Source organism: Lissotriton helveticus, chromosome 7, assembly GCF_964261635.1.
Source record: "Lissotriton helveticus chromosome 7, aLisHel1.1, whole genome shotgun sequence".
In the NCBI taxonomy this organism is placed as follows: domain Eukaryota; kingdom Metazoa; phylum Chordata; class Amphibia; order Caudata; family Salamandridae; genus Lissotriton; species Lissotriton helveticus.
Window position 1 is genome coordinate 1,064,587,102 of NC_136068.1, and position 72,089 is coordinate 1,064,659,190.

At 44.2% G+C, this 72,089-nt stretch overlaps 1 long non-coding RNA gene across 1 annotated transcript; it reads right to left on the minus strand.

Annotated features, from left to right (window-relative positions):
• Positions 1-3,974: 3,974 nt before the first annotated feature.
• Positions 3,975-43,577, minus strand: LOC144767224 (uncharacterized). The gene is made up of 2 exons (XR_013598104.1): positions 43,440-43,577; positions 3,975-4,496 (listed from the first exon to the last, which is right to left on the minus strand). It is a non-coding gene; the product is annotated as an uncharacterized LOC144767224 (long non-coding RNA).
• Between the last annotated feature and the right edge of the window lie 28,512 nt (positions 43,578-72,089).

The window sequence follows — 72,089 nt, forward strand, 5'->3', positions numbered from 1 at the left end:
ATACACCAGATTTTGCCCCTGTAGAAACGCCACACACAGAGAGTTTTCAGTCCATATTTATTGCAGGTTTCCAAACAGAAAAGGCTCCTACTGCCAATGCTAGTCTCATGCCATACGCGTTTCGGGCAGCACGTCTGCCCTTGATCACTGGCTTGTAACAATCACAGCATTTATGAGGATCTGCCTTGATAAGTATAACAAGTCCCACCTCAGTGGGCGTTGACACACTGGCCTTCTGGATCTTGTAGTTCCTCGATTATAAACCCCAGTGGGTGCCGTTGACGGTTACAAAATTATTATTCATTGTTACCCATGTGGGTTGCTCGGTCGTTGGAGACCTCATTCCTGCTGGCAATGAACCCTACAATTCAGGACTCCCTGTCCACTTCATCGTCGGAAAATCCGGCGTTGGAGGTCCGCTCTTCGAGCGGCGGGGCGTTTCCACGCCTGGGCCAGCCGCAATAAATCAATACACCAGAGTTTGCCCCTGTAGAAACGCCACACACAGAGGAGTTTTCAGTCCATATTTATTGCAGGTTTCCAAACAGAAAAGGCTCCTAATGCCAATGCTAGTCACATGCCATACGCGTTTCGGGCAGCACGTCTGCCCTTGATCACTGGCTTGTAACAATCACAGCATTTATGAGGATCTGCCTTGATAAGTATAACAAGTCCCGCCTCAGTGGGCGTTGACACACTGGCCTTCTGGATCTTGTAGTTCCTCGATTATAAACCCCAGTGGGTGCCGTTGACGGTTACAAAATTATTATTCATTGTTACCCATGTGGGTTGCTCGGTCGTTGGAGACCTCATTCCTGCTGGCAATGAACCCTACAATTCAGGACTCCCTGTCCACTTCATCGTCGGGAAATCCGGCGTTGGAGGTCCGCTCTTCGAGCGGTGGGCCGTTTCCGCAGCTGGGCCAGCCGCAATAAGTCAATACACCAGAGTTTGCCCCTGTAGAAACGCCACACACAGAGGAGTTTTCAGTCCATATTTATTGCAGGTTTCCAAACAGAAAAGGCTCCTACTGCCAATGCTAGTCTGATGCCATACGCGTTTCGGGCAGCACGTCTGCCCTTGATCACTGGCTTGTAACAATCACAGCATTTATGAGGATCTGCCTTGATAAGTATAACAAGTCCCGCCTCAGTGGGCGTTGGCACACTGGCCTTCTGGATCTTGTAATTCCTCGATTATAAACCCCAGTGGGTGCCGTTGACGGTTATAAAATTATTATTCATTGTTACCCATGTGGGTTGCTCGGTCGTTGGAGGCCTCATTCCTGCTGGCAATGAACCCTACAATTCAGGACTCCCTGTCCACTTCATCGTCGGGAAATCCGGCGTTGGAGGTCCTCTCTTCGAGCGGCGGGGCGTTTCCGTGGCTGGGCCAGCCGCAATAAATCAATACACCAGAGTTTGCCCCTGTAGAAACGCCACACACAGAGGAGTTTTCAGTCCATATTTATTGCAGGTTTCCAAACAGAAAAGGCTCCTACTGCCAATGCTAGTCTCATGCCATACGCGTTTCGGGCAGCACGTCTGCCCTTGATCACTGGCTTGTAACAATCACTGCATTTATGAGGATCTGCCTTGATAAGTATAACAAGTCCCGCCTCAGTGGGCGTTGACACACTGGCCTTCTGGATCTTGTAGTTCCTCGATTATAAACCCCAGTGGGTGCCGTTGACGGTTACAAAATTATTATTCATTGTTACCCATGTGGGTTGCTCGGTCGTTGGAGACCTCATTCCTGCTGGCAATAAACCCTACAATTCAGGACTCCCTGTCCACTTCATCGTCGGGAAATCCGGCGTTGGAGGTCCGCTCTTCGAGCGGCGGGGCGTTTCCGCGGCTGGGCCAGCCACAATAAATCAATACACCAGAGTTTGCCCCTGTAGAAACGCCACACACAGAGGAGTTTTCAGTCCATATTTATTGCAGGTTTCCAAACAGAAAAGGCTCCTACTGCCAATGCTAGTCTCATGCCATACACGTTTCGGGCAGCACGTCTGCCCTTGATCACTGGCTTGTAACAATCACAGCATTTATGAGGATCTGCCTTGATAAGTATAACAAGTCCCGCCTCAGTGGGCGTTGACACACTGGCCTTCTGGATCTTGTAGTTCCTCGATTATAAACCCCAGTGGGTGCCGTTGATGGTTACAAAATTATTATTCATTGTTACCCATGTGGGTTGCTCGGTCGTTGGAGACCTCATTCCTGCTGGCAATGAACCCTACAATTCAGGACTCCCTGTCCACTTCATCGTCGGGAAATCCGGCATTGGAGGTGCGCTCTTCGAGCGGAGGGGCATTTCCGCGGCTGGGCCAGCCGCAATAAATCAATACACCAGAGTTTGCCCCTGTAGAAACGCCACACACAGAGGAGTTTTCAGTCCATATTTATTGCAGGTTTCCAAACAGAAAAGGCTCCTACTGCCAATGCTAGTCTCATGCCATACGCGTTTCGGGCAGCACGTCTGCCCTTGATCACTGGCTTGTAACAATCACAGCATTTATGAGGATCTGCCTTGATAAGTATAACAAGTCCTTGGTCACGGGTGTTTTCTACAAAAGTGCTCAAACATTAAATAAAGTTGCACGTGAAAAAAATAATAAAAATCAACAAAGGACTCACGCCCTCACTAATTCGGCCATCTTGAAGTGGTGAATCTGTAACCACCCTAGTAGCAAATCGGCTCTCCTGATATTACAGATGTATAGACAAATTGATATATCCATCATACATTGATAAATGCAATTCATTTAAACCGTACACATGACTCTAATGTAATATACATTAGAAAACAAGGGTCCCAAAACGCAAACACGCTATATAACGAATGGACATGCCGTATTATAATCATATAATCATGACGCCATGACTCGCGAAATTTACCCAAGTCATTACCTAAAATCCATGTCTGAAACAATCAAACCTTAATCTTATATACGATATTAAGCCCCAGTGAGCAGCGTTCATTTGGATAACATTACAGCTTGTCTTTTGATCAAATCATAAGCAAATAAATGGGACACAAAGTAATCTCCCAAGTGGGGTTTCCATCATAGAGTCCATATAAAATTAACACATTCACTGTCACAGCCCAAGTGGGATCATTTATCCAGTATGCAGCTACTCTCCTGATTCCTAAACATAAGAAGAAAAGGGAGCCGATCAGATATGTAAATCACAATATCCTAGTATATACACCATATGGCCCAATTGGGTCATGAGTTCTAAATAAACCAAAATTATTAAAAATTCATAAGTGTTTGAGTATGTGATAAACAATGTTTACATTTTTTTTTAAATAATCATGAGAAGCACGAAGTTAACATCAAGCAGGACAATTAATCATGTATATGGCAATGTGCACTGTTGACATTAGACAAGATGTATAAAGTAAACAGTTACCTAGACAGATCAACATTTTGTAGCACATGTTAGGACTTCAGATATACAAGGATGAATCACCCCTGAACCCAAATTATTCCCCCAAATGCCATTTCATTTCTTCTTCAGAATTAAGGCCTCTAGGTATCAGGGTATCCAACTCAAGAATGTATCGATTTTCCAGCTGTCTCAACTTTCGAATCTTTCACCCCCTCTGTTCATAACTGGGAGTTTGTCAATTACGAAGAACTTGAGCAAATTGCGATTGCTCCTGTGAAGTTCCTCGAAATGACGAGCAACCGGTGATGTTTGATCTTTGTTATCAATTGCTCTCATGTGCTCCAAAACACGTTTTTTAGCAGGGAACATTGTGCTCCCTATGTATTTCTTAGAGCACGGGCACACCAAAACGTAGATACAATATTCAGATAAACAGGTCAAATGTTTACCTAAAGTTCTTTCTACCGCCTCTACAGGAAAAAAGACCTTTTTAACATTGCTGCTATATTTGCACGCTTTGCACTTCATGAAAATCCAGTCACACCGAGCAATGAAACTCACTGGAGCCGTGGGCACTATGCAAATGACAATCTTTAATGCAACGGGTGCCCAACGCGTTTCGCAGTTACCTCACGGCTTGTTCACGGGTAAGTAACACAAGTGCAATCAGTACATTTAAAGATACAGGCTTCTTTTTGGTTTGGGAATAGTAAACATACTTTGTACAAATGGTTTTGACAGCCTGTATGAATTCGCGTGGTAGTTTTACATTCAAAATACACCTAAAGGTTTACAATGCCTAAATGAAATGTTAAGGTAAAAGTGCTTCACTTTTTAACTCAGTGGTTAAATAAATGAAAAAGGCGAATTGACAACATAAACACAGAAGAGTTACTAGCCCACCATTGTAGGCATTTGTAGTATTTTACATCTCCTTTCTTAATTATAGAAAACATCCTACTTCAACCCCAGTGGGTAATTTTTTCATAATTCACCAAACACCTTAGTAACAAAAAGTTCACAATCACGCTCCAGTGAGATAAATTTCATTGTCCTTCTTATGGAATCTGCCACCACTTCACATTATCTTCATTTCTGTAACAAAACCAAATATAACTCATGTTACCAAACATAAGAACTCCTTAATTTTAAAAACATGACAAAAACTTGTTAAAAACGTAATAAAAGAAAGGCAGTAACGAACGGGCGTGACTCAGGACAATTCAAATTATCTCTAATGTATCGACATTTCTTCATCCTGATTCAGACCCCCGGGACTCCTTGTGTTATATTTTATAATTAATCTAGATTCCAGCTTTCTAAGTTCGAGCGTGTGGTTCCCTCCCCTTTCTCTTACTGGGATCGCGTCCAGGACGCAGAACTTCAGAAGATTTTGATTCTGAATATGCTTAACACTGAAATGGCGGGCGACCGGATATTGCTTGTCATTGCGCAGTTTGACCCTGTTAATGGTGCTTCCGATATAATACAGGTTGCAGGGGCATTTTAATGCATACACTGCAAAATCTGTATCACAAGAAAAGTGTCTCATAATCTTAAAAGCTGCTTTCTCTCTACACAGTTTTACTGTTTTGTAATTTTGGCTGTATTTACATGCTTTGCACTTAGTGCAAGTGAAGAATCCTTCTATAGGATTCAGTTTCTTTGGTTCTTTAATACTGCTGGTCATCAGAGTGTCCTTCAATGATCTATTTTTTCTAAAGGTCAATGAAGGATATGGACCAATGTCATCATTTAGATCCTCATCAGTTCTCAGAACCTCCCAAAATTTAGTCAGACTTTTCCGTACCTCCCAAGCCTGGTTATGGTACGTGGTAATGAACCTAAGCGGATTATTCTTTAATTCAGGTTCTTTCTCCATAAAAAGGTTTTCTCTCTTTGTAGTTTAGCCACCTTATCAACAGCTGACCTAATAGTCGTCAAACTACAGCCTTGATCCCTGAATCTTTGTATCATGATTAATTCTTCTCTCCTGTAGTCATCCTCGGTGCTACAGTTGTGTTTTGCACGTAATAGTTCCCCAAAGGGGATGCTGTTAATGAGATTCTTAGGGTGACAACTTTCTGCTTGTACTAAACTGTTACCAGCTGTTTTCTTTCTGTGTAACTTACTACAGATTTTGTTATTTGCAATTTTTAGTTCCAAATCTAAAAACTCAATCCTGTCTTCACTTGTCTCACTAGTAAATTGTAGATTACAGCAGTTCTGGTTTAATGTTGACACAAATTCATCTGCCTGCATTTGGTTTCCATCCCAAACGCAGAAAATGTCATCAATGTATCGAGCCCAGAGGACGACATGGTCATGATACTGAGTGATGTTCCGGACAACCTGCTCCTCCCACCAGCCGAGGTATAGACCTGCAAAGCTGGGGGCGAAGCAGGTTCCCATTGCTGTCCCCTGGGTCTGTTTGTATAAAACTTTATTGAAAAGGAAAAAATTGTTCTTTAGACAAATCAATATCATTTCCAAAATCATTTCTGTTTGCAACAGAAATGATAATGACCTTCCTTTAAGGAAATGTCTACAAGCATCTACTCCATCATTTTGCGGAATGCTGGTATAGAGGCTACAGACATCCATACTCATTAGCAAATAACCTTGTTTCCACTCAATATTCTTAATTTTCTTCAAAAAATCACTTGTATCTCTAACGTATGCAGGTAGTTCTTGCACAAAGGGCTGGAGAAAGTGGTCAACATATTTGGACATATTTTCTAGGTAGCTACCTCGAGATGACACTATCGGTCTCCCTGGTGGTACAGTGGCATTTTTATGTATTTTGGGCAAAAGATATAGGATAGGGATTTTGGGATCTTTACAGTTCAAAAACAAAAATTCATTTTGTTCAAGTATTCCCTGATCCCGCCACCCAGTCAACTTATACTTCACTTCCTTGTTTGCTGCCTCATAATCATTCTTTGTTACCACATTGTATTTAGTACCATCAGATAATTGTTTCTGATCTTCAGCCAGATACATTGCAAGTGGCCAAATCACCACATTTCCCCCTTTGTCCGCCTTTTTAATCACAATGTCTCTTCGTTCCTCCAGGTTCTTAATTGCGTCTCTTTGACTTTTTGATGAATTCTGTTTGCCTTTAAAACCTCTCTTTTCATCCCTCTTTCAAAGCAATTTATTGCGTCATTATTGATCTGGGGGATAAAAGTGGATTTTGGTTTAAATTTACTTCCACTGCTCATTTCGAAATCAATTTCTGTATTTATAAGGTTCAATAAGGGATCATCAATAAATCCACCCAGATCTCCCAGTTCTTGAACCAAATGTAATGTATCAATGTCATGAACGTTCAGACCTGTCGGAACTTCAGAGACATTCTGTATCCTTCTATTTTTGTTGAGTGCAAACCATTTTTTCAATTTGAGTTTTCTAGTGAAATTAAAAAGGTCAATTCGTGTCTCAGTATAATTAAAACCTGTGGATGGACAAAACGATAATCCCTTGGACAAAACATTCATTTCAATTTCAGAGAACAAATAATTAGAAAGGTTTACCACAGTCACCCGGTTCTTCATTTTTTCGCTTGTCTTCCCCTTGTTAGCATTCCCACTGGGGTGTTTTCCATACTGTTGGTGGCAAAGTTTTTCCCTTTTCATCCTCTGCCTCCTCGTCCATGACCTCTTCCCGGGCTGTCGCTGCTGGCCTGTATATTTTGTGCTCTTCCTTTGGTCATCAGTGTAATTTCTTTTAAAAATCGTTCTTTTACTGCATCTACATCCGGTGGGTTATGGGTCTCCTGCACAGTTTCGGCTAGGTCATTTGCCTCAATTTGCCTTTCAACTGTCGCAGAATTGGGGGTAGTTGTTTTGTCCTGATTGCTTTTGTCAGCCGTATCTTTTCTTAGGTGGTCAATTTTTTTGCTAAATGTAAGGATTTGTCCATTTCTTAGTCGGCCTCATCTCTTTCAAACTTTGTTCATTTCTTATTTTTAATTTCCTCTTCAATTTTTTCCAATTTCTTACTCATTTTGTTCATTTCTTGTTCAAACTCCTCTGTGTTATAAAGTTCTTTCAATTTCATAGTGATTCCCTCTATTTCTTCATTTAATCGACTGCATTCTTTCTCTGCAAACTTGATTAAGATTCTTAACATGTTCATAGAGCATGCTTCATTATTGCTCATCCATTCATTTATCATGTCAGGATCTGGGTAGGCATAATATAATACGAATGCCTCGTGGTATTCTTGAAACATCCACGTATTTTTGTAAAGTATTGCCTCCCAGCCCTTAGATTGTTCCTTTTTCAATGCCTTCCATAGGGCGTCCCACAGCTTCCGCTTTTCATCGGGTGCTGCACTCTTGGTCTGTGCCATTGATGGATTAGTTCCTGTAACTGTTGTTTTGTTAAACAGTTTGTCAGCTGCCTCCCTTCGTTTACTGCTCCTCTCCGTTGCCATTGTTGATAATACGCTGTAATTAACACAGCGTCTCCTGATTTCTCGTCTTTTGTTCCGCGATTGTGAATGTCTTTACCTCCGCAGACATCCGTAATACCCTTAGCAATCTGCGGTGTTTGTTTAAGAAGATCCCGGGATTCACCATTAGCTGTGTTAGCCGCTCTCGTGACGGAGAAAGTCCTCCGACTCTTCGTACACTTGTGCGACGTTTCAGCGTCCACAATGTTGCCCGTTCCCGATCTTCATTTGATCAAACACTTGCGAAGGGTGGGCTTGGCTCACTCTTTCACTCCAACGTAACTTTGTAGCAAGAACCAAAGCCGCTTTCAACGGCGGGCAGCACGGCCGGGACACCACTCCCCGATATCCAAACGAAAATCCAGTCACACCGAGCATGTATATATATATATATATATATATATATATATATATATATATATATTCAACCCAAAAATGCCCATGCATTCAAGACGCACTCCTCCAGATGGAAGGTTACAACCTTTATTTCTCCAAGGAACAGGGTTACAGCTCCGCTTTATCTGTCCTTTCAGCCTTACCCGTTTCAGTGCATACGTGCACTTTCGTCAGAGGCAAAATTCGCAAAACACCAGTTCCGGGCTTCTAACGTTTCCCATTGCATGCTTGTTACATTTTAAAGGCTTCAGGTGTGCCAATTTTTCCCCACTTTCAAAGCACGCTGGGAAATGTAGTCCATTTACGCCCAATTGAGACCTCCAGTGGTCGTGTTATGCAAACCAATATTTAAGACCATTTACAGCCCTCCAGTGGGCTCCAGGGCTGCAAACCTGCTCCTGCGTTCCATGGAAACACCTGCGCCGTTCTTCAAATCCTGAATGTTCAGGTATGACGGACCCTTTTGTTGTTCTGAGGGCGGTGCGATCTTATGCGGCTGGACCGCCGCATTGAAATATTCAACCCAAAAATGCCCATGCATTCAAGACGCACTCCTCCAGATGGAAGGTTACAACCTTTATTTCTCCAAGGAACAGGGTTACAGCTCCGCTTTATCTGTCCTTTCAGCCTTACGCGTTTCAGTGCATACGTGCACTTTCGTCAGAGGCAAAGTTCGCAAAACACCAGTTCCGGGCTTCTAACGTTTCCCATTGCATGCTTGTTACATTTTAAAGGCTTCAGGTGTGCCAATTTTTCCCCACTTTCAAAGCACGCTGGGAAATGTAGTCCATTTACGCCCAATTGAGACCTCCAGTGGTCGTGTTATGCAAACTAATATTTAAGACCATTTACAGCCCTCCAGTGGGCTCCAGGGCTGCAAACCTGCTCCTGCGTTCCATGGAAACACCTGCGCCGTTCTTCAAATCCTGAATGTTCAGGTATGACGGACCCTTTTGTTGTTCTGAGGGCGGTGCGATCTTATGCGGCTGGACCGCCGCATTGAAATATTCAACCCAAAAATGCCCATGCATTCAAGACGCACTCCTCCAGATGGAAGGTTACAACCTTTATTTCTCCAAGGAACAGGGTTACAGCTCCGCTTTATCTGTCCTTTCAGCCTTACGCGTTTCAGTGCATACGTGCACTTTCGTCAGAGGCAAAGTTCGCAAAACACCAGTTCCGGGCTTCTAACGTTTCCCATTGCATGCTTGTTACATTTTAAAGGCTTCAGGTGTGCCAATTTTTCCCCACTTTCAAAGCACGCTGGGAAATGTAGTCCATTTACGCCCAATTGAGACCTCCAGTGGTCGTGTTATGCAAACCAATATTTAAGACCATTTACAGCCCTCCAGTGGGCTCCAGGGCTGCAAACCTGCTCCTGCGTTCCATGGAGAAATAAAGGTTGTAACCTTCCATCTGGAGGAGTGCGTCTTGAATGCATGGGCATTTTTGGGTTGAATATTTCAATGCGGCGGTCCAGCCGCATAAGATCGCACCGCCCTCAGAACAACAAAAGGGTCCGTCATACCTGAACATTCAGGATTTGAAGAACGGCGCAGGTGTTTTTATGGAACGCAGGAGCAGGTTTGCAGCCCTGGAGCCCACTGGAGGGCTGTAAATGGTCTTAAATATTGGTTTGCATAACACGACCACTGGAGGTCTCAATTGGGCGTAAATGGACTACATTTCCCAGCGTGCTTTGAAAGTGGGGAAAAATTGGCACACCTGAAGCCTTTAAAATGTAACAAGCATGCAATGGGAAACGTTAGAAGCCCGGAACTGGTGTTTTGCGAACTTTGCCTCTGACGAAAGTGCACGTATGCACTGAAACGCGTAAGGCTGAAAGGACAGATAAAGCGGAGCTGTAACCCTGTTCCTTGGAGAAATAAAGGTTGTAACTTTCCATCTGGAGGAGTGCGTCTTGAATGCATGGGCATTTTTGGGTTGAATATTTCAATGCGGCGGTCCAGCCGCATAAGATCGCACCGCCCTCAGAACAACAAAAGGGTCCGTCATACCTGAACATTCAGGATTTGAAGAACGGCGCAGGTGTTTCCATGGAACGCAGGAGCAGGTTTGCAGCCCTGGAGCCCACTGGAGGGCTGTAAATGGTCTTAAATATTGGTTTGCATAACACGACCACTGGAGGTCTCAATTGGGCGTAAATGGACTACATTTCCCAGCGTGCTTTGAAAGTGGGGAAAAATTGGCACACCTGAAGCCTTTAAAATGTAACAAGCATGCAATGGGAAACGTTAGAAGCCCGGAACTGGTGTTTTGCGAACTTTGCCTCTGACGAAAGTGCACGTATGCACTGAAACGCGTAAGGCTGAAAGGACAGATAAAGCGGAGATGTAACCCTGTTCCTTGGAGAAATAAAGGTTGTAACCTTCCATCTGGAGGAGTGCGTCTTGAATGCATGGGCATTTTTGGGTTGAATATTTCAATGCGGCGGTCCAGCTGCATAAGATCGCACCGCCCTCAGAACAACAAAAGGGTCCGTCATACCTGAACATTCAGGATTTGAAGAACGGCGCAGGTGTTTCCATGGAACGCAGGAGCAGGTTTGCAGCCCTGGAGCCCACTGGAGGGCTGTAAATGGTCTTAAATATTGGTTTGCATAACACGACCACTGGAGGTCTCAATTGGGCGTAAATGGACTACATTTCCCAGCGTGCTTTGAAAGTGGGGAAAAATTGGCACACCTGAAGCCTTTAAAATGTAACAAGCATGCAATGGGAAACGTTAGAAGCCCGGAACTGGTATTTTGCGAACTTTGCCTCTGACGAAAGTGCACGTATGCACTGAAACGCGTAAGGCTGAAAGGACAGATAAAGCGGAGCTGTAACCCTGTTCCTTGGAGAAATAAAGGTTGTAACCTTCCATCTGGAGGAGTGCGTCTTGAATGCATGGGCATTTTTGGGTTGAATATTTCAATGCGGCGGTCCAGCCGCATAAGATCGCACCGCCCTCAGAACAACAAAAGGGTCCGTCATACCTGAACATTCAGGATTTGAAGAACGGCGCAGGTGTTTCCATGGAACGCAGGAGCAGGTTTGCAGCCCTGGAGCCCACTGGAGGGCTGTAAATGGTCTTAAATATTGGTTTGCATAACACGACCACTGGAGGTCTCAATTGGGCGTAAATGGACTACATTTCCCAGCGTGCTTTGAAAGTGGGGAAAAATTGGCACACCTGAAGCCTTTAAAATGTAACAAGCATGCAATGGGAAACGTTAGAAGCCCGGAACTGGTGTTTTGCGAACTTTGCCTCTGACGAAAGTGCACGTATGCACTGAAACGCGTAAGGCTGAAAGGACAGATAAAGCGGAGCTGTAACCCTGTTCCTTGGAGAAATAAAGGTTGTAACCTTCCATCTGGAGGAGTGCGTCTTGAATGCATGGGCATTTTTGGGTTGAATATATATATATATATACATATATATATATATATATATATATATATATATATATATATATATATATATAGGGGTGAAATATATTTTATTGTGACACAGCAGTGTTCAGCTCACTGAAGCGAGAGTCAAGACTACGACATCCAGCAGGCCACGGGGTTGACCACGCCCACTGGGGCAGGACTGTGTTTTCCAACAAGTAGCGCGAAGAAATGCAACAGCTGTGTTTTAATTCCAGAGCCTTTGAAAAAGTGTGTTTACACGAAACGCGTCAGGCGCTGTATGAACATTGGAGTGCTGTGCGGTTTGTTATCCTCATGGACTTGCATTAAACAAAGCGTGGCAGACACCTACCTGTTTGGCGGCTTTCTACTTCTTTGCAGGCAACGTTTGTTGGATAGTTTGCGGCTTGCCTGAGACGCGTGGAAAGCCCCGGTGTTTTCAGTAACACTCTAGCAGCGACGTGAATCACCATCGCTGTGTATGGGACAGAGAGCTGGTTTATGCAGATACTACGTGCCAGAGATGATTCCTTCCACGCATCACCCAACCCACAGGGGTGAAATATCTTTTATTGTGACACAGCAGTGTTCAGCTCACTGAAGCGAGAGTCAAGACTACGACATCCAGCAGGCCACGGGGTTGGCCACGCCCACTGGGGCAGGACTGTGTTTTCCAACAAGTTGCGCGAAGAAATGCAACAGCTGTGTTTTAATTCCAGAGCCTTTGAAAAAGTGTGTTTACACGAAATGCGTCAGGCGCTGTATGAACATTGGAGTGCTGTGCGGTTTGTTATCCTCATGGACCTGCATTAAACAAAGCGTGGCAGACACCTACCTGTTTGGCGGCTTTCTACTTCTTTGCAGGCAACGTTTGTTGGATATATATATATATATATATAAATATATATATATATATATATATATATATATATCCAGCTCAAAACTCCACCTCCCAGAGGAAAATGAAGGGATCGCACTCCATCAAAGGTGAAACTCGGTTAGTTTATTTATCCGAGATAAAGCAAAGGACAAGTTTTCGCTTTGCGCCTTTTTCTATATATATAGATACATATATACATATATGTCCAACACCTTCTCCACACGAAAGAAGCGAGACCCACTTGAGGAATAAAAAGGGAGACTTTATTTAGCCGCTCTTGCAGAGGTGAACAGGCACAACGTTCTTGCGGCGTATGCATTTCGGCATCCCGCTTCGTCAGCGCCGCTTGCGTGTCTGTGTGAGAGCAGGGCGTCACAGCTCGATTTAAATATCCCGCCCTCTCTCTTAACTAATGAGCTGCTGCCCCCCAGGTGAGTATGTTCCAACACCTGACTTAGTTCTGGCGCGCCTTACACCAATGGCGCCTCCAAGTTCCAGAATGCACTGTTCTTGTCGTCATCCGGTAATGGGGTCAAAATTGCATGCTCCGAGTTCTTCCTCCAGCCAGCGGCCACGTCTCCCATATCCCCAATCACACCTCCTCCAACATTGCCAGGAGATATGTCCGCGGGGGCACCAGCAAGGGATTGCTTAACCCATCTAGCAGATAAATCCGCTGTATCGCCTCTGTCACTCCCGGCATTTGGAGGTGGACCACAGTAATCCCAGTAACCTGGAAAGCGAGAAATCCACTCAAGGCGGTGACCAATGTAAACCGGATCTGCATTGTGGTGTGGGGGTCTCCAGCGCGATACTGGCCACTCGCGCATTAACATGTCCAACACCTTCTCCACACGAAAGAAGCGAGACCCACTTGAGGATTAAAAAGGGAGACTTTGTTTAGCCGCTCTTGCAGAGGTGAACAGGCACAACGTTCTTGCGGCGTATGCATTTCGGCATCCCGCCTCGTCAGCGCCGCTTGCGTGTCTGTGTGAGAGCAGGGCGTCACAGCTCGATTTAAATATCCCGCCCTCTCTCTTAACTAATGAGCTGCTGCCCCCCAGGTGAGTATGTTCCAACACCTGACTTAGTTCTGGCGCGCCTTACACCAATGGCGCCTCCAAGTTCCAGAATGCACTGTTCTTGTCGTCATCCGGTAATGGGGTCAAAATTGCATGCTCCGAGTTCTTCCTCCAGCCAGCGGCCACGTCTCCCATATCCCCAATCACACCTCCTCCAACATTGCCAGGAGATATGTCCGCGGGGGCACCAGCAAGGGATTGCTTAACCCATCTAGCAGATAAATCCGCTGTATCGCCTCTGTCACTCCCGGCATTTGGAGGTGGACCACAGTAATCCCAGTAACCTGGAAAGCGAGATCCACTCAAGGCGGTGACCAATGTAAACCGGATCTGCATTGTGGTGTGGGGGTCTCCAGCGCGATACTGCCACTCGCGCATTAACATGTCCAACACCTTCTCCACACGAACGAAGCGAGACCCACTTGAGGATTAAAAAGGGAGACTTTATTTAGCCGCTCTTGCAGAGGTGAACAGGCACAACGTTCTTGCGGCGTATGCATTTCGGCATCCCGCCTCGTCAGCGCCGCTTGCGTGTCTGTGTGAGAGCAGGGCGTCACAGCTCGATTTAAATATCCCGCCCTCTCTCTTAACGAATGAGCTGCTGCCCCCCAGGTGAGTATGTTCCAACACCTGACTTAGTTCTGGCGCGCCTTACACCAATATATATATATATAAAACAGATAAACAATTAACATGATAAGTAAACAAGTTTATAGTTATCAACTTAACATGTTTTTCATTTATTTATTACTTAATTAAATTACCACACTTTAGCCCCACAAACCTACCAGCCCACATTTAAAATATAACTAAAACAAATGCATGTAACACAATTAACAATTAATTAAATATTAGTAATTTAATAATTAATTAGTTAATTAATAATTAACTTCCGGTCCTATACGCCCAACAAATCCAGCAGCCCACACCTAATATATAGCTTAAAAATACAATTATGGCACCATTTAGATATGTATTAATCAATAAAATAATTATTAATAAATTAATAATAATTAATCATGACTTACTCAACTTCCCATCCTATAACCCTACATAACCAACAGCCAACACCTTATATATAATTTAAAGAATATAATTATTACATAATTTGCATATTTATTCATTAATCCATAATAAATTAATTGTTAATTGTGAATTATTTCTTAATGAACTTTCTACCCTATACCCCCACAAACCCAGCAGCCCACATTTAGGGGTCGATTCGAATTCGGGAAACAAATCCGTACGACGATTCGGATTCGGAGCCGTTTCTGTACGAATCGTACAAATCCGTCCGAATTGCGTAGTATGATCCGTAGTAAAAAAATACGTCCGAATCGTTGCGAACCGTACGAAAAGCAAGTGAAAATCCGTACGATACGGACCCTGAAAGTGAACCGTACAAATCATAAACATGCCGTACGACCCGACAAGTACAATCCGGACAGGGGAATGAGTACGCGATTCGTATGGTAAACGTCGCGTATGAGCAATTTGTACGGAGAGCCACACAATCACATAGGGTACGGTTCGTACACCCCATGATCGTAGGGGTACGGTTCATACACCTACGATCATGGGGTACGGTTCATACACACCATAATCATAGGGGTACGGTTCGTACACCCTATGAGCGTAGGGGTACGGTTCGTACACCTACGATCATGGAGTACGGTTCGTACACCCCATGATCATAGGGGTATGGTTCGTATACCCCATGATCGTAGGGGTACGGTTCGTACACCTACGATCATGGGGTGTACGAACCGTACCGGGGGTCCGTTTTGCAGGCACTTTGAGTCGAATTCTGCTTTTCCGGACTTTTTGAGCTCTCGTAAAAAAAGAGTCATACGGAGTGTTGACTGGACGAATCGTACTTGCTGGTTCGGAAAATTATGCTTCGATCCGTACGGACATCGCGTACTGCGTGTTCCGAATGCAATTCGTACAGATTATTGAGTCGTATGGGCTTTGGTACGATTGGGACGGAAAACTGCTTTGGGTACACATCGTACTACATCGTATGTACGAGGACGTTCGAGGATACGATTTGTACGGGAAGAATGCTCGGTACTGCTATAATGGGATTTTACAGAATCTGAATCGGCCCCTTAATATTAAACTCAAAACATAGTTATTACACAATTTTCATAATTGATAATCGATGACAAAATTTATAACAGATTATTATTTCATTGTTTATGAATTATTGCTTCATTAACTTCCCACCAAATACTCCAACCACTCCAACAGCCCGCACCTAACATATAACTTAGAAACTAGAATTATCAGACAATTTATATAATTAATAATCAATTAAATAATTAATACATTAAAATGAATGATTAATTAATTAATTTTAATAAATCAATAATTAATTAATTATAATTATTTAACTGCCCACCCTGCACCCCTACAAACATAGCACCCCGTTAAGACTATATACATTTTTATTTGTAATTAAATTAAAACCTTATGAATCACTTACAATTGCAAACTATATTTAAAAATAGTGTTTACAACTTTACAAACAATAACACATAAAATTCATATACGAGCTAACACACATGAAGATGATTAAAAATATGTGTATATTTGTACAAATATATTATTAAACCTGATATTAACAACAATGCTATTAAAAACAATATTACTTATCTAAAATATTCTTAATAATTATGGGGCTGATTACGATGGCGGAAATTGGGACCACCCGACAGACTGTCTAGGGTCCTGACAGGCATTATGATGCAACCGCCACCACGACTATCGCAATGCCTATCTTTTGTATTGCAACGGGTTCTGCTGGCTGCAACACACACTCCAATACAAAAAAGGGCCACTTGACATATCCCTGCACTGCGTGGCAGGGACCATGCAGTGCCTGCAACGTGGTGCAGAGACATGTAGTGGGCACCATAGGTGCCCCCCAGTGCCTAAATCGGAGGGCCAGGGAGGAAGTGGGGCCAGCCACGGGTCCCCAATGTACCTTTCCGCCAGTCTTTCCATGGCGGGTAAACCGCAATGAAAAGGCTGGCAGGGAGGGACATCGTAATCCCAACTGAGGTATCTGGTAGGCACCGCCACCATTGCAGCAATTGCAAGGCCCTCCGCTGCACCGATGGCCTCAAGGAGCCCATCAGATGCATGGCGTCATTGTTTCTGACCTCCATCACACCACCCGCCATCCTAATGTGGCGGGCGGTGAAGGTGGTTCCGATGGCGGTGAGACTGCAAACCAACAGCCTGACAGTGGTGGTCTCGCCGCTATCGTAATAAGCCCTTAAATTTCTGCATCACGATAATCTTGTATCACAATATTTTGTCCCCGATATTTCTGTAACTTGATATTTCTAATCTGATATTTTGTCCAAACACCATACAAATGTTAGGTGAAACATGGAAATTATGACTCTACACCCTAAAACCAAGTCAACATGTTTCAGTCCTTACTGGTAAATGTTCCAAAGCGGTCCTTGGGCTTTTATCAGGACTAGAATATACCCTGGTCTGAATGAAGGGGGTTGTTTTCTGGATGTTCTATTGGCCTCCTAACTTAGTCTCATGCCCTATCTAATTTTGATAGAAAAACAGACAGACCAATACACTCACCCTACAGGTGGAGCAATCGCTTCAGGTTTCTGTTGTGAAGAGAAAAAAAACATGCCTGAACTGTATAACAATTACATGAGATATATCTGGTAATTGAATGTACTAACTTTCCTTTTTGAGAGCCTCCGTCACATCATGTTAAAAATGAATCTGTAGCACTTGCATATACACACATATTGCGTGGGGACAAGGCAGACAAAAATGATCTATAAATATAAATCATTGAGAACTTTTCTCCTTTTTCCGGTGGTGAAGATACATGTATGTGATCACTCAGTGCATTTTACTCCATGCCATACAATGCAAACTAAAACTGTGAAGGTGAACATGTAACACTATGATATCTTACCCATTTTGGAACTCTCTGCTATGCTTAGAAAGGTGGAGATCACACACTGTATGATGTAAATACCACATATATAAGTATGTAGAGAAAAAAGATAAATATCTAAGTCGCAGTTACTTTCAGGTAGGTTCAGACATTTAACGTTCCATCTACAAAATTGGATAGGGCACGAGACTACGTTTATGAGGCCAATAGAAGCTCCAAAATTAGACATGGGCATGTTCTATTCCTGATAATAGCCAGCGGACCCCTTTTGGCAATTTATCAATAAGGGCTAAAACATGCCGACTTGGTTTTAGGAATGCAGGGTCATAATCTCCCTGTTTTACCCAAGATTCGTTTGTATCTATATCTAAGACACCATTTAGTAAAGGGATACAAGGTATACCTATGTGGTTTACAAGGAGGGCGTACAGTGCACAATCTCCAGCCCACCTTCTGAATCAGAGTATAGTAAGGTAATAGGATACCTTTAGTTTGATTGCATTAGCTACAGAGGCCGTGTCCTACATGCCCTGTTTGCAGTAAACAGTTCTTCTCTCCCCACTTCCAGATCTGAACAATCTGTTTCTTCCGGGCATTTGGTAAGAGCAATATGAAAAGTGTTTAGATGCTGGTAGGTGCTACAACTAAACATTTACTGAACACTACATAATGTGAAAAGATTAACATTACAAGCTGCACTCAGACCAGCATTTACATGCTATGGGGGCGATGCCATCAGGATATAGCGCCTTTCACAGCTACCAATGTTGCTCAAGCCTAGAATTGGCACTGAATACATTATTAGTGAGCCTGGGCCTTTCAGTGACCAGAGTATCTCAGTTCTGAGTACACATCCTGTGTCCAGTAAAAGCTGACCTCACAACATGGATACCTATGTTCTTTTGGGAATAATGAACATATTACAATTAATTTTCATTTTCCTGAGTCGTAGCCCTCCAAGTCTCAGTCATTACTATTTGAAGAGCGATCCGCTTTCAATGCAGGTTTTTACCCATGCTCCGGAAGATATTGATGGTTCATTACATAGTCTTTCTTTGATTTATGTCATAACACAGACGCAAAAGTACCCTCCTCCCACCCATTATGGCCTGCTAATAATAAGCTGACTTCATAAAAAGGAGGTGGCAAACTAAAGGGATGTAGGTAGGATACAGAACTTGGATGAAGAGGACTATGACTCAGGATAATGAAGATTACCTGTGAGTAATATGTTCATTTTTTTTTTTGCAGAGTTTTATATAGCGCAAACTAGACCCGAACCGAATCAGGTATCAGAGCGCTTTACATATTTTCCAGTTACGTTACATTTTACGTTTCCAGTTACTTTCATTTTAGGCACGGGGAGATTAAGTGATTTGCCCAGAATCACAGGAGGTTTTTGCCCCTTCTTCTGCAATACTCGTACCAGTCTATACTGCTTGAGGATTTACCAAACCTTTTAATAACTGCACTATAATTATGATCATGGTCATATCAGATGAATTAATATTTTTATAGCAATAGCTTCATTGGTATCTTAAGACTTTCAGCACCAAAATTGTGTCAGAATTATCTGTAATGGTTTTTAAAAGTCTGTGGTGCTGACTAAGTGACCCCCATACAAATCTCATGTAGTGTAGCAATAGGTTAACATTGGATTTGTTGAGCGATCCAGTATATGTCCTGGAACAGGTTTTTCTGACGACCTATTTGCTTCGGATATAGCCAGGTGGACCCACCAACTCAAAGTGGAAGTAGATGCTTTCTTTCCCTTATTGGAGGCACAACGGAATAGTTCAAAGTAATGATTCAAAAGTTTCGATTGAATATTTCAAAGGTTTATTTTAAATGCTTTTCATTTTCTCCATAGATATTTAATTCATATCTAGTGTCAGCTTAATCAAGCTTGGTAGGAAGCGGGGAACGCCTCCGATGCATTTCGGGCTGGGTAGCCCTTTATCAAGGAGCGCTGTGGGGAAGACGAGAAAGCGCTGTGAGTGCTGGGGTATATGGCAGCTATTGATTTAAAAAAAAAAAAATTAATTAAATTAACTGGTGCCGATCAATAGAGTGTGATATTTAATAACGGGAAGGACGGTGAAGGAAGTGTAGCGTCTAGCGTCAGCGCGTGACCGATCCGGTAGGTAGTGAAGGGTGGGGTTGTGATGGGTAGCCGGTCTCAGCGGTACTTACTTCTCGGGTGGGTTCGGAGAACCTCTAACGTTTCCAGTGTGGGTTCTGAGAGGGTGTCTAGTACGAGTGAGGACGCGAGGAAGCTTAAAGAGACGCGAGGTGGCGAGATTAGAAGAGGGACTAAGGTTGGGATTGGAGTGCTGTGTGGGCGCCATCTTGGAGCGGTGTCAGAATTTCAGTTAGGGGTAAAACGCAAGCGCGAACAATGCAATGACAGGTGACTGAAAAAACGGTACAATAATGCAAGAAGATATATGTACATGGTAAATTACAGATGACAACTAAATTCAATACGGTCATTAAGACCTTGAGGCTTAAGGGTATGTAAACGATAAATCCAGTATAATTCTCTCTGGAGCAGGAATTTCCGTGTGTCTGTTCCTTCTTTCTTTGACACAGTTTCCAAAACGATGAATCGCATTTGAGCGATGGAATGTCTGGCTTCTGCAAAGTGCATAGCAACGTTAGATTTCTCGTATTTCAGTCTAATGTTCGATTTATGCTCATTAAGGCGTATTTTGATTTTCCGTTCAGTCTTGCCTATATATAACTTGCCGCAGGGGCATTTGAGGGCATAAATTAGGTTCGAGCTGTCACATGTGGCATTGACTTGGAGTTTTATTGGATTGCCTTGCATGGGATGTCTGATGATGTTTCCTCTTATAATAGAATTGCAGTGACTGCAATTCAAGCATGGTAATGTGCCTTTGTTTACAGTGAGTTTGGGAGTCGGTTTGTTGAGTATTTCTTGTATATTCTTACTCCTAGAGTATGCGAATAAAGGAGGTTGTTGAAAAATGTCCCGAAAATCTGGGTCCACTTGTAAAATAGGCCAGTGCTTGAGGATTATTTTCTTGTAAATCGTACTTGATGTGGAAAATTTGGAAACAAGTACATTTCTTTGGCTGACTGGTTTAGGTGCTTTGGATAGAGCTTGTTCTCTGGTGATATTTGCCACTCTGGTTTGTGCCTCGGTGAGGATAGATTGCGGATATCCTCGACTTGCAAAACGTTCTTGGGTTTCTTTTATGCGCTCAGATGCAATCAGTTCATTAGACACTATGCGTTTGACGCGTAACATTTGTGAATATGGCATGTGTTTTTTGAGAGCTCCCTGATGGAAGCTAGAAAAATGGAGGGTGTTATTGCGATCAGTTGGTTTTCTGTAAAGATCCGTGCTGAAGCCTTCCGGTGTTGTAGTGACATTCACATCAAGGAATGGAATGGTGTTATTACTGATCTGCCAGGATAGTTGTATGCGTTCGTCCTTGGAGTTCAAATCAAGTAGTGCTGCATTGAGAGATTGTTCAGTGTTAGTCCAAATGAAAAAGAGGTCGTCGATGTACCTGACGTACATGACGGTATTGTCTTGGAAGATGGAATTCCCATAAATGTAACGTTTTTCAAAATGTTCCATGAATATATTAGCGTATGTGGGAGCTGCGCAGTTTCCCATCGCCATTCCGGATAACTGCAAGTACCATTGGTTGTTGTTTTGGAAATAGCTGTGGTATAGGGTGAAGCCCATGAGTTCCAAAATGAATGTTTGCATCTCGGGGTCAATATCACTGTTGAGAAGGGCGGCTTCTATTGCTTCAATGCCTCCTTGGTGTGGTATGGAAGTATAGAGTGAACTGACATCAGCCGTACATAAAACATAAGTCTGTTGGTCTTGTGTGCGAATTTTGGATAGTTTGAGCAGAAAGTCTGTTGTGTCCTTGATGTAGCTGATGGATTTGGTGACAAGTGGCTGAAGATATTTATCTATGAATTTGCCTGTAGGTTCGTGTAATGATCCTCTGGTCGAAACGATGGGCCTGAATGGCGGATTCTGTAGATCCTTATGAATTTTGGGACTCATTTGGATGGACGGACTTCTAGGAAATTCTGTTAGGAGAAAGTTTTTTGTGCGCTCTTCAATGATACCATTGCGTTGTGCTCTGATTACGATTTCTTGAAGGATGTTATAAAATTCCCTTGTGGGATTGGTGTCAAGTCGCATGTAAATGGTAGTATCTAAGATATGTTCTTGAAGTCGTTGGTTATACATTGTAGAGTCCATTATAACAAGGGCTCCACCCTTGTCTGCTTTGGTACACTTGATGGAGGTGTTGTTAGCCAAGGATTGTAAAGAATCGCGGTCTTTAATGGTAAGATTTTGGTGTTTGAACTTTTTCTTGAAGTTCATTTTCGACAGATCATTGCGAACAAGATTTTCAAACAAATCTATGCTTTTGTGACTACATGGAGCCTGAAAAGTGCTGATAGGTCTTAATCCTCGTAATTCGTCAGTACGGGATGTGTTGGTCGGTGGCAGGACGTTTTCAAAGAAGTTACGTAGTCTTAATTTTCTGGTGAACTTAAATGTGCTCACTTCAAGTTCCAATAAGTTGGTGGCGGTTACTGGAACGAAGGATGTGCCCTTCTCAAGGAGATCAATTTGATGTTTGGGTATATCGGTGCTGGAGATGTTGATTACGAGACGTTCTTTTTGCCTTTGGTGTCTTTCTTGGTCACTGTGCTTCTCGTGTTGGGAGGCATTGCATCTCTTTCTTTTAGTCTTGCTCCTCCTGAGTCTTCGGCTTGGGTTGGACCTGATTCTAAAAAAGGAACCGCAGAGGATGTGGTGGTTTGTTCTCGATCAGATGGGATGGTAGTGGACTTGTGTGGAGGTCGTGCTGAGAGGTCGCTGTCTGAGGATGAGGTGTCAGTTTGGGCATTTGGTGGTCTGTTGCGTCGACGTTGTGCGTAGACGTCTGCCCACGAGTATACCTCGTCAAGTTTATAATCGAGTGTATCTCTTCTAAATTTCCTTAGTTTACGCTCGTTGATTTCCTTATAATGCTTATCAAGGGTATTTTTAATGTCCTCTAGGGTCTGATGTAGTTCCTCAGCAGAGAGCATGTTTTTTAGTTCGTTGTCCACTTCTTTGATGTCGAGTTCTAGTTCTTTGAGTATTCCAGATAGTTCTTCTACAATTAAAAGAATCAGGTCAAGGCTGCATTTATTAAGGATAGCGTCCCATTTATCTTTGAATGATTTGGAATTCTTGCACAGGGATGGTCTTAGAGAAATCCTTAGGCCGCGTGGGATCCTGAGAGCTCGATGATACTTAAGTAAAGTGCTCGTGTGGAGCTTCTGATTAATGTGTCTTTTGGATAAGTAAAGCAGTTGTTTAATGCATTGTTCTTTGTTGCGAGTGGTGGAGGTGGGGTTAACGTCTTCCTCAATCAGTGAATAAATTCGGTTGCGTTCTTCATCGTCATAAGCCAGAGTTTGAGCTCTGGCTTGGGTACTTTTACTTATTTCGTCAAATTGCATTTTGTGATGCGTGCTCCCACCGTGTTGGCGGAAAAGATTCAATGAAGAAGTGGGATTTAGGCGGGGCACAGCTGTTTGTTGGTAGCGGTGATAAGAGTCTGGGTGGTTTGCGTGTGCACTCTTGGGTCGTATTTCCGTCGAAACACGTATTAATCAGTGAATTGTCGTGTAGGCATGGTTATGCAGCTACATCCCCAATGGAGGCACAACGGAATAGTTCAAAGTAATGATTCAAAAGTTTCGATTGAATATTTCAAAGGTTTATTTTAAATGCTTTTCATTTTCTCCATAGATATTTAATTCATATCTAGTGTCAGCTTAATCAAGCTTGGTAGGAAGCGGGGAACGCCTCCGATGCATTTCGGGCTGGGTAGCCCTTTGTCAAGGAGCGCTGTGGGGAAGACGAGAAAGCGCTGTGAGTGCTGGGGTATATGGCAGCTATTGATTTAAAAAAAAAAAAAAAAAAAATTTATTAAATTAACTGGTGCCGATCAATAGAGTGTGATATTTAATAACGGGAAGGACGGTGAAGGAAGTGTAGCGTCTAGCGTCAGCGCGTGACCGATCCGGTAGGTAGTGAAGGGTGGGGTTGTGATGGGTAGCCGGTCTCAGCGGTACTTACTTCTCGGGTGGGTTCGGAGAACCTCTAACGTTTCCAGTGTGGGTTCTGAGAGGGTGTCTAGTTCGAGTGAGGACGCGAGGAAGCTTAAAGAGACGCGAGGTGGCGAGATTAGAAGAGGGACTAAGGTTGGGATTGGAGTGCTGTGTGGGCGCCATCTTGGAGCGGTGTCAGAATTTCAGTTAGGGGTAAAACGCAAGCGCGAACAATGCAATGACAGGTGACTGAAAAAACGGTACAATAATGCAAGAAGATATATGTACATGGTAAATTACAGATGACAACTAAATTCAATACGGTCATTAAGACCTTGAGGCTTAAGGGTATGTAAACGATAAATCCAGTATAATTCTCTCTGGAGCAGGAATTTCCGTGTGTCTGTTCCTTCTTTCTTTGACACAGTTTCCAAAACGATGAATCGCATTTGAGCGATGGAATGTCTGGCTTCTGCAAAGTGCATAGCAACGTTAGATTTCTCGTATTTCAGTCTAATGTTCGATTTATGCTCATTAAGGCGTATTTTGATTTTCCGTTCAGTCTTGCCTATATATAACTTGCCGCAGGGGCATTTGAGGGCATAAATTAGGTTCGAGCTGTCACATGTGGCATTGACTTGGAGTTTTATTGGATTGCCTTGCATGGGATGTCTGATGATGTTTCCTCTTATAATAGAATTGCAGTGACTGCAATTCAAGCATGGTAATGTGCCTTTGTTTACAGTGAGTTTGGGAGTCGGTTTGTTGAGTATTTCTTGTATATTCTTACTCCTAGAGTATGCGAATAAAGGAGGTTGTTGAAAAATGTCCCGAAAATCTGGGTCCACTTGTAAAATAGGCCAGTGCTTGAGGATTATTTTCTTGTAAATCGTACTTGATGTGGAAAATTTGGAAACAAGTACATTTCTTTGGCTGACTGGTTTAGGTGCTTTGGATAGAGCTTGTTCTCTGGTGATATTTGCCACTCTGGTTTGTGCCTCGGTGAGGATAGATTGCGGATATCCTCGACTTGCAAAACGTTCTTGGGTTTCTTTTATGCGCTCAGATGCAATCAGTTCATTAGACACTATGCGTTTGACGCGTAACATTTGTGAATATGGCATGTGTTTTTTGAGAGCTCCCTGATGGAAGCTAGAAAAATGGAGGGTGTTATTGCGATCAGTTGGTTTTCTGTAAAGATCCGTGCTGAAGCCTTCCGGTGTTGTAGTGACATTCACATCAAGGAATGGAATGGTGTTATTACTGATCTGCCAGGATAGTTGTATGCGTTCGTCCTTGGAGTTCAAATCAAGTAGTGCTGCATTGAGAGATTGTTCAGTGTTAGTCCAAATGAAAAAGAGGTCGTCGATGTACCTGACGTACATGACGGTATTGTCTTGGAAGATGGAATTCCCATAAATGTAACGTTTTTCAAAATGTTCCATGAATATATTAGCGTATGTGGGAGCTGCGCAGTTTCCCATCGCCATTCCGGATAACTGCAAGTACCATTGGTTGTTGTTTTGGAAATAGCTGTGGTATAGGGTGAAGCCCATGAGTTCCAAAATGAATGTTTGCATCTCGGGGTCAATATCACTGTTGAGAAGGGCGGCTTCTATTGCTTCAATGCCTCCTTGGTGTGGTATGGAAGTATAGAGTGAACTGACATCAGCCGTACATAAAACATAAGTCTGTTGGTCTTGTGTGCGAATTTTGGATAGTTTGAGCAGAAAGTCTGTTGTGTCCTTGATGTAGCTGATGGATTTGGTGACAAGTGGCTGAAGATATTTATCTATGAATTTGCCTGTAGGTTCGTGTAATGATCCTCTGGTCGAAACGATGGGCCTGAATGGCGGATTCTGTAGATCCTTATGAATTTTGGGACTCATTTGGATGGACGGACTTCTAGGAAATTCTGTTAGAAGAAAGTTTTTTGTGCGCTCTTCAATGATACCATTGCGTTGTGCTCTGATTACGATTTCTTGAAGGATGTTATAAAATTCCCTTGTGGGATTGGTGTCAAGTCGCATGTAAATGGTAGTATCTAAGATATGTTCTTGAAGTCGTTGGTTATACATTGTAGAGTCCATTATAACAAGGGCTCCACCCTTGTCTGCTTTGGTACACTTGATGGAGGTGTTGTTAGCCAAGGATTGTAAAGAATCGCGGTCTTTAATGGTAAGATTTTGGTGTTTGAACTTTTTCTTGAAGTTCATTTTCGACAGATCATTGCGAACAAGATTTTCAAACAAATCTATGCTTTTGTGACTACATGGAGCCTGAAAAGTGCTGATAGGTCTTAATCCTCGTAATTCGTCAGTACGGGATGTGTTGGTCGGTGGCAGGACGTTTTCAAAGAAGTTACGTAGTCTTAATTTTCTGGTGAACTTAAATGTGCTCACTTCAAGTTCCAATAAGTTGGTGGCGGTTACTGGAACGAAGGATGTGCCCTTCTCAAGGAGATCAATTTACAACCAATGGTACTTGCAGTTATCCGGAATGGCGATGGGAAACTGCGCAGCTCCCACATACGCTAATATATTCATGGAACATTTTGAAAAACGTTACATTTATGGGAATTCCATCTTCCAAGACAATACCGTCATGTACGTCAGGTACATCGACGACCTCTTTTTCATTTGGACTAACACTGAACAATCTCTCAATGCAGCACTACTTGATTTGAACTCCAAGGACGAACGCATACAACTATCCTGGCAGATCAGTAATAACACCATTCCATTCCTTGATGTGAATGTCACTACAACACCGGAAGGCTTCAGCACGGATCTTTACAGAAAACCAACTGATCGCAATAACACCCTCCATTTTTCTAGCTTCCATCAGGGAGCTCTCAAAAAACACATGCCATATTCACAAATGTTACGCGTCAAACGCATAGTGTCTAATGAACTGATTGCATCTGAGCGCATAAAAGAAACCCAAGAACGTTTTGCAAGTCGAGGATATCCGCAATCTATCCTCACCGAGGCACAAACCAGAGTGGCAAATATCACCAGAGAACAAGCTCTATCCAAAGCACCTAAACCAGTCAGCCAAAGAAATGTACTTGTTTCCAAATTTTCCACATCAAGTACGATTTACAAGAAAATAATCCTCAAGCACTGGCCTATTTTACAAGTGGACCCAGATTTTCGGGACATTTTTCAACAACCTCCTTTATTCGCATACTCTAGGAGTAAGAATATACAAGAAATACTCAACAAACCGACTCCCAAACTCACTGTAAACAAAGGCACATTACCATGCTTGAATTGCAGTCACTGCAATTCTATTATAAGAGGAAACATCATCAGACATCCCATGCAAGGCAATCCAATAAAACTCCAAGTCAATGCCACATGTGACAGCTCGAACCTAATTTATGCCCTCAAATGCCCCTGCGGCAAGTTATATATAGGCAAGACTGAACGGAAAATCAAAATACGCCTTAATGAGCATAAATCGAACATTAGACTGAAATACGAGAAATCTAACGTTGCTATGCACTTTGCAGAAGCCAGACATTCCATCGCTCAAATGCGATTCATCGTTTTGGAAACTGTGTCAAAGAAAGAAGGAACAGACACACGGAAATTCCTGCTCCAGAGAGAATTATACTGGATTTATCGTTTACATACCCTTAAGCCTCAAGGTCTTAATGACCGTATTGAATTTAGTTGTCATCTGTAATTTACCATGTACATATATCTTCTTGCATTATTGTACCGTTTTTTCAGTCACCTGTCATTGCATTGTTCGCGCTTGCGTTTTACCCCTAACTGAAATTCTGACACCGCTCCAAGATGGCGCCCACACAGCACTCCAATCCCAACCTTAGTCCCTCTTCTAATCTCGCCACCTCGCGTCTCTTTAAGCTTCCTCGCGTCCTCACTCGTACTAGACACCCTCTCAGAACCCACACTGGAAACGTTAGAGGTTCTCCGAACCCACCCGAGAAGTAAGTACCGCTGAGACCGGCTACCCATCACAACCCCACCCTTCACTACCTACCGGATCGGTCACGCGCTGACGCTAGACGCTACACTTCCTTCACCGTCCTTCCCGTTATTAAATATCACACTCTATTGATCGGCACCAGTTAATTTAATTAATTATTTTTTTTTTAAATCAATAGCTGCCATATACCCCAGCACTCACAGCGCTTTCTCGTCTTCCCCACAGCGCTCCTTGACAAAGGGCTACCCAGCCCGAAATGCATCGGAGGCGTTCCCCGCTTCCTACCAAGCTTGATTAAGCTGACACTAGATATGAATTAAATATCTATGGAGAAAATGAAAAGCATTTAAAATAAACCTTTGAAATATTCAATCGAAACTTTTGAATCATTACTTTGAACTATTCCGTTGTGCCTCCATTGGGGATGTAGCTGCATAACCATGCCTACACGACAATTCACTGATTAATACGTGTTTCGACGGAAATACGACCCAAGAGTGCACACGCAAACCACCCAGACTCTTATCACCGCTACCAACAAACAGCTGTGCCCCGCCTAAATCCCACTTCTTCATTGAATCTTTTCCGCCAACACGGTGGGAGCACGCATCACAAAATGCAATTTGACGAAATAAGTAAAAGTACCCAAGCCAGAGCTCAAACTCTGGCTTATGACGATGAAGAACGCAACCGAATTTATTCACTGATTGAGGAAGACGTTAACCCCACCTCCACCACTCGCAACAAAGAACAATGCATTAAACAACTGCTTTACTTATCCAAAAGACACATTAATCAGAAGCTCCACGCGAGCACTTTACTTAAGTATCATCGAGCTCTCAGGATCCCATGCGGCCTAAGGATTTCTCTAAGACCATCCCTGTGCAAGAATTCCAAATCATTCAAAGATAAATGGGACGCTATCCTTAATAAATGCAGCCTTGACCTGATTCTTTTAATTGTAGAAGAACTATCTGGAATACTCAAAGAACTAGAACTCGACATCAAAGAAGTGGACAACGAACTAAAAAACATGCTCTCTGCTGAGGAACTACATCAGACCCTAGAGGACATTAAAAATACCCTTGATAAGCATTATAAGGAAATCAACGAGCGTAAACTAAGGAAATTTAGAAGAGATACACTCGATTATAAACTTGACGAGGTATACTCGTGGGCAGACGTCTACGCACAACGTCGACGCAACAGACCACCAAATGCCCAAACTGACACCTCATCCTCAGACAGCGACCTCTCAGCACGACCTCCACACAAGTCCACTACCATCCCATCTGATCGAGAACAAACCACCACATCCTCTGCGGTTCCTTTTTTAGAATCAGGTCCAACCCAAGCCGAAGACTCAGGAGGAGCAAGACTAAAAGAAAGAGATGCAATGCCTCCCAACACGAGAAGCACAGTGACCAAGAAAGACACCAAAGGCAAAAAGAACGTCTCGTAATCAACATCTCCAGCACCGATATACCCAAACATCAAATTGATCTCCTTGAGAAGGGCACATCCTTCGTTCCAGTAACCGCCACCAACTTATTGGAACTTGAAGTGAGCACATTTAAGTTCACCAGAAAATTAAGACTACGTAACTTCTTTGAAAACGTCCTGCCACCGACCAACACATCCCGTACTGACGAATTACGAGGATTAAGACCTATCAGCACTTTTCAGGCTCCATGTAGTCACAAAAGCATAGATTTGTTTGAAAATCTTGTTCGCAATGATCTGTCGAAAATGAACTTCAAGAAAAAGTTCAAACACCAAAATCTTACCATTAAAGACCGCGATTCTTTACAATCCTTGGCTAACAACACCTCCATCAAGTGTACCAAAGCAGACAAGGGTGGAGCCCTTGTTATAATGGACTCTACAATGTATAACCAACGACTTCAAGAACATATCTTAGATACTACCATTTACATGCGACTTGACACCAATCCCACAAGGGAATTTTATAACATCCTTCAAGAAATCGTAATCAGAGCACAACGCAATGGTATCATTGAAGAGCGCACAAAAAACTTTCTCCTAACAGAATTTCCTAGAAGTCCGTCCATCCAAATGAGTCCCAAAATTCATAAGGATCTACAGAATCCGCCATTCAGGCCCATCGTTTCGACCAGAGGATCATTACACGAACCTACAGGCAAATTCATAGATAAATATCTTCAGCCACTTGTCACCAAATCCATCAGCTACATCAAGGACACAACAGACTTTCTGCTCAAACTATCCAAAATTCGCACACAAGACCAACAGACTTATGTTTTATGTACGGCTGATGTCAGTTCACTCTATACTTCCATACCACACCAAGGAGGCATTGAAGCAATAGAAGCCGCCCTTCTCAACAGTGATATTGACCCCGAGATGCAAACATTCATTTTGGAACTCATGGGCTTCACCCTATACCACAGCTATTTCCAAAACAACAACCAATGGTACTTGCAGTTATCCGGAATGGCGATGGGAAACTGCGCAGCTCCCACATACGCTAATATATTCATGGAACATTTTGAAAAACGTTACATTTATGGGAATTCCATCTTCCAAGACAATACCGTCATGTACGTCAGGTACATCGACGACCTCTTTTTCATTTGGACTAACACTGAACAATCTCTCAATGCAGCACTACTTGATTTGAACTCCAAGGACGAACGCATACAACTATCCTGGCAGATCAGTAATAACACCATTCCATTCCTTGATGTGAATGTCACTACAACACCGGAAGGCTTCAGCACGGATCTTTACAGAAAACCAACTGATCGCAATAACACCCTCCATTTTTCTAGCTTCCATCAGGGAGCTCTCAAAAAACACATGCCATATTCACAAATGTTACGCGTCAAACGCATAGTGTCTAATGAACTGATTGCATCTGAGCGCATAAAAGAAACCCAAGAACGTTTTGCAAGTCGAGGATATCCGCAATCTATCCTCACCGAGGCACAAACCAGAGTGGCAAATATCACCAGAGAACAAGCTCTATCCAAAGCACCTAAACCAGTCAGCCAAAGAAATGTACTTGTTTCCAAATTTTCCACATCAAGTACGATTTACAAGAAAATAATCCTCAAGCACTGGCCTATTTTACAAGTGGACCCAGATTTTCGGGACATTTTTCAACAACCTCCTTTATTCGCATACTCTAGGAGTAAGAATATACAAGAAATACTCAACAAACCGACTCCCAAACTCACTGTAAACAAAGGCACATTACCATGCTTGAATTGCAGTCACTGCAATTCTATTATAAGAGGAAACATCATCAGACATCCCATGCAAGGCAATCCAATAAAACTCCAAGTCAATGCCACATGTGACAGCTCGAACCTAATTTATGCCCTCAAATGCCCCTGCGGCAAGTTATATATAGGCAAGACTGAACGGAAAATCAAAATACGCCTTAATGAGCATAAATCGAACATTAGACTGAAATACGAGAAATCTAACGTTGCTATGCACTTTGCAGAAGCCAGACATTCCATCGCTCAAATGCGATTCATCGTTTTGGAAACTGTGTCAAAGAAAGAAGGAACAGACACACGGAAATTCCTGCTCCAGAGAGAATTATACTGGATTTATCGTTTACATACCCTTAAGCCTCAAGGTCTTAATGACCGTATTGAATTTAGTTGTCATCTGTAATTTACCATGTACATATATCTTCTTGCATTATTGTACCGTTTTTTCAGTCACCTGTCATTGCATTGTTCGCGCTTGCGTTTTACCCCTAACTGAAATTCTGACACCGCTCCAAGATGGCGCCCACACAGCACTCCAATCCCAACCTTAGTCCCTCTTCTAATCTCGCCACCTCGCGTCTCTTTAAGCTTCCTCGCGTCCTCACTCGTACTAGACACCCTCTCAGAACCCACACTGGAAACGTTAGAGGTTCTCCGAACCCACCCGAGAAGTAAGTACCGCTGAGACCGGCTACCCATCACAACCCCACCCTTCACTACCTACCGGATCGGTCACGCGCTGACGCTAGACGCTACACTTCCTTCACCGTCCTTCCCGTTATTAAATATCACACTCTATTGATCGGCACCAGTTAATTTAATTAATTTTTTTTTTTTTTAAATCAATAGCTGCCATATACCCCAGCACTCACAGCGCTTTCTCGTCTTCCCCACAGCGCTCCTTGACAAAGGGCTACCCAGCCCGAAATGCATCGGAGGCGTTCCCCGCTTCCTACCAAGCTTGATTAAGCTGACACTAGATATGAATTAAATATCTATGGAGAAAATGAAAAGCATTTAAAATAAACCTTTGAAATATTCAATCGAAACTTTTGAATCATTACTTTGAACTATTCCGTTGTGCCTCCATTGGGGATGTAGCTGCATAACCATGCCTACACGACAATTCACTGATTAATACGTGTTTCGACGGAAATACGACCCAAGAGTGCACACGCAAACCACCCAGACTCTTATCACCGCTACCAACAAACAGCTGTGCCCCGCCTAAATCCCACTTCTTCTTTCCCTTATTGACAGAACCATAGGACACAAACAGTAACTTTGAGATCCAAAAATTAATTGTTTTTCTAAATACAATAGGAAGGCTCTTTTAACATAAAGGGCTGATGAAACATTAGATAGTTCTTGAAATACTTACAAAACAATTTGTTATGATAAATGAAATTTTATTTGAATTTCTGGATAGAATTTCGGACCGAATACAGCACCACTCTGTCCAGAAAAAAACTCTGGGATAGAGCTATGATACCTCTAAGTACTCAGCGCACATAACCTTCTTACCGAAGAGAATGCAATTAGGAAAGCTAACTTGGCAGAAAGCAGGCAATATCTGCTGACCTCAAAGGTTTCAATGGCTTCTCTTGAAGACCTCTAACTACTGTTGAAAGATCTCAAGTAGGCACCAGATTAGGTACTGCAGTTTTTTTTAGCCTGAAGCTTTTAATGACCCTAAATACTAAAGGAATTACTTTTGATATGTCACCACTAGACTCCCAGAAATCTGTTATCATGGCCCACCAAGCCACCAGAGAGAAAGGAATGAGATCTTTATGAAACCGTCCCTTAAGAAGGAATCCCATGTTGGCAGATTTAGGTTCTTACTTAGACAAAATTTGCAAAAATGTCCCAAGTGTTTTTTATAGGAGGATAATGAAGGCTTCCTGGAAGCCTGAATGTCCATAGTTTCTTCTCTTGGAAAGGCCAACCTTTGTAGGCCTGACCTTTCAATTTCCGCACCATGAGCCACAGATATGTCAGCTGAGGCGAGTTAGCAGTGAATACTGTAGAGGAGGCGGGTTCAAGGTAAGATTATAACAATGCTCCATTGCTAAATGGCTCATAAATTAGAACCATGAGCGACGCAGCCAGAATGGAGCTACTAGAATTACAGTCACTCTCTTCCTGATATCTTTTGCAGCGCCTTCAGGAAGAGGGAGAATGGTGGAAAAGCATATACAACTCCATGAAGCCAACGGATCGACAGATCATGCCTTGCCCTAGCTTGTGAGCTCCACAGCTCTGTGCAGAAATTTGATAGGACAGCCTCGATCTGAGAGGTAAATAGGTCTATCCATTCACTGCAAATTTACAAATTCTCTGGTTGAATCTTGAATGCTGTCGATGGCACAACACTGAGGATGGAATGTTGCGTCTCATGCTATCCGCATGAAATGTATTCTTCCCCAAAATCAACATGCCTGTCAGGGACATCAAATTCTCTTCCGTTCAGCTGCAGATACTATGTGCTACCCTGTCCAGCTCTCTGTCCTTTGTTCCCCCTTGGTGCTTGATGTAACACCTCACCTCTGTCCTGCACACCACATTCTACCACACTACCACCCTCTAGCTAGAGCTCTGCAGAGTGTTACATTTTGTTGATAACTTCTGCTGGTTGGAGGAACATGACCTGTCTGCCTGTGACCAAGGGCTCTACGTTTTCAATCTTTTCAGAGTTAAACCACCGATATATCTAATTAAATATAGAGTATTACCTTATTTTAGATCGCGGTCGGAGACGGAAACTTGAAGGCCGCAATGGAAGGTAGGAGGGTATGTATGCTTCGGCGTTATGACGTAAAGCAGGAAACACTATGCAATGCATCATCGATATCAGGTGGAGCATGGTCAAAAACCTGCTTCTGGGACAGGCCGCTCCTCAAGTAGAAAGGACTGTGATCGCAAGAACTACAAAGGGGTGCTGTATCCTCGCACTCTTTTGCCACCCTGATTCCTCTCACATGGCTCTGTACTGAAAACACAAAACAGGAGCACACCTTGGGCACTTTGGACAATGATTTCCAGGAGGAGACTAGTTCCATGTAGTCCTGAAGGAAAACAAATACTAGTAAACAGGACCGAAGACTGCAGCTTCTGCTCACCAGGCCTAGCATTCTTGGCACCTCAAATAAAACCAACCTACTACATAACTGCTGGATAACGCATTTTTGACGGTCCTGCCCTCATTGGAGTGTCAATGTTTCTTCATGTTAGTAGTTTGTGAGTCTATATCGCATGCATATATGCAGAACCTATTAACATCAGACCTAGGGCCAGATGTAGGTAATTTGATTTTACCGATTCTTAAATACCAAATCGGTAAAATTCGGTATTCGAAGAATCGGTAAATGAGATGTAGGGAAAAAATCGGTAATTTTTACCGATTCGGTAAAAGTCGGTATCGGACATTCGGAAATTACCGAATCGGTAATTACCGAATCAGGATCTCCCATTCATCCCTATGGGCCAAAAGGCCCATAGGAATGCATTGGAAATACCGATTCGGTAAATACCGAATCGGTAAATACCGATTCGGTAATTTCCGAATCGGAAAGCAAGCAAAAGTGAAACTAACGAAAACAGCCAATCAGGTGCTACCACCCTCCCCCTCCCTACCAGGAAGTGGATACCCAGGCAGCTGCAACTCATTAGAAGGTTCTGGAGAGGCAGGCTGAGCAGAGACACAGAGCAGCAGGGAGTGATTTTTGGGAGTGTACCACAGGGAAAATGGCAAGCAGCAGTGAGAGTCAGAAGGCTGAGAGGAAAAGGAAAGTTAAGTTCAGCAGTATGGAGCTGCAGGTACTTGTGGAGGAGGTGGTGAGAGTCCACAAGCAACTCTTTGGCAGGCTCTCCTTCACTGTACCTGAGTCTGCAAAACGTAAGATGTGGCTTGCTATTGGAGAAAGGGTCAATGCAGTGGGAGTCACAAGCAGGAGCATTGAAGACCTGAAGAAACGCTTCTATGACATCAGGAGCCTCACAAAAAAGAAGATGGCAGAACAACATAAGCAGGCTGGTGTCACCGGTGGAGGCAGGAACCCAGCGCCCCCCCTGACTGACCTGGAGGAGTTGGTGGCCTCAACCATCGAGCCAGACAGTGTTGTGGGACTTGGAGATGTGGACAGCTCAGCCAGAGCTACAGGAAAAGGTAAGACGCATGCTCAGCATGACACCCCATACCAACCTGCTTCCCTTAACCCTTTGTGGAGAGGCCAACCCCAGTCCAGTACTGGTAGCACTATACAGGAGCAATGCATTATGGGAAATGTAGTCAGCTAATGTAAGACCATGTGTAACTGCACAGACATGAGCAAGGCAGTGAAAGTAATGCAGAAAAATGAAAGTGAAATGTGTAAAGCATTTATTGTAGTGACTGTGACACAGTAGCACTCAGTTGACATACACTTATTTATACCTAGGGGCAACATCAGGCAGTCGAGCCACAGCAACAGAAGGGACTGCACCAGCGAGGGAGGAGAGTGACGAGGCAGGGCCAAGCCATGTACAAGCCTCGCAGGAGGAAGAAGACACGACTGCCATCACCCAGGAAGAGGAGACAGTCCAGACCCCTGAGTTTCCCCACTCCCCACACCTTTCACAATCCCCTCCATTGGTTTCTCTCCTGAAACCTCCCCATCACTGTCACTGCCTGCACCTGCAACCTCACCAGCCAGGAGGCGAGTCGTGGCCCCACTGCCAGTGATAGAGGCAGCAGAGGGTGAGGCTCAAGCCACTGCACCTGTGAGTCCTGTTACACTGCAGCCCACCACTGAGTCTTTCATCTCTGCCAGATGGCAACGCAGGCCCAGCAGTGCAGGTGGACCTGGAGATGGCACTGTGTTCCGTGGGCTGGAGGGGAGCATGGTACGCATCCACGCATGCAGGGAAAGTCCATACAGGCCTGCCACCGCCAATTTTGGGTCCTAAATGAACAGATAGGAGAGATGGGGAAGGGCATCAGAGACATCGTAGAAACCAATAGGGAGGTAGAAAAATCAAATGCTGACCTTGCTGCAGGAATGCAGCAAATGAGCAATTCCATCAGCCAGCTGTGCTCAAAACTGAACAGCCTGGAACACACAAGGCGCAGGGACGCCCGTGTCAACAATAGGGCCATGAATCGTCTGGCCACTGCAACATCGCAGCTATGCCGTAGAGGCATTATTATGCAGGAGAGCCTCACACAGAACACGGCCGAGGTCACCAGGGGCATGGGCAGGATCACTAGTGCCCTCGAGGCTATGATAATATCACACACTGCACTGAATCCTGCCCTAGATGTGGTAGAGGGAGACGACAGCAGTAGCCGCAGCAGCTTGACAAGCGCTGTTGTTGAACCACTTAGGAGCCGCAGGCGCCCAGCTGAGGCTGCAGGCCATGCGGAAAGCAGTGAGCAACATCCCAGTGGCTCTGGGAAGCGTGGGCGCAAGTGACTTTGCTGGTGTGGGTGAAGTAACCCAGGACATGCAGTCCCCACGTTTCTTATGTTTAATTTGTTGCACTTCAGTGCATGAACGTTGTGGCAACATTAAATTACATTCTTCTCATTCACAACCTGTCTGTGTCTCATTACTTACTCAGAAATAGTTGCTTGTTATTTCCTCACGTCTGTATCTGCCATCACTTGGTGTTGTCACTCCAGCAGGTTGTCTTTCAGGCACAGCAATGTTGTCGTCATGATCCTCGTAGTCAGACAACTCCACCTCAATACCCTTCTTAACAGCAAGGTTGTGCAACATGGCACAGGCAGCAATTATCTTACAGCAGGTGATGGGGGTATACTGCCTTGCACCTCCACTCTTGTGCAAGCATCTGAATCTGCTTTTCCAGATACCAAAGGTCCATTCAACAACATTCTGTGTGCTTTTGTGGGCCCGGTTATATCTCCTTTGGCTGGGTGTTGAGGGGTTGAGGTAGGGGGTGAGTATGAATGAGCGGAGGGCATATGCACTGTCTCCTAAAAGGAAAAGGGAATACATTACTCACATGCATACATGTACTTCTTACTGCAATAGGTATTGTGGGGGTCAGACACTGTGTCTTACCTAGGAGGTATCCTTCACCAAATTCCCCTGCAGTCAGCCGTGCATAGATGCCGCTGTTTTGAAAAATATAGGAGTCGTGGGTACTCACAGGTAATTTTGCCACAATGTCAGTGATGGCGCACTTTGCATTGCAGATCACCTGCACATTGATGGTGTGGGTTGACTTCCTATTCCTGTTGATATATTCTGTGGCAGCAGGGGGACAAATGGGAATGTGTGTGCCATCTATGCGGCCAATTATATTGGGAAATCGAGCCATCTGGTAAAAGTCAGATTTTGTTTGCACCAGTTCAGCATGGGTAGCAGGAAAAGATATGTAATGCTCCATTCTGTGTAACATGGCATCAAGGAATTTGTGGAAAAACCTTGACAGGCTGCTCTGTGTCACCCCACCTACCACAGCAACCATGCTCTGGTAGCTCCCAGACGCAAGCAGGTGGAGGCTGCACAGCACCTGCACATGGGGTGGAATTGCATGTGCCCTTGGGGTAGTGTGCTGCAACAGTGGTTGGAGGTCCCTGATGAGCTCCAAGATGGTGTCTGGGGCCAACCTGTACCTCTGCAGTATCTCTGCCTCTGTGAGCATGAACAAGGTGATCCTCTGCCTGTAGACCTGCTCCTCTCTCTGCCATTCCCTCTCTCCTTCCTCCTGTAGCCGTAGCCGTCTTGCAACGACATAAAATGCCGCCATTGTGCAAGAAGAATTGCATTTTGGGTCCATTTTTATAGGTTGAACCTGTTTACCACCTGATTCCAATCCATGGTAAATACCGACTCTTAAATACTGAGGGCCAGATGTAGGTCGGTCGGTAACGGCAGAAAATCGGTATTTTCGGCCGTTACCGACCGGTATTTCAGAAATGGTATGTAGGGCCCTTAATTTTACAGAATCGGTAAATTTACCGATCGGTAAATTTACCGATTTTGTAAAATACCGAATCGGTATTTTTACCGATTCGGTAAATTTGAGATGTAGGTGGGACTCTTCTGAGTCCCACAAGCCTTACAAAATCGGTATTTTACCATCAAATCCAATTTGATGGTAAAATACCGATTCCGGTGTGCATGCACATGTGTGCATGCACACCTCTGCCATATGACAGGCAGACCTGCCCTTGGGGCATGTATGCCTGCCACATGGCACCCGAGCCTGTTTTGGGGGGGCCAGAGGGTGTCAAAGTGACACCCCCTGCACCCTTGAGAAATTCGGTATTTACCGATTCTGTAATTACAGAATCGGTATTGCCCATTGATTCCTATGGGCTTCACAGCCCATAGGAATCAATAGGAAATACCGATTCGGTATTTCCAGATTCGGTAAATACCGAATCTTAAAGATTCGGTATTTACACATCTGGAAATACCTACATCTCCCCCCTTCATATTTACCACTTCTTAAATACCGAATCAGTAAAATTCGGTATTTAAGAAGTGGTAAATAAGAATTACCTACATCGGGCCCTGAATTTCAAGCAAATTCGGTATTTCAGAGCTTCCCTACATCTCAATATCCATTTTTACCACTTCTTATTTACAGATTCGGTATTTTACCGATTCGGTAACTTTACAGAATCGGTAAATTTACCGATTCGGTAAATTTACAGAATCGTAAACCGTTGCGATTCGGTAAATTTACCGAATCAGTAATATTTCCGATTCGGTATTTTACCGATTCGGTAAATTTACCGATTCGGAGGATTTTCGGTCTCCTACATCCCGAAAGCTCAATACCGGTCGGTAACGGCCGAAAATACCGATTTTCGGCCGTTACCGATCCGTAAAGGGCTTCCTACATCTGGCCCCTAGCGACGAAACAATAAAAGCAATACAGTGGTGGGTGTTCAGAGGAGGACAGAATATAGGCCTCAACTTACAGTACAGAGAAGGGGCATACGAATAAATAGCAGGATTACCGGAAAAGTGTGGGTGTACGAAGATCGGAAAGCAGGTACATTTTAAAGATTTTGGAGGCCCGGGAACACACGTATTTATGATCCAATGTATTCTCTGTGGCCAGTTCACTGACAGTGCACGGGGGCACTCGTCCAGATTCTACATGCGTTTTCATCCTATTTTGAGGAGCAGCAGCTCACTAATATTACTGCATGTAATCTCTGTGACACCCCCTCCCATTTCTCAGAAGTGAGTTCCGTTTCGATCTAAAAGAAACGTTTTTCGTGGATATTGCATGAAACATAAACATATTTCCCTGCAAAAAGTCTGTAATAGACTGCCATACATCACCCACATTAAAAATAAATGGAAGGGAAACTGTATTTAAAACAATCTGTTTACTACTTATTCAAGGTCATCATTGCACGGCCCTCTGCAGAACCGAGCTGCCTCTATCAGGGCCCCCTGAAAGGATGGGGCCCTGGGCCAGAGCCCACTTAACCCATGCCTTAAAAGGTCTCTGTCGGAAAGGGGAGATTGACATAGGCAGCAGCAGTGGATGGGAGTAAGGAGTGGGGGACTTCTTTAAAGTGAGTTTGATAACAGGTCTGTTTGTGGGGAAGACGTGTTTAACATTATGCATGGGGTTATCATGCGATATTCCACATGCACATTGTTTACATTTAATTTCATTTGGCAACTAGAACTTCATGGAAAGCCAAGTCATGCTCCTTTTTTTATATCTGACTTTGCATGAAATCCCCAGGGTGTTTGCATTGTTGGTACGCGAAAAGCAATTTGGCATTGGATTCGTGTGAACATTTCAGTATGAAATGTATATTGTTGATTGGTGCTGCCATTTGTATTGCGTTGCTTCATGTAGCACTGCTTTTCATCTCACGAACACCCACGCAGATGAAATGGAAATCTGAGTTTAGCAGTCCAAACCTATGCCCATATGTTTTTTTCATGGACAACCTGAGCCTGCTTACCTAAAACCCCCCTCTAATTTCTTTTATTGCTCGTTTTAGGCCAAAATCACTATTATCTTGTAGATTTTTTTACTTTGTTCCTCCAAGAATACGCCTTGTTGTACTACAAGTGAATAAGACTTTCATTTAGCATTAAAAGTTATCTCTATTGGGGTTACCCATGGGTTGCCTTATGTTCACTATGAACCACCACATAGTGGTTCTCTGCTCCTTTACACACGGCAGATATATGTGTGCAGACAAACATTCCATTACCCCATACATTTATCAGTGGTACCCCTTGTTTAAGCTGCAAAGAGTCTGCCAGCTGCACTTTACACCTTCTGCAGCCATTTTTCATTGAAGGTTTGGTTGGGTTTAGTAATGATGACAGTTCTAACTACCGCTGCCTTCAGCTCGTGGGTGGAAAGGAGGGCTTTTCTCAGTTGCATCAATTCACAGAATGGGCATTTGGTCAACATTTATAAATTGAAGATCAGGCCCAGTTGTAGTTAATATCCACTTGAAGGTTTCAAACTAATCCGTGACTAAAATATGGTTACTCTGCAAGGAACAAGAACAATGGCCAGGGAAATGGTCCTGGTAATTTTGATACCACTCCTCAACGTTCACTACTCATGGTGTGGAGAGTGGCACATTTTCTCATTTGTCAAGGGTCTCTACAATGCTGGCTTTGAGACAAAGGTGGTCGACCTGCACACTCATAATAATAATAATAATAATAATAAGTAAGCGTATAAAGCGCATGGCTACACTCACTAGTGTGTCCCCGCACTGCAGCCCAAAAAAAAGTGTCTGGCGCAAGAATGTGATACCGCTTTGAGAAAAACCTATCATCGAAAGAGCCAAGTTTTTAGTTTTTTCTGAAAGTTTCTCCGATGGTCCCTTATGGAGAGCGAGAGGGAGGTCATTCCAATGTTTAGTGGCCAGATAGCGGAAGGATCGACCACCCACCCATTCTCGCTCTTTTGATTATCGGAATCTTGACCTGTCCAGTTTGCGTAGATCTCAAGTGCCGGGTTGGAGTGTAGGCGGACAGTAGATTGTGTAGGTAGCTAGGTCCTTTCCCCTGCAGAATGCGGTGACTGACACACAAGGCCTTAAAATGTATTCTCTCCCTCACTGGGAGCCAGTGTAGGGCAGCGAGTGCATTCCCGGAAGAAGCTCTCCTGGTCAGCATCAGAACAAGGCGCGCCGCCGCGTTCTGAATGCACTGAAGTCTCTGCAGGCACTTGCCACTATCTCCTAGATATAAAACATTCCCATAGTCCAGGTGGGAAGTTACCAACGCCTGGACTAGGGTCTTCCTGGCTGCCACGGAAAGCACATCTAAGGTCTTCCGAAGCCCTTTCATTATTCCAAAATACTTACCGTCCACTGTTCTTGTGTGATTCTCAAAGGAGAGCTTGAAATCCAGCCACATCCCTAAGTTCTTAACCTGATTGCTGGGGGAGGGGGTCGGACCCAGGGACTGTGGTCACCAAGATGAGGACCAGGTCGAGGGCACTTTACCCACAACTAGAACCTCAGTTTTACTTCCATTCAGCTTTAAACAGTTACTTGTCATCCAGGATGCCAGCTCCTGTAGACAAGTGGAAAAATTGGCGTGGGATTGTGACAGTGAAACCGCCAGTTGTGTGTCATCCGCATATGACACGACACTGATGCCATATTTTACAAAAATCTCCGCCAGTGGGGTGATATGTAGATTAAAAAGAGTGGGGCTTAGTGTAGTGCCCTGGGGGACCCCTTGAGCCAGCGCAATGCTTTTAGAGTAGTGAGGTCGTTGGGACACCTGAAAGCTTCGCTCCTGTAAAAAGGAACTCTGCCTTTCCAGGGCCAATTTATCCAACCCGCCTTTTCTGAGGCATTGTAGGAGTCGTGGGTGGGCTACGGTGTTGAATGCAGCGCTGAGGTCCAAGAGGACCAGAGCCACCGTCTGACCTTCATCTACGAGTCTGCGGATGGTTTCTGTTGACAGGAGCAGTGCTGACTCAGTAGAATAAGTTGCACGAAAACCTGATTGCGTCGGGTGCAATAAACAGTGACAGTTAATGTGGGCCGTCAGTTGAGTATTGACCACTTTTTCTGCTATTTTAGCAAAATATGGAAGGAGTGAGACTGGTCGAAGGTTCTCCAACTGACTCACACTCACACCCGGCTTCTTCTTTATGGAAAGAACAATCGCTTCTTTCTACCTTTTGGGGACCATGTCCAACTCAAAGGAAAGTTCAAGGAGGTGCCTAATATAAGGTACTAGGATCTCCAGGCTAGCTCTCAGAACTTTAGGAGTAGTAGGGTCCCTAGGTGAGCCGGATTTAATGCTTAAGGCAATGCCTTTGAGGTCGTCACAGGAGGGGAGATCAAATCTGGAGATCTGTGCCTCCTCCATGTCGAAGGTAGTATAAATCCTTGCTACCTTCTCTGTGAAGAAGTCTGCCACCAAATTGCAAGAATCCACACAGCTGCTGTTGGAAGCCGTAGTTCTGGCTAGTGACGATATGTCCTTAAAAATTGAAAACTTAGCCGCATTGCTCAATATGTACCAAAAGAGGTTCACTTGAGCTTGAAAGGAGTATATGAAGTAAATACGAAAATACACTCCCTCCCCCCACTAACACTAAGGGACCTGTTTATATTGTCAAAGGTCCAGGGAAAGAGAAATCGAATGAACTGAACCTTGTGTAACAAAGCCACTCTAGGACTGTGTCTGCCAATAATAGCTGAACCTGAGCGATGTTCTACAAGTTAGGGATTGTCCTTGGGTGATATCATGAACAAGTGAGCTGGGTTAAGGAGAATGTGTTTTACTGACATCCATGCCATGGTCCTTTCTAGTATTCCCAAATAACATTCCCAACATTGAGTGGTGTTTATGAAATGATATGTCAAAGTACAAGATTCTACTATAGCCACCAGAGCAAAGTGTAGGGAAAATTGATAATCTTATCAAATAAATTGCCAATGATTAATGGACTCAATCATTGATTAATTTTAACATTTGTAAAGGACAACATTCATCAACAACTGCCTTCTTGGTGGCGAGGCCACAACAGCTACAAAATAATACTTCCCAGAAAAAAATAAAAACAAAGTAGAGTAAACAAGGGTTTACCCTGCAAAAATTAATTAGCAAAAAATAATGTTTTCATGGCAGCCCTGAAAACACACTCACAAGCCAAGCAAAAGCAAAAGGCGCCTGAGCATTATTAGTCCAAACAAGGTAATCATTTTGAAAGCTGAGGGCCTATGGGACAAAATAGGTGATCTGGCGGTGAAGATCCACCTAAAGAGGTAGACATTCTCCTACCCTGTGAAATGAAAATTTGAGGATTCTCCACGCTCGGTCCCACAACCACCAACAGAAGAATATTCAAGAGATTCTATATCTCAGAGTGCCTGTACTCCAGGTTGTGGACCCATAACTATGAGAATGCAGACATTTGAAGATTTTTTTATATGTGTGCCCAATATACAGACTCCTTTCCTTCAAGAATTTAATGGGAGCTGGTGAGAGTTTCTTGCCCAAACCATCGAAGGAGAATGGTTGTAATGTTGGCTGGAGATTTTAATACCAACCTGGGTCCATGGGGAGTGGACCTGGTGGAATTCTTTGCTGAGCAGTGGACTCGCTGATCTTCTGCCAGGTCCTGAGTGAAGAAGATACAAGTTGAAAGATATTCTCTCTGTGCCAAAGCAGGCTTAGTTTCATCAATGCATACAGAGGGCAGATGATGGAGACTGTACATCTATTATTTCTGACGGAAGCACATCCTTTACTATACACTTCATAAAAATGATTGAGCTCCTGCTTTCCATATCTGCAACATACTTCACCAGAATACTTAAACCGCAAATCCACATTAATATGGACATCCATCAATGAGGCTAACATGATCCCCGAGGCTCAGCCCTCTTCATCCTTTCCTGACCCTATGCCAGCAACAATTGTGAGAGCCCCACGTGCATCCTTCAATCCCTACCTCTTTACTGTAATTAATACCTCTTCATCACATGCGATAGCCCCAGACTGTCCAAAAAAGGCCGGGGTTCTCCCCAGCTCAAAAACCAGATGTGGACCCTGATGGCCTTAAGAACTTCCGTCCAGTATCCGACACCCTCTTTCCAGCAACAATTCTGGAAATCATCTGAAAAACTACAGTCAATATAAGAGAATTCTTGATTATGCTCAATCGGGATTTAGTTGTGGGTGCAGCACGGAAACGGTGATGCTGCGCATGCCCACTGCTCTCAAAAGAAAGTCATTCATACTCATTCTTCTTGACATGTCAGGGGCGTATAGCTCGATAACCCAGGCCTCCCTGCTGAAAATTCTGAAAGGTCGAATGGGCATCGATTGCACAGTTCCCAGATGGTTTGAATCCTATCTGGCTAATCGGTGCAGCAAGTAAAACACCCTCTCCAGTCCCTAGGAGTTCCACCACGACCCATTCTTACCACAGTTTACTTCACTCGTTATAGGAAACCCCTTAGTTCTCTCCGGAAAGAAAAAATGTCTTTTAACTTAAAAATTGGCCATACTCAGTTGTACTTAAAAGTCTCCTCTCCAGTGGGCATAGAGGCGCTAGTTCAACACTTTCAATCATGAATGACACTAGATCATTTTAAACTTAACTCCCAGAAAGCTGAATTTCTGCTGGTGTCCTGCTCCTCAGTCCTCACTGTCACATACCAGCGAACTGCCTCGGTTCATGGAATAAACCTGCTTCAATGCAGAGAATCAAACCATTCATCCTATTGGGGAATTTTAAAATTATAGCCCAACCACCAGTCCTTTCGATGCTAGATTACAATAACGCTCTTCTGACCAACATTCCCAAAATCCTCTTCACCTCGTTAACTGCAGCACTCAATATTACGGCTAAACCAGATCTGAACACATCCTGCCAATCCTGCTCAACCTAAAATGGCTTCCTAAAGGGGCCAGATGTTGCCGTATTCAGCAAGCATAGCCCATAAAGCCATGCATGCAGAGGAAGCAAATTAGCTTCCACAGAAATGAACACTATCAGGAGGCTCCACACAGTTTCCCCCCCATGTTGCCCACTTAGCAATTTTAAAAGATTGTAACGTTTTATATTGTTACCCGCACCTATGCTTGACCCATGTTCTCATGTAAATTGACAGGCGTAGTTCATGGTATAAAAAACTACAAAAAATAATAAAGCACATTACATAATGTGACCAAATGTCCTATATATGCTGTAATAGCAGAGTCCCTGTTATGGAGATCGGTCCAGTGTCCTGACTCTTTTCAGTAAATTAAACACATGCCCTGCTTATGATGCCAATAGGTTTTGATGATGCAAGATCTGTTATCTTTCTAAAAGATTTTTAGCTATGCTGTACAATAAGTTGTGTGAATGCTGTGATGCATGGTTGAAAATTAAAAACAAAAAGCGCAATGACAAGGTCAAAATGCTTTTTTTTACTTTCAAGCATGATGCACAGCAGACGTGCTTCTGTAGAACGTGGCTTAAAGAACATTGACAAAGCCAAATACTCCAGCTATTTTTGCTTTGTCAATATTTTTAGTCTTGTTTTACGGCAGTGTGTCTGGCTTCTGTGCAGCATAGCTGAAAGTGGAAAAAGTGCTATGACATGGCCACATTGACTGCATCATAGTGCTTTTTAGGTCGGGTCGAATCAGCACATTCGCTTTCTCTCTCGGCATGCTGTATCTGCTGAATGGGCTTTCAACACACCCATTGCTTTTCATTCTTTCCTTGATCTGCCTTTCAAAATTCCTTTGGTAAATACTTTACATTTGTCCCACCTTTTGGCTGTTTTGTTCCTGCCCTGGAGATTGACCCTGTTACATGGATCATTTCACTTCTAGCCATTTAGTTAGTTTCAACGCACTACTTTTCCTTTTGTCTTGGCTCACGGTGCTGTCCCCCCACCACCTCCCACCCGTTTCTGCATTTCCTGGTCATGTCAGTGCCTGACGCTGCTCGCAATTCAGTTAATATACCTGTGTGGCACTGTCCCCCCACCACCTCTCCCTGTCGTTTTATCAGTTTAGGATCTTTTTTATTTCCTTTAACTGTTTTGCTCGTATCGTTTATGTTTCCAGTCGCTACTAAAAAATGTTGCCCGTTTCTTCGTTCCCCTCCCACCTCCCACCTACCACTTCTGCGTGTTGCTGCCCACTGTTACTTCTCTGCTGCACGCACTGTGATTTTGAATTGTTTACATTTATTTTAAATGTTTTGCTTGTGACGCTACCTTTCTGCTCCCACCCATCACTTGTCTGTCTTGCTGCCCTGCCCCACACCCCTCCCCACATCCACGCTTGTTTAAAGAGTACGGGCCTTTCATCTGCCAACGTTTTCCAAGGCAGGGAGACAAAAGCAAGTCCCGCACTTTCACTCGGTGCTGTGCCTGTACATGAAGATGGTAGAGTATGGCATGACGAAGTGATGGCATTGATTGTGAAGCGGCTTGTGGAAGGAGGCACAAAATAGCAGCATAGAGTGCGCCAAACTTCTGCACTATGAACCGCTTGCTGCTTGATTGAAGGATAAAGAATTGGTAGTGACAAACAGACAGTGTGATGCATTACCCGCCATTGGCCTGAGAAATCCAGTGGATTGCTCATATTAGGCTTCTGCAAATGTATTAGTGCTTACTTGAGATATCCCTGTCTGAGATTAGTATCATTGCTATCTAACCTGTCGGTAAAAAGGGCATTCCACCAATAGCACAGTTAATTATTAGCTTTACTCCTCCCTCTACATAATAGGGGGAGCTGATTGTGCCCTGTTGTGCCCTGTTGTTATTGTGGGAAGGGGGCTCAGAAACTGTCCAGGTTAATTCCTACATGTGTGTTTTAGCTGCTCCTACAAGTTGCAGATGGAATGGAATTGCATTATGATCAGACCAGGAGAGTGGGATAGGATCCTGCACCTCAATCTTAGGATCATTAGAAAAAATGCCATCAAGAATATGTCCTGCTTTATGAGTGGGGCCCCTAACCAACTGGGGGAGACCACAAGAGTCCATAGTTTCCAAGAATACCTGCGTATCTGTACACATGTTCTGCTACAAATGAAAATTAAAATCACCCATTTTTTTTTTTTTTTTAAAAGACCTTTATTGTCCAACATACAGTGTACACAGCATTGTAGCTTACAACCCAGCCGGGCCAGCTGCAGGTAATGAACATTGTGCTAGGTAGGGCAAGTGAGCACAGCTTCAACGCCGACAACCCTGGGGTCCGGCAGCGCATACCAACATGTCTCATGACACCGTAACCATATCTTCATTTCGTGTTAAGTAAGTGTGTGGTCCATGGTTTTTCTTTATATAGTCAGAGGATCAAAGTGGTTGTGCCGAACCTATCCTCGTCGCCAGCAGTGGTGGCAGCCGAAACCACCATATCATACATGGTGTCGCATGAATGAGTGACGAGGGTGTTCAGTATTTAAGCGCGTTTGGGGCGCACGACCGTCTCGGTCGCCCATCCATTTGGACAGAGCTGTTCTGCATCGTAGCGCCCAGGTGTGTTGCTGAAGCCTCAGCCGTCACGTCCGAGGGCGCCTCGTGGTGTTGAATGGAATGTAACATGGAGTTGTATGTGCACTGACATGGTCTAAGTGGAGATGAAACCAAACCAGTAACGAACTACAAAACAGGAACAAGAGGGTAGTGGGAGGTAGGTGGGGGTAGTTGTACGCAGAGTTTGCCATATCATTGGGAGGGGGGAGTCGGAATCGATGTGCCAGCCGTGTCTCGTGGGGCGGGCGGGAGGCCGGGGGGGGGTGTGGGAGAGTGCAGGCTGCCCGTGTAGCGGAGCCATTAGGGGGGGGTGTCCGCGAGTGTTTAATGGATGTGGCAGTCCGGTGTGGTGCCTGGGCTCTTGTCGTAGCGCCGCATCAGGCGGCGTGTGTCCGGGAGTGGGGTTAGCAGTCGTCAGTGTGAATCAGTTAAGCACATGGCAAACGGCGGGCAGAGCCTAACTGTCGGTTGGGTGGTGCATGTCTCATCATGCGCGGTGCGCAGGAGTCCGTATCGGGGAGTGGAGGTGATGGGACATGATTCTTCACGTAATTCCCTGTTCCGTACATTTCTGTAGGAAGGAGCGCAGTACGTCATCCCATTGTTGTGCAATGGGGAATTTTCTAAGTCCTGCCGTCTCTTCCCGCTTCAGGACAGAGCTCTCAACCCGTGCCCAGTTCGTCAACGACAAACACCAGTGCCGGAGGTGCGGGGGTATGGCTGCCTTCCACCGCTTGGTGAGCAGTCTCTTGGCTGTGATAAGTCCAAGATCCCAGAACCTGGCCTGGACCTTATTTTGGCGCGTGCGCTTATATAAACCCAGTATACAGGCTTCCCATGTACGTGGAACTTGTTCCTTAGTGCAATGTCGGAGCAACATGGTCACTCCGTCCCAGTACTGCTGAAGGGCGGGACATAGCCAGAGCATGTGGAGGAGATCTGCGCCAATAAGGGAGCAGCGGCCGCAGGCAGTGTCTGTGACTGAAAAATACTTATTTATCTTGTCCGGGGTGAGGTATGCGCGGTGCAGTATGTAAAATTGTATAGTTTTAAAGCGAGGGCTGCGGGGGACGTTTATCGGGCCAGCCAAGATCATAGCCCACTCTTTGTCTGTCCAGTCCCTTCCCCTATCTGTCGCCCATTTGTCCCTCAGGTGTGTAGTCGTCGGGTGTGTGTGTAGGAGGAGTGCTTGCGTTAGCCAATGAATGATGTGAGTGCCGTTGCTCATGACATGCAGGTACTGCATGAAGTGATGTGTAGGTGGCTCACTAGATATGTCTTCCCAAGTGTGGACGAGTGACGCGTGTGTCAGGAACTGTCCAGCCGGGAGGGATGTATCTCCTACCAGGGCTGCGAAGGGCAAGAGGGCGCCATCAGAGTAAAGGTCGCCTAAGGTTTCCACCTCTGCGGCGATCCAGCTATCTAACTTTACAGTGGTCAGGGTCCCCGCCGGTGTCGGAGTGCCTAATAGCGGTATTATCGGCGCGTATGGTGTCGTCGCTCGTGTTAGACGCAGGCAGCGGAGGAAGCATCTGCGTGCCACTGCGAGCAGCAGTTACGGCGGCCGGGGTGTCCGAGTTAGCGGATGAAACAGTACGTGAATCTGGTATAGGGACCATGCAGTGGTATCCGTGGCCGTGTCACCCAGGTTCTTACCACCTAGCCAGCCTGACACCCACTGCATTTGTGCCGCTAGATAATACAGTTCCATGTTTGGAACTGCTAGTCCGCCCTCCTCAGTGGGCATGTAGAGTTTCGTCAATGCGACTCGAGGCCGACCTTTGTTCCAAATCAGGGCACGCAGCAGGACCTCGAGGTCTCGGAACACCCGGGTAGGTACATAGGTTGGTATATTCGCAAAGTAGTATAGCAGCCGCGGTAGGACTATCATTTTCGCTAAGGCTATGCGACTAGGGACATTGAGCGGTAGCGTGTTCCAGAACCCCACCTGCGCCCGGGTAGAGGCGATCGCCCTCATCAGGTTTCCTTCCAAAATGTCCAAGGGATCTCGATAGATGCGTATCCCTAGGTATCTGAACGTGTTGGGGTACCATTGCAACGTCGCACCTCCGATGAGTATGTCACACTCAGGAACATTCGGGCTGAAGGAGTAGGCCCCCGATTTGGCCCAGTTTACTCGTAATCCCGACATTTCCTCAAAGGTGCCAAAAATGGCAGTGAGGGACTCCGGGACGTTGCTTAGGTCCCTGACGTACAAGAGTAGGTCATCAGCATACAATGACACTACATGTAGTCCGTCAGCCATCGGTATTCCCCAGGCAGTTCCCCGAGACCGGAGCATTGCAGCCAGGGGTTCCACTGCTAGGGAGAACAGTAGGGGCGACAGTGGGCAACCCTGCCTGGTGCCTCTCCGTACACGAATGGGGTCAGAGAGTAACGCTCCGGTGCGCATTCGGACTGTGGATTCACGGTATAAGAGGCCGACCATAGTCATCTCCCAGCTCGAATTTTTCCATGACTGCCCGCAGGTAGGGCCACTCCACCGAGTCGAACGCCTTCTCGAGGTCGAGCACAAGGCACCCTGCTCGCGGCCATTGTCTTGTGGCGTACTCTTGCAACCGGAATAGTCGGCGGATGTTGTGGGATGTATGCCTCGTCGGTACAAACCCGTTTTGGTCCTGATGCACCAACGCAGGGACCATGGGGGCCAATCTGCGAGCAAGTGCGGAGGCCAGAACTTTGTAGTCCGTATTCAGGAGTGCGAGAGGACGGTAAGAGCCCATCTGTGTGCCATCTCTGTCAGGCTTAAGTAGTGAGACAAGGGTCGCCTCGTTAAGGGTCGGAGGCAAGGCGAAATCATCGACAGCCGCGGAGTACATCCTCACCAGGTGTGGGATCAGGATGTCTGAGGCAGCTTTATAGAACTCGGCTGGCAAGCCGTCCGGTCCCGGGGCCTTGCCATTCGAGAGGTTAAAGATGGTGTCCCAGAGTTCCTCGGGGTCCAGTGGTGCTCCGAGGTCATTCTGCTGTGCCGTCGTTAGAGTGGGTAAACGTGAGTGAGAGAGATAGTCCGTGATGGCAGTGAGCGGGACATGTAGTCGGGAGTGGTAGAGGCCTGCATAATGGCCCGTGAATGCCTCGTGTATTTGGTGCTGGGAGTATAGCAATCTGCCGTCTCCGGCTTGTATGGTCGATATGGGGGCAGATCGGTCCTCCCGTTCGATCAGCCAGGTCAGCAGTTTGCCTGGTCTGTCGCCCTGTCTGTGGACCCGGGCGGAGTGTGCCGCAAAGTTGACACTTCGCAGACGGTCCAATAGGTGGTCGTGTTCCGCCTTAGCTTCCGCCAGCCGGGTGCCCGCATCTCCCCTCTCAGGGCCTTCGAGGGCCAGTAGTTCTGATTCCAGCCGTGTCAGGTCTCGTTCAATTTGGCGTCCCATGTGTCCCTGTGTTCCCAGACAGAGCCCCCGGGTCACCACTTTGAAAGCATCCCATTCGGTTTGGGGAGAGGACGCTGTGCCAGCATTGAGTTCGAAGTATTGGGCTGATTGCGTGAGTATGGAGTCTCGGAATGTCGCGTCAAGTAAGAGGTCTGGTTGGAGGCGCCAGGTGGGGATGGGAGGATGTGGGACGTCCCAGGCAATGACCAGTGTGTGAGGATTATGATCTGAGTGGGTGCGGCCCATGTATTGGGTGTCGTGGACCAATGGAAGGAGATCAGGGGAGATCATATATCTGTCCAATCGGACATGTAGTGCATGTGCGCCAGACCAGTAGGAGTACGTGCGCGTCGCGGGGTTGCGAGTCCGCCATGCGTCGTGTAGGCGCCATTGTTGGGCCCAATTTAGGAGAGCCTTCGTGGTGACGTGTGCCTGAGCGTTAGGTGGGGGAGCAGTGGACCTGTCTAAGTGTACGTCCAGGACACAATTATAGTCGCTGCCAAGGATCCACGGGAGCCCATGCCAGGGTGCCAGCGCTGTGGAGAGGCATTCGAGGAAGCCTCCCTGATCAGTGTTGGGGGAGTATAAGGATGTGAGTACTACCAGGTGTCCATCTAGTCTGCCCCTCGCTATTACGTACCTACCCCCCGCGTCTATCTGTGTATCCATGACTGCCCAGGGAGTCCCCGGCCTTATCCATATGAGTGCCCCGCGGGCATAGGAGGAGTACTCCGTAGCATATAGTTGTCCGCGCCATCTTCTATGGAGCGCGAGTACCTCAGCTTTGTTTAAATGTGTTTCCTGTAACAGAACTACATGGAATTTGTGACGACGTAAATATGAGTATATTTGGTAACGTCTCGACGGTGTGTGCATTCCCCTCACATTCCATGTGCAAATCCTGATCTCAGCCATGTCCAATGTCTTGGTAGAAGGCATACACCTCCCCAGTCATCCACCCCCCATGCAATCGCTCCCATATGACCTCCCGTCTCCCCCCCACCCCCAGCAAGCACAGACTCCGACATTTCCATCAAGGGCATAAGCAATACTCTGTTATGGGAAATGGGAAATGTAACAGGGTGTACTAACAGTGCTAAGTAGTAGTGAATAACAAAAGGTCGGCAACGGAACATGTCGCCGTCCAAACGCGCCCAATGGGCAGAATATCAGAGTTCTAGTCTAGGGGGCAGCTTGATCTAGGTATCAATAGGGCAGTTCTTCAATGTCCAAACAAGTGAGGCCGATCTGTAGCCCTTCCCCGGACTACGAAGTATTCCCATCAGGTGATCAAGTGCGGTGATCAAATAGGCAATGTCAGCACCAACAGTGCGGCCGCCGGGCGATCATGTACATACAAGCTAGAGCGGCAAAATGTATACCCCAAGTGCACTGGGTGGGAGTGTTTCCGTGCAACATGGACAGGCGACATGACAGTCCCACCCCCGCACCGCTTACACAGCGTCCATATCTCTGGGTGAGTACTCACTGTGCTGGGGTCTCACCGTCTGCCTCCAGGGCGGCGAGGGACTTCATCAGCTGCAGCCCTGTCTGCGGCGTCTCAGTTATTGTCTGTCCAGCAGTTCCACCTCCGCCGCCCTGGTAATATCCGATGGTTGCACATGTCGGGTTTCAATGGGGCATGTCGGCCGTTTGTGGCGTGACTGCCGGCAGTTCCACCGATAGCTGGGAGTCCGGTATCCCGTAGATAGCCTCATCGTCACTTTGAGCCATCTGCGGACTCGTGGCTTGAACAGTGTCCGAGGTCGGTGAAGCACTCAGTTGGGAGACCATCCGGAGCGCGTCTCATTGCTCCTGTAGCATTTGGTCCAGCGGTGGGGAGTGTTGAGTCGCGTCGTCCGGGCGGCCGTTATTGCGTTCTCTATTCCTGCGTCGGCGCCGTGGTCCACGGTCTCGGGGTCGTGCCTCAGGGCGTTGTGTGTTTCTTGGCGTTGTGTCCGTTCTGCTATCTAGCCAGTCGCTCACCTCCACAGGGTTGTTGAAAAAGTAGGTTTTGTCTCGTGCCACCACTCTCAGTTTTGCGGGGAAGAGTAGGGAGTATTTGAGGCCTGCCTCACGTAGCCGGCGTTTCACTTCTAGGAAATCTTGACGTTGGCATTGTACCTGGATGGTGTAGTCCGGGAAGAACATCACCGTGGTGTTGTCGATTCGGACTTCCCCGAGCCGTCTGGTTTCCCGCAGGATAGTGTCCCTGTTGCGGTAGTTCAGGACTCTGAATAGCAGCGGCCTCGGGTTGGAGCCAGTAGTGTGAGGTCTCGTGGGTACACGATGCGCCCGTTCCACCACGAATTGAGGCGAGAGTGCGTTTTCCGGCAAGAGATCACGTAGCCAATCTTCAACACGCTGGGTCGGTTGGGCACCTTCCCATTTTTCCGGGACCCCGATGAGCCTGATGTTGTTGCGTCTCGCTCTCCCCTCCGCATCCTCAGCACGGTCTTCCAAGAACTCTACCCTGTTCAGGAGATCTTGTACTTGCTTATCAGTTTGTGAGACTGCGGGGCCAAGGTCATTCACCGTACCCTCCAGCGCCTTTGTCCGATCGGCCAGTTTCTTGTGGTCGTCTCTTAGATGGGTGAGGTCTATGGCGACACTGTCTATCTTGGATTCCAGAGATGTCCTGGTCTGCTGGAGGGACTGTTCCAAACGCTCCATGGCAGCGAGCATGCTATCTAACCACGAGGTGACTTGGTCCGTCGCCATCTTGTGTAGTGCCTTGTCAGATTTTCCCTTCGGCGGGGCTCCTCCGGTACCAGTTCGCGTTCTTACCCCTCCGGACATGTGCGAGGCGACTCCACCGACGGTGAAGTCAGGGGACGAGACGACCGCCGTCCCCAGTTCTGGCTGTGTTGGTAGGTCGCAGGGAGGCGTTTCCGGCGGCCGTTGCCGTGGGGCAGATCAGCCGACCCTCGTGTGTCTTCAGCGTGAGCGGCTTGTCCGTGCAGCGGTGCGCCGCGGCGAGCCGTCGACCCCCACTCCAGATGGTTTGCTAGTTCAGCAGCCAGCCGAGTCCTCTGGTGGGCGTGATCCCCTAGGTGCAGGGGCTTCAGTCGTTTTCTGAGCCAGTGGGGAGTGACAGCTCATGACCAGTGGTTACCGGGGAGCCTGGGGACATCAAACCGTGGCTGAAGTTCACTGCCAACTGGCCGCGAAGGATAGTGCAGCTGTGCCTCTGTGTCCCCGAGAGAGCGTCTGGCTCTACTTCCGCTCCGGGTCCATAGCGCCTGCCTCATGTGGTCTCCCACTTCCTCAAAGTTGGGGCCATGCCTCGAGTTTAGGCAACCAGCCGTTACTGCGCCTCCCTGGTCTGCTCGTTGCACGAGGGTCCAAAGGGGGGAGCGAGGGGTTCGAGTCCGGTAGCGTTCCCCTCCCACGACAGTCTTTTCGCAAGGGGGCGTTGGGCCCGGTGGGATGCCGGCACCGTTAGCACGTGGGCTTAGGCGGCGTTGGCTGCCCGACTTGTATGACTGCCCCTTTCCATTGCGCTGAGCATGCCAGTAATGTGGGTCCCAGCAGAGGGGAGGCCGTCGCTGTCCCTCTGAGTCCGGCAGGAGGGGCCCTCTTACCTTCGCCCCCGGTTCTCTCTATGGGCGGCAGCCGTGCCTCCACCGGCGCACGGGCAGTCGGCCTGGTGACCGCACCTCAAGTTCGGGCGTCGTCCGCCTCCTACTAGCGCCCCGTCAGGTACCGTTAGGCCATATCTTCCTCGTGTCAGCAGTCAGCAAACTCAATCGGCCTGCGGGCCCAAGGCCTGGTGTGTGGTCGTCGCCTCAGGTCTCGATTCAGGGCCCAGGCGGTAGGTCCCCGCAGTCGTCTCCGCCGACCGGGCGGTCACAAGCACCCCCCGGCCGAACCGCCGTTCAATGCTTGCGCAGGCATCTCAGCACTGACTTGTCCGGTCTGGGTTGCTGTCGGCTCCGGGCTCTCAGCTCACACGCGATGTCCCCGTGTCCCGCCCGGTAGCTGCGTGTGTCTCCACTCCTGCGGGGGGGAGGGGGGCACAGGGTCAGACTGTCTGGGGGGGGCCCCGAGACCCGCGCCTCTATGTGTGCAGATGAGGGCGAGTTAGGATAGTAGGCCGCGTGGTGAGGCCCAGCTGCACGGCCCAGACCACGGCCTCTCGTGGGTTCCCTCGCCGGCCGTGAGACAGCAAGTCCCGCCAGGGAGCTCTGGGAAAGTCCGGTGCTTTTGCGGCGGTCCCCAGAAGCAAAAGTCGGCCAGAGTGCCGAGGAAGGTTGGTAGACGGTCCGCCTGCAGTTTCAGGCGGTTGCGGTGTGAAATGCCGGATAAATGGTCCGGGGAAGGGGAAGCTCAGCTCGGAGCTCTACCCGGGTGCTGCTGCTTTCATCGCGTGCCTAGCCACGCCCCCGAAAATTAAAATCACCCATGAGAGTTATATTTGATCTTGCCAGATAGGGCTCAATTTGATTACTGAAATCCTGATTGAACATCGCTCTGGGTCCAGGAGGCTGATAGGTCACTACTTCAGACTTTCAAAGGGACACAAAGTCCCTAAATTCTACCTTATTCCTGATCAAAGATCTGGCATTCACAAGATACCTTGTAAAAGAATGCTTCAGGGACAAAGAGTGGGGCTGACAAGCATCCTTAAGGGGATACCTAGCCGCCGCCAGCGGAATGAGTGTCTCACAACCTACACACTCGTACACTTGGCAGCCTGCCAGAAGCTCAAGGTTCATAGGCGTGCAATGCAACCCTCTTTGTACCTGAAATCCCAGCAGCTGTCCTCTGGAATAAAAAAGGGGCTTACCAGGATCTAGGGTAGATTGGCCAGGGTTTCTGGCACAAGGTGCAAACTGGGCGCAGACGGGATTGCCTTTGGCACGCCTTCTGCACCCTTTTTGGCATTCAGAACGTCCTGTTACCATTCCCGTCTGCCAGGATCCTGCATGAAGTACTACTCCTACACCATTGCTGTGACTGTTCCTTTAAGAAGTTGTTATCAGAGTGATTTCTTGCTAGCCAAGAAAGGAGCAATGCACTGTCTCAAGAACCCTCCCACGCTGATCGTATTACTCTCCAGTTGCCATTTTGTTCCATATGAGCCCTGTAGTACAACATCACAACACAGGTGGTGCTGCAACTGCACTGTCCTGCACAGATTGTGTTCTCCATCTGCCAAGTTCTCACTAAAGCTGTTCCTTCAGCCCATAAGTATTAGGAGCCGGCTGAAAACATGTTAAACCTTCTAAAAGCAATGCTACTGCGACCCGTATGTGACCTGAAAGTCAGGCTTAAATAGGATGGGTTAACTTAACCATTCATTCTTCCCCTGTTAGTAAGGTGAAAGGCTGGGCACTATCGGGCCGGGGCTGAGTGCCAACATGTTCACCCCCAGTCTTGAATGATAGCAAATCTATTTTTCATGATAAATAAAACAATTTGCAATATTTTACATGTCCAATATGACCAAGCGTAAAGTTTATCCTTGTTGTTTGCTTATGTTAACACTGCCATAGGTGATTCTTGACTCAGGTGTGTTACAACAGAATTTCTAAAAAGTGTTGACAACATCTGTAGAAGAGTGATATTAGCTCTATAAGAACAACATAAATAGATACATTGAAAAATAAATCCAATACAAATACCACTGCTTTTTATGTTTTTGTGTCCATAAATGTTTCCTGAGCGAAGCATGTATTCCTGAATCAGACGTTAAATAGCTTTTTATGGTCGGAACTACAGCGAAACCCAGCCTCGCCAGCTGCCAAGTACTTGGAAAAAAGCCTGGCGAACCTAGGCATACAGGAGCTGTGGAACACCTCCACTAATCATACCACGGTCAAAAGACTGGTAAAGAAAACAACAAAATACCTCTCATGGATTGACGATAAGTTGACTTTTGCCAAGAGGTCACATGGATGGTTTATTTTAAACTCCCACTCTAAACAAGGTCAACAGAGTTACCTTGACCTGGGATATTCAAGAACTACAAAATTGAAGTTTTTAAAATTCAGACTGGGCCTCTTACCTTGTATAACCCACCTCCCACACTGGCTGAGGGATAAAGGGGGCATCCTCTGTCGTCTATGTGGCAAGGCAATCGAGGATATGCCACATTTGTTGTGTTCCTGCGACAAACTGCTAGAGGAAAGGAAACGCATGTTGAAACTCCAGTTCAACCAACGAGGAATACGCACTCGACGGCATGCAGTTCTTGCCTGCTTCGCTCCCGACGACCCGCAGTTGAACTGCAGCTTGGTGAAGTTCATGAAGGAGGTGGAGAAAAAGATGCAGAAACTTGATACTTAACTAGGGGGCCGATTATGATTGCGGTTTTCCTGCATCCTCCGGGCCGGCGGAAGCCACCGCCGGCCAGGAGGATGCGGGAAAACCGCTGCGGAGCCTTGAAAAAGACCCACCGCCATATTAGGATGGCTGGTGGGTCTGGCATTCCGTCCGCAGCTTTTCTGCCGCGGTCGCCTTCCGACCGCGGCGGAAAAGCTCTAACATGGCTGGCGGTGTCTATCAGACACCGCCAGCCATATTAGGATGGTGTGACTGACATGCTTTTCCACTGTGGCTTTTCCGCCGTGGAAAAGCATACGGACTTTCACTTCGGGGGCCCATTGCGGGCCCCCTGGGTGAAGGGGGGGTGGGGGGTGCACATGGGGGGTACCTATGGTACCCCCCCCGTATTTTTGTGTGCACAAAGCAGCAGGCACTGCGCGGTGCCTGCCGCTTTGTGCATGCAAATGCGATGCATGCATTTTTAACCTTGCGACAGGTGCAGCTTGAAGCTGCACCTGCCGCAATGTTAAAGATAGAGGATGTGACCGCCACCCTGGTGGTCACATCCTAATATGCTCGGAGGGAACGCCGCAGCCCTTGCGGACGTTCCCTCCTCCTCAGGGGTCGCGGACGGACTCAAGTCCGTCCACGATCATAATCGGCCCCTTAATTTGTAGTTACTTGAACAAGCTGACCTATACTTAAAATGATGGTTAATATTACTAATTCTACGATGGTGGCGGAAAGAGGCTGCTGGGACTCGACCTTCTCTTTTAAAGCTTACAAAGAAGTTAATCTGTATTTTCATGATTTAAAAAAAAGGAATTATACAATTTTATATGTAATATTAAGACTACGGTGATAATGTACAGTATGTATATGTTTTTATAAATGGAGGGATTGCAATGGTTTTTATTAACTATGCAAATAAAATTTACTTACTTACTTACTTACTAGAATCAGACTGCATAACCCGGTGTGTAGTTATTGTATAGATCTTCAAAACTCTGGCGGCACAGCACCCAGGATAATGTGCTGCATGGCTTTAGTATGTATTCCTAGAATCCAAAATCTCACATTGGAGGCTGCTCTTTCAGCTATTTGGTAGCCAAGCCGTGAAGTCCCTCCCTCCCCTGCGTAGGCAGGAAAAATCAGAACTATCCTTCCACAAGAAACTAGAAAACTTGTTTATTAGATAATTTTAATTCCAGGCATTTTATCACATGTTGCTCTGCATTTTAGGGATGAAACCTTAGCACTGGGACAAGTCAGTCGACGTAGCTACGCACTTATGAATTTTAATATTATTATATTTATGATGGCAAAACACTTAGATCTTTCTCTCTTCCTACCAATCTCCCACCTTCATTTTCCTTCTCTCTCGCGTGTTCCTCAATCTTTCTCTCCGTATCTGTTTTTCTCCGTCTTATCCTCTCTCCCACACACTCTCTTCTTTTTTCTTTTTCCTGTCTTCTTCCTCTGCCCTCTTATTCATTCATATCTCGCTCATTCTGCCTCTCTCTAAAGCTCTCGTTCTCTTTCTTGCCCTTGCCATTGGTCTTCTCACTCTTTCTATAGATTTCTTTCATTTGGTAATATCTATATGTCCTCCTCTCCTAACGTTCCCTCTTTCATATCTTCCATCTTTCATCTTTCTACTTTTTATTTCTAACATTACCTAACATTTTAGTTCTCAAGCGCAGTCTTTTTTCTTTGCCAAACATCAGTTCACATTTTGTTTCTGTCAGTTTTCACTTTCTCCCTTTCACTCCTTTGCCTTTTCTCCCTGCTTTCCATGTATTTTCCTCTCATTTCCTGATTCCTGTATATTCATTTTTCTCCATTTCATAATACCTCTGTTGCCCGTTCTCTTCTTCCTCTCTGCTGTTCATCACTTTCCATACTTCCACTTATCATTTCCACTCTCCTCTTTTTCTTTCCTTCTTTGGTGCTCTTTTTTCTCTCCATCGCTAGTCTTCTGCCTTCTCTCTATCACTGTCTAACCATCACCCAGGCTCTCATCCTCTACTTCTTCTAATCTCTCCTGTGGTCACTCTCATTCTGACACGCACTATCTGTTCCCCCTCTCTCAGTTTCACTCATTCTCTCTCTCTCTCTCTCTCTTCCTCTGTCTCAAACACATACACACGCACTCAATTTCATGTTCTTTCTCTCTCTCTTGATTCTCTTTCTCTGGCACCCTTTGCCCTTACTGTGTGTATTTCTATTCAGTTGCTCTTCTCTCATACTAACATAGTCTGTCTTTCTCACATTTACTTCTTCCCCCTACACACACACAACTTCTTACCTTAGTGTTCCATTCATCTCTGTCTTCAATGCTTATATATATTTATATATATATATATATATATATATATATATATATATATATATAAAATACTGATTTCAGACTCTGTCCGCACATTTTCTAATGTGCTCCATTGCCATAAATGCAGTCTGCCCTTGGAATCTGGCATCTGTTGATTCTGCCCTTATTTTTTCTTAGCTCCGGAATCCTCTGTGGTGATTTAAACTTTGTTACAGTTGCAGGTTGCTCTACTAAGCACTTTGCCCCAGCCCCACAAGTTTTTCTGAGACTTCTTACATGAGCACATTTATGCAGCATCATGAAAACGTTTTATTTTTTCATTCTTAAGTACCAGTCATCCATCTTGGAAATACAAATAAAAGTTTTCGAAAAATATGCCAAAATAGCAGCCACTGTATAACAATATAGGTGTACACAAAGGCACACATCATCAGCCATATATGTATTTGATTTCTTAGAAAACATCTGGAGCTTAAATTGTTGAGTGAGGAATGTATAGACTTAGGTTTTAATCCCGACTCTCTCACTTGAATACACTGTGCAATCTTGGGCAAACCCGGTATCTTCATTAAGGTGAATCCTAGCTGAATAGTCTGAAGAAGATGCAAAATAAAAAGAATTGCCCCACTCACCTTAGTACCTTCTGGCATACTTGGGTGTTTAGTATGACATACAATACTACACAGTTCTTCAACACACAATTCACTGCCACACAATTCAACACCACCCAACACGTCACATAATATCACTCAACACAACATGATTCAACTCCACCTAATTATACTCTAATCAAAACCAGATATATGCACCCCTCATTAAACCACTCTATGCCACATAGCAACAATCAACATGAATACACTCCACCACACGTTGCCACATATTTCCAATCAGCATAATTTCACTCAACGATACACAGTTCCACGCCACACAATTCCACAACTCCAATCCAAACCACATAATTCCACTCCACACCACATACATTCACTCTACATGAATAAAAGATATTGTCATTTACAACGCCAATGGCTCTAACGCACTCATGCACTCTTTCCCCCTCTCTCATGTGGCTAACTTCAGGTCTTCAAGCACATTTTCTTCCCCATACCTTTTCAAGGTTTCGGTCCCTCAATCCCACGCTCTCCTCCTCTTCCTGGGGGATCTTCTGAATACATACGTTCGCTCCCTCTTTAAGCATCTGTCGTCTCCTGTCGTCTCCTCTCCCCTTCTTTCTCTCTTTCTCACACACTCTTTCTGCTCCTCTGTCTGGAGTTCATTCAGCACTTTTTGCACAAACTACCTATCGCTCTCTGTCTTGCTCTCTATCTATTCTCTATCTATTCTGTGCAGCTCTCCACCCTATCTATCCACTTTGCCACATAATTCCACTACACAAATCCATTCCACACCATACAGTTCCACCCCACAAAATCAGACAACTAACAATTCCAGTCCAACCACATACTTCCACTCCACTCCACACCAAACCAAAACACTTGTGTAAAAGACATTGTCATTTATAACGACAATAGTTTTAACTCTCGCAAATACGAGACCTTTTGGCATTGCAATGCTTGTTTTTACTTTCAGCCAAGGTTGGAGTAGCCTATAGGAGAATCAGGCAGTTGCCAACGGGCTAGTCTTACTGGTCAGTGTGTGGGTAGGTTTTCTGGCTGCTTGTGGGCTGGTTGTATGGTCTGCTAGGCCGTTTTTAGGCTGAGCCTAGCGGCAGCGCGCATGCATTGCTCGCTCTGCTAGGCATGCTGTATTGGGCTATCAGTGGAAGCCCCGCCCACTCTCTGCACTTATTTGTCACTGGCTTGAGTCATTGTCCTTCTAAAATGTTGGCTTCTGATTGCTAAAGAGGCTTGTTAGTCCTGCCTTGGTACCGCCTTGACTCCATTTGTTGCCGCCCATTAGGACTGGACCTTTTACTTTGCTTGTTGCACTGTCTGTGTTATGAATGGGTGAGCACTATTTTCTTTTTTGACTAATGCTTTGCTTGCAGGCTGATTGCGAACACAGACATTATGAAGGCGCAACAAGGCGTTCATAATGTCGGTGATATTTATTATATGATGAGAACGTTGATTTGCATCTCTAAGTAAGTCCATACATGGTTGAGAGCTAACCCGTTGAGGTCATGTTAGATTGAGCTACAATATAAGGTAGACGCCGATAAGTATTTCTTCCACGAGGCAGACTATACATCATATCTCTATTAATTTCAATTGTAGCATTGGTTGCATTTAAGACTTTGCAACCACATAGATGTGTACTGTTATAGGACATAAAATAGTCATATAGTTAATGAAAAATGAGTTCTTTAAAACAAGGAGAAATAGGATATATATTGTCAAGTATACTTATACCAGCCTAAGAGTTAATCTATATAGTCTCGGTTGGTCTGATTTAAAAATTAAAGGACGTGCCGTAACGGACTTTCCTATTGAAGTAGGCCATACATTATGATTATATTGGTCTCATATGTAGGATTAGCTCCTTTTAAAAATGCTATCGCCACATAAATGTGGGCTACTATATTTATTAAAAAAAACAGCAACAATGCTAATCAGCTTTAAAAACAAGATAGTAAGGTAATATGTGTCACAAACTTTCTTCTCCCCCCTTTTTTCATTAGGCCTCTGCCCGTGGTATTTTCAATCACACAAAGTAGAGCAGTACTGCAATTGCCAATTGAAGTCAAAATATTCACCTACCATGGAGTATCTAAATCCAAGCAAAAAAATGGACTGAGTAATGGATATAAGGTAAGTAGAATCATGATGGTTCACTTTTTCAGTTACGTAAGACATTGGATACAACAATCAAGCTTTTTAACACGGCAGAATCAGGATTTAGACTTAGGAGGCTAGACGTCAGTAGCTGGCTCTTCGTAGAAACCTGGGTGAGTATACATCAATTTAGTTCTTAATTAGAATCAGTTAGTATACTCATGCAAATTGCTGGTATTAATATTAGCAATGCAATTGTTGTTACAGCTACATGGGACATACATTCGTAACATAATAATATTCTCAGAAATCAGCTCTTGGAGATTTAACATCTTTGCCTTTATTTAGGTGAGTTCTTCTAAATTGGCTTTTGTTTAATTTGCACCCTAAAAAGATAAGGAATAAGTACCTTATTATTGATTAAATTTTTTGATAGTGTTGAAAGAACCATTATATTCCTTGGATACAAGTTGCTCCCTATAAATCGCTGGGTTTGTCCATCTGGATAACGGACCCATAAAGAATAAAAAGGAAAGGATTTATCGTACTGTTCTGGTAAGAGGAATGTGTAACCTAGTGTATGTTTCTATGGTTTGACATAAGATAGGTTGAGATGCCCATTAGTATCAGCTTCCTTGAAAATAACTAGAGTGATCTAGATGGTGAGATCTTTATTAGTAAACCATGAATAGGTTTGTTTGCCCTATATATAAACATAGGGGCGGTGATAAAAAAAACAGCTCTTTCACTTTAACGTAATTAGAAAATCGATCAAAATAAAGTGGAGATAGAAAAAACCTTACAGCTCTACTAGAGTTATAAGTGTGAGTGTGTAACTGTAGTGTGTATATATGGGTGAGAATGCGAGCAATGGTGGAACTGCAATCTTGAATTCAAGTTTCCCTGTATGTATTGGGGGGGGGGGTTATCATTATTATATGAAACTAGTCTAGTGCATCAGCAGCTGTGATGTAGAAACATGTTGATATGAAATTTTTCTCTATTTCTAGTTTACCACTGGTGAGAACACCCTGAGGAAGGCTAATACCCGAAACACGTTGGTGGCAATACCCATCTGTAACCAGTGTTTGTTGTATATGTGTGGTATTCACAAAATGATAGTGATATTCAAAATGACTTATGTAGGTTATGAACATTTGTGATCACCCACTTGTTTGAATTGCAAGCCATTGGTGCCTGTGGGCAGACCACACCTTTCTCTCTTTTTTATACTCTTGTGGTAATTCATGTATAGGAGAAATTTGATATGTACTTTTTTATAACAAATGATCATTGAATGTATGTATGTATGTGTTTTTTTATATTTTGATATCGACAATGATAAAAAAGATGAAATGAAAATAAAACAAATGATATATTTTTTCAATATTTTGAAGTATAAGATTTATGACTCTAGAGTTATCTATGTTACAGCTGCTGCACAAATATAAATACAGCACTATGCCCGGTGCACACAACTTTTTTCCACAAAGTAATTTTCCTTGTCAGGGTATATACCTTTTCACAGGGGGGGCCCTTGTTTTTTTCCAAATTAGCTATCTCGCAGCCTGTCTGTGAGGGGTGTTCACTAGTATCCTTGTCTTTTGTATATCAGTCTCAGTTTGTTACTGAATTATCCACGAGGACTTGAGATTTTGGGTTGTTAGTATCTGCGGTTCTCTGCATTCTTGTGAGTGTAAGTTAATATGGGTATGCATCTATATCTGGTGTGATTGATTATAGATTTCATAGTACAGTGAGGTCTCATTATATATCTCATAGAAGCCATATTTAAGTCATCAGTTATGGCTAGCCTGCCAACTTTTGGCTTCTCAGATGAGCAGTTCGCAAATATGGTAGGCAGCTCATCTGGTTTCTGTAATTTGACGCAAGCATCAGCAGATAAAAATGAAGATCTTATTACACTTTTAGCATTAAAGAAAAAAATGAAACAAATTGAATTACATGGCAACAATATGTTGGATTACTTAAAAGCTGCAGTAATCCCACAAGGGTTAAGAGTTAGGAATATTCCTTGCCTATTCATTCAGATAAAAGCATTTTTAGAAAGATGGGCCATGATTTCGAACAGGTGTTCAAGAGACTATATGATGCTTATAGTAGAGACGGCCAAAGAAGTATTGGAACAACTAGCCTCTGAAATTTTAGACCTGGAGAATAAGATAAAAGGATCAGGTATAGTTGAAGACTGTAAGCAGAAATTAGAAGAGATAGAGAAAGATCTCAACTCTTATTCTGAATATCTACCTAAGCGGAAAACTGATAAGCTTAATAAGGACATCAGATACTTTACTAAAGAAACAGCTTACCCATACCTGACAGATCATTTCTATATCCAACAGGACAATCACATGGGTCAATATGATCAGTACCCCAATAGACAATACTATAACAAAAAATTTACCACTTTTTCAGACTCCTCTGATTCGGAAGGTGAGACACAATTTGGGTCTAACAGTAATCAAACAGTAGGCTTTGGTGGCATTAGACAAAGGGGACCATCGCCTTTTTTAGGGAGGCCACAAAATCGCCTTATGAATTGGAGATCTCAGTTCCAACCGAGATTCCAACTCAATCCACATCAGGGTTCAACCAATTTCAGCCCAATCCCCAGATGGGATACAATCAGTACCTGGAGACAAGGAACAAAAGGTACTGGAGGGAGTAAGCATTGTGCCAATATTTAATCTAAGTGGCTCTGCTTTATCCCCTACAACTGTATTATTGCTATCAAAAGGTTTAACCTTTGCTCCCCACTCAGGAATAAACAAGTTTGAACTATTTAGGGATCTACAATCTTTTTTTAGAAAGGTGAGGCTGCAAATACTCTTCTCTAATTCATATAAAGAGACTGATAATATGAACAGGCTTGGTTTAGCTTTAAAATCGACATTTTCCCCTACAATAGACTACCTACCACCCGAAGTGGCCACTTTTGAAAAGGTTCTATACATAAAATGTGTTAATTTGACCAAATATGTTAAGAAGACACCATTTAATCTAAGTAAAAATGAATACAAGGCCTTAACAGATTTAAAAACTTGTACTAACAAAACCATTAAAACTTGTGATAAGGGAGGCGGGATAGTGGTGTATGACACCTCTACTTATGTTACAAAAATGGAGGAAATGCTCAGTGATACTAGATACTATTCGCCCATTGAGAGAGACTCCACCAAACAGACAATGACTAAGATTTGCAAGCTTACCAACCGAGCACTACAGGAAGGAGAAATATGTGAAAAGGAGTGGAAATTTTTAAATATTGAGACACCCAGATTGGCCGCCATTTATGGTATTCCAAAAATACATAATAGCACTTCAAATCCACCTTTAAGGCCCATAGTTACTACCATTGGGTCAGTGACGGAGCAGCTAGCAAAATATGTAGACGCCCTGTTATGTCCTCATGTAGCCTGTACTCCTGCATTCGTGCAGGATACAAAACACATTATAAATCTAGTTGAGGGTGTCCGGTTCTGTCCAGAAAGTCAATTCTTGGTGACGATGGACATCGAGGCTCTCTACAGTAACATTCCGATTGATTGTGCAATATCAGCAGTGCTTTGGTTTATCCATGCTTTTAATGTAGACTGTCCATCAATATTTGTATTGGAATGCCTCAAAATTGTCTTAATAGACAATGTATTTGAATTCAACTACAAGCTATACAAACAGCAGCAGGGAGTCAGCATGGGGGCATCTTGCGCCCCAACTATTGCGAACATATATATGTCCTTTTTTGAGCAACAGTTTGTTTTTAATGAAATTGCTCCCTTCTATGAGTCTGTGACCAAATGGTCACGCTTCATAGATGATGTATTCTTCATCTGGAATGACAATAGAGAGAATTTAGATCTATTTTTGGAATGGATCAATCTTTGCGACAAAAATATCCACTTTACTTATACCATCAGTAAAGTACAAGTGGAATATCTAGAGATACTTTTCAAGTGCAGTGATGGAGTACTATCGGTGGACCTGTTCATCAAACCTACCGCTAGGAATACGTTACTGCATTATGATAGTTTTCACCCCTCTGCACAAAAAAACAGTATACCCTTTGGAGAATTTTGGCACCTCAGGCGAAATTGCACAGACATCAGCAATTATGATATAAGGGCAACAGACATGAAGCGGTCGTTCCTGGCTAGGGGCTACCCTAAGAAGATAATCAGGGACTCTTACAAAAGAGCTCGGTTCTTTGACCGGCAACATTTGTTACAAAATGAAAGGAAAGAGAAGAACTTGTCCCTCGTTTTTGTTTCACGACATTCTATGCTGAATGAGAGGGTTAAGCAGGCTGTGTTTTCAAGCTGGCAGATATTAAATGCAGATAGATCAAACAAGGACCAGATTGCCAAACCAATGTTTTCCTACAAACGTAATAAGAGTCTTAAGGACCATGTGGTGCACTCGTGCATGAATGCTGGAGGCAAGGTGAGACAAATGAACATCACCGGGATGTCACCTGTGATGGGAAATTTCAAATGCGTAAATTGTAAATCGTGCGCTTCAGCAATAGAGGCTCCCCGCCTAAAATTTAATGACCAAGTTATAACTCTGACTGAGTTAAATAATTGTAGAACGTCCAATGTCATCTATTTGTTAATTTGCCCATGTGAATTGGGCTATGCAGGTGAGACAGGCAGGCCCCTGAATGTAAGATTGACTGAGCATAGATCTGCTGTAAGAATGAAAAAGATAACAGCACCGATAGTAGGACACTATCTGGAAAAGAGTCACACTCCGGAAGATATGCGTTGGTATATCCTAGAACGCATTTGACCAAAGGAAGGGAAAAGCTCAGAATCCATACGCAAAATGAGAGAAGTATATTGGATATTCACTTTGGGGACGTTGGTAAAAGGATTGAACGCAGAAATACCTTGGGATCAAGTCATAAAACATAATTGATGCCTATATTCTCTTGGATATAGTAACCAAGGTAAAGCCTTCTAATGCAATCATGTTTTCTGTTATGCTATAATGATAATACCATAAACTAGTAACTTGGTCTCTATGTAAACTTTAGGTCTCTGAAGTACAAGGCAACACGAGCCTCTGTATACATGCATGAGGTTTTTCTCTGAATCGAGTAGAATGTGCTTATATCCAAATAGGTATACTAACCCACTAACAATAATTGATTGGTTTCAGCTAAACAAGTTCGTTTTAAGATGGCGGCTCTATTAGCGTTAATAAATACAATCGTTTGACTTATCAACACTGTCAAATGCAATACGCTTACAGAATATCAACAAGTGTTGTAAAATCTCTATTGTAAAAGAGTTGACACTGTTATAAGTGGAACATATATTCTGTTCATCCATAATTCTAAATATATTGAAGTATCCCATACATAAGAGATTAAATACCGTTGGGAGTCATCAGTAAGACATATAATATTAGCACAATAGGACATTTTAAGATGGCGGCCACTGTTAGTATAGTAGAACTCAATGAAGCTTTGCGCTCATGACGTCATCACGCAGTGTTATTGCGGATTTTGAGACGCATTTAATGCAACTTGTTTTCAGACCAAGTCTTTAACCCCGAAATACGGCTGAAGGTCTGCGCGATATCAAGCCAAAATAGAGAGGTAAGTGGTCAGATGCCTGTTAGTTATAGATGTGCTCTTGTCAATTGAGTTGAATGATAAAAGAGATTGATTGGCATGTCAGGCGATGTCAGGACACGCATTTTAAATATGGGTTTTGTCTCTAACATTAGCGACCAGTATAAATATGCACAAAAGGATATCTTAAGATGGCGGCCGCTGTAGTTTAGTAGTACTCAATGAGGCTTTGCGCTCATGACGCCACCACGCAGCGTTAATGCGTATTTTGAGATGCTTTTAAGGCGACTTGTTTTCAGCCCAAGTCTTCAACCCCGAAATACGGCTGGAAGTCTGTGCGACAACAAGCCAAAATAGAGAAGAAAGTGGTCAGATGCCTGGTAGCTATAGATGCGCTCTTGTCAATTGAGTTGAATCATAAAAGAGATAGATTTGCGTGTCAGGCGATGTCAGAACACGCATCTTAAATATGGGTTTTGTCTCTAACATTCGCAACCAGTATAAATATGTTAACGTTGCATTTGATTCCCATGTGAGGTGAGCCACCTACATCATCCATATATTTGACAGCTGAATGAAGTAGCGACTGCTTTGTTCTAAAGCAGGACAACATCACTTCATAAATGTTCACACAAGTCTATATATATATATATATATATATAACAGCTAGCCCACATAATTTATGTCGGTGATATTTATTATATGATGAGAACGTTGATTTGCATCTCTAAGTAAGTCCATACATGGTTGAGAGCTAACCCGTTGAGGTCATGTTAGATTGAGCTACAATATAAGGTAGACGCCGATAAGTATTTCTTCCACGAGGCAGACTATACATCATATCTCTATTAATTTCAATTGTAGCATTGGTTGCATTTAAGACTTTGCAACCACATAGATGTGTACTGTTATAGGACATAAAATAGTCATATAGTTAATGAAAAATGAGTTCTTTAAAACAAGGAGAAATAGGATATATATTGTCAAGTATATTTATACCAGCCTAAGAGTTAATCTATATCGTCTAGGTTGGTCTGATTTAAAAATTAAAGGACGTTCCGTAACAGACTTTCCTATTGAAGTAGGCCATACATTATGATTATATTGGTCTCATATGTAGGATTAGCTTCTTTTAAAAATACTATCACCACATAAATGTGGGCTACTATATTTATTAAAAAAACAGCAACAATGCTCATAGGCTTTAAAACAAGATAGTAAGATAATATGTGTCACAAACTTTCTCCTCCCCCCCTTTTTTTCATTAGGCCTCTGCCCGTGGTATTTTCAATCACACAAAGTAGAGCAGTACTGCAATTGACCATTGAAGTCAAAATATTCACCTACCATGGAGTATCTAAATCCAAGCAAAAAAATGGACTGAGTAATAGATATAAGGTAAGTAGAATCATGATGGTTCATTTGAACTTTAATCAGGAAGGACATTAAAATTATAGATAACACAGTAATGATATCACTTTTTCAGTTACGTAAGACATTGGATACAACAATCAAGCTTTTTAACAAGGCAGAATCAGGATTTAGACTTAGGAGGTTAGACGCTGGCTCTTCGTAGAAACCTGGGTGAGTATACATCAATTTAGTTCTTAATTAGAATCAGTTAGTATACTCATGCAAATTGCTGGTATTAATATTAGCAATGCAATTGTTGTTACAGCTACATGGGACATACATTCGTAACATAATAATATTCTCTGAAATCAGCTCTTGGAGATTAGACATCTTTGCCTTTATTTAGGTGAGTTCTTCTAAATTGGCTTTTGATTAATTTGGACCCTAAAAAGATAAGGAATAAGTACCTTATTATTTATTCAATTTTTTGATAGTGTTGAAAGAACCATTATATTCCTTGGCTACCAGTTGCTCCGTATAAATCGCTGGGTTTGTCCATCTGGATAACGGACCCATAAAGAATAAAAAGGAAAGGATTTATCGTACTGTTCTGGTAAGAGGAATGTGTAACCTAGTGTATGTTTCTATGGTTTGACATAAGATAGGTTGAGATGCCCGTTAGTATCAGCTTCCTTGAAAAGAACTAGAGTGATTTAGATGGTGAGATCTTTATTAGTAAACCATGAATAGGTTTGTTTGCCCTATATATAAACATAGGGGCGGTGATAAAAAACAGCTCTTTCACTTTAAAGTAATTAGAAAATCGATCAAAATAAAGTGGAGATAGAAAAAACCTTACAGCTCTACTAGAGTTATAAGTGTGAGTGTGTAACTGTAGTGTGTATATATGGGTGAGAATGCGAGCAATGGTGGAACTGCAATCTTGAATTCAAGTTTCCTTGTATATATTGAGGGAGGGTTTATCATTATTATATGAAACTAGTCTAGTGCATCAGCAGCTGTGATGTAGAAACATATTGATATGAAATTTTGGATGTATGACATTACGACGCATGCTTTTACCACGCTTGCTGTTACAACGCAGTTTTTACAACGCATACCATTACAACGCATAGCGCTTTGGGGTGTTGGATAGTGAATAGTTTAATTTACTATTCCAACTCCAGTCCCCGTGGACACTATGGAAGGTGTTGGATAGTAAATTAAATCTATTCCCTATCCTAGAGCGCCCCCCAGCGCAATGCGTTGTAATGGTTTTCGTTGTAAAACCTGCTTTGTAATAGCACTGCGTGGTAAAAGTTGCGTTGTAAAGGATGTTTCCCGAAATTTTTCTCTATTTCTAGTTTACCACTGGTGAGAACACCCTGAGGAAGGCTAATACCCGAAACGCGTTGGTGGCAATAACCATCTGTAACCAGTGTTTGTTGTATATGTGTGGTATTCACAAAATGATAGTGATATTCAAAATGACTTATGTAGGTTATGAACATTTGTGATCACCCACTTGTTTGAATTGCAAGCCATTGGTGCCCTGTGGGCAGACCACACCTTTCTCTCTTTTTTATACTCTTGTGGTAATTCATGTATAGGAGAAATTTGATATGTACTTTTTTATAACAAATGATCATTGAATGTATGTATGTATGTGTTTTTTTATATTTTGATATCGACAATGATAAAAAAGATGAAATGAAAATAAAAGAATGATATATTTTTTCAATAATTTGAAGTATAAGATTTATGACTCTAGAGTTATCTATGTTACAGCTGCTGCACAAATATAAATACAGCACTATGCCCGGTGCACACAACTTTTTTTCCACAAAGTAATTTTCCTTGTCAGGGTATATACCTTTTCACAGGGGGGGGGCTTGTTTTTTTCCAAATTAGCTATCTCGCAGCCTGTCTGTGAGGGGTGTTCACTAGTATCCTTGTCTTTTGTATATCAGTCTCAGTTTGTTACTGAATTATCCACGAGGACTTGAGATTTTGGGCTGTTAGTATCTGCGGTTCTCTGCATTCTTCTGAGTGTAAGTTAATATGGGTATGCATCTATTTCTGGTGTGATTGATTATAGATTTCATAGTACAGTAAGGTCTCATTATATATCTCATAGAAGCCATATTTAAGTCATCAGTTATGGCTAGCCTGCCAACTTTTGGCTTCTCAGATGAGCAGTTCGCAAATATGGTAGGCAGCTCATCTGGTTTCTGTAATTTGACGCAAGCATCATCAGATAAAAATGACGATCTTATTACACTTTTAGCATTAAAGAAAAAATGAAACAAATTGAATTACATGGCAACAATATGTTGGATTACTTAAAAGCTGCAGTAATCCCACAAGGGTTAAGAGCTAGGAATATTCCTTGCCTATTCATTCAGATAAAAGCATTTTTAGAAAGATGGGCCATGATTTCGAACAGGTGTTCAAGAGACTATATGATGCTTATAGTAGAGACGGCCAAAGAAGTATTGGAACAACTAGCCTCTGAAATTTTAGACCTGGAGAATAAGATAAAAGGATCAGGTATAGTTGAAGACTGTAAGCAGAAATTAGAAGAGATAGAGAAAGATCTCAACTCTTATTCTGAATATCTAACTAAGCGGAAAACTGATAAGCTTAATAAGGACATCAGATACTTTACTAAAGAAACAGCTTACCCATACCTGACAGATCATTTCTATAACCAACAGGACAATCACATGGGTCAATATGATGAGTACCCCAATAGACAATACTATAACAAAAAATTTACCACTTTTTCAGACTCGTCTGATTCGGAAGGTGAGACACAATTTGGGTCTAACAGTAATCAAACAGTAGGCTTTGGTGGCATTAGACAAAGGGGACCATCGCCTTTTTTAGGGAGGCCACAAAATCGCCTTATGAATTGGAGATCTCAGTTCCAACCGAGATTCCAACTCAATCCACATCAGGGGTTCAACCAATTTCAGCCCAATCCCCAGATGGGATACAATCAGTACCTGGAGACAAGGAACAAAA